The 59,177-nt window shown below is 45.2% G+C and overlaps 1 protein-coding gene across 1 annotated transcript; it reads right to left on the bottom strand.

Annotated features, from left to right (window-relative positions):
* Positions 1-764: 764 nt before the first annotated feature.
* ERBB2 (erb-b2 receptor tyrosine kinase 2) lies at positions 765-58,568 on the bottom strand. Its single transcript, XM_081836969.1, has 27 exons — positions 58,147-58,568; positions 37,253-37,404; positions 35,090-35,276; positions 34,576-34,710; positions 33,127-33,195; positions 31,961-32,076; positions 30,464-30,605; positions 28,735-28,851; positions 27,694-27,820; positions 26,716-26,789; positions 26,245-26,335; positions 25,065-25,258; positions 24,336-24,468; positions 23,776-23,866; positions 21,214-21,374; positions 19,490-19,537; positions 17,550-17,688; positions 16,510-16,632; positions 15,883-15,981; positions 13,331-13,516; positions 11,669-11,824; positions 10,352-10,427; positions 10,116-10,262; positions 9,142-9,239; positions 3,063-3,236; positions 1,652-1,889; positions 765-1,396 (listed from the first exon to the last, which is right to left on the bottom strand). The coding sequence occupies exons 1-27, from the start codon at positions 58,229-58,231 to the stop codon at positions 1,008-1,010; spliced, it is 3,747 nt and encodes a 1,248-aa protein (XP_081693095.1). The 5' UTR covers positions 58,232-58,568; the 3' UTR covers positions 765-1,007.
* Positions 58,569-59,177: the final 609 nt, after the last annotated feature.

Genomic DNA, 59,177 nt, shown 5'->3' with positions numbered 1-59,177 from the left:
AGTTCAAAACATGGTGTTATTTCTTAGGAGGAGGGAAACACTCCAAAATTATTCTCTCTCTTAATTAAGATGCTCAACTGTTCTCAGTTTGCCAAGCTGTCCAAACCAAGAAATGAAGTTGGTTTGAGTTCCTCACCTGCATCTTCTGGAATCTTCTTGAGAGGGCAAAGGGGTGGGAAGGAGGCTCTCGCCACTAGGCAACATTGTTTTCTTCTTCCTCCCCAGACCCCACCAAGATGTTGTGTTTAAGGAACATCACAATTCCACCCCCACCCCCACATTACTCTGTTGTAAGGACGCAGGTGCCCCCGGCCCCGATCCGAAGGTCAAGGAAGCACATTCCCTTTTTACCACTGTCATTAAATGGCCAATAACAGAAAACACACCACCGTTTTTATGCAACACCCATGCGTTGCCCTCATTTTTTACAACACACGATCTCATAGTTCTCCCCTCCCCACCCCATATCAGTACCCTTAAGTTTTTGTTTTTTGAAAATGTACCTTAAAAAAAAAAGTAGTGTTCCATCCCTTAGTTCTTTAGCCCAGTCAGTGGCCTGACCCTCTTTGTCTTGTATTCGAAGGGAGAGGAGGACGGGGCAGAAGAGCAGCCCTTTCCCCCTGTATTTCAGGCACGTCCAACTCCCAAGAGACTGCAATCTACTTCCAGTATAAAAAAACTGGCAGTGATCTACCCATTGTCATTGCCAAGAGCTGTTGAGCTTTTCGGGGAGAGGACTGCCCACAGTTGTTGAGCTTTTTTTGGGGGGGGGTACCTGCTGTATGTCAAATGACAGTTGGGCAACCCAAACTGCATGACAGGAGATTGTCACAAACAAAGTGCTTTCGCCCAACTGCCAGGACGAGAAGGAGCGGCCTACCTGGCCTCAAGAGGGCTGTGCTAAGGCCTCAGTGAATCCCGCTCATCCTGCATGCATTAATAGTTCGTTCGTTTGTGTCCTGAGCTGCCTAAATATCAAAAATAGGTTTCAGTGGTGACAGGGGTCCTCACGCAAAGTCCTTGGGGCGAGAAACTGACTCGGCTAGGCCTAGGTACTCCATGTTTTCCGCGGTCGGCGTAGTGGCAAAGCTGTTGGTGGCAGGAGTGGCAGAGCTGGCAAAGAATTCTGCTGGGTTGCTCTTGGGAGTCTCCTGGTTCCAGTAATATAGATTGTCAAAGGCCTGAGGCAAAGGGCCGGCCAGAGGGAGGTTGCAGGGCGTCAGGTACTCTGGGTTTTCCACCACGTTGCTGAAGCTGCTGCTGTTATGGAAGGTGTTCTTTGGTTCCTTGATGAGCCCATTCTTGCCCAAGTGACCCTTTGGCTTTTCTAGGGTGGATCCTGGCAGTCGAAGGCCTTTGCTGGATGGAAGGCTGTTTTCTGGCTGGTTCACATACTCTGCAGGGATAAGAAAAATGCAAAACAAATGGCCGAAACCAGGACACTGTGACTTCCACCAACTTTCCACCCAAACTAACAGCAAACATAGCTTTTCGAGTCCTCAAATAGGACGCCACACTTGCTACTGGCAATCCACAGCCACAGGGGCTAGAAGCTTGTTTTTGAAACAAAACAAAACCCACACCAAAACACTTTTCAAGATTCCCCAATTGAAATTTTTGCAAGTACATACATTACGAACAAGGCACATACCTGGAACCATACTGCAGGGCACAGGTGAATTGTAGTTCTTCACTTCTGGGCTCTCATTTTCATTAATCGAGGCACCAGTGGGATCTTCGCAGTAGCGCTGCAGAGTGCTTCCTGTATAGTCCCCTTCGAGCAGGTCAGGGATGACAGCTCCTGGCTCTTCCAAGAGAGGCGGGCCCAAATAGGGGTACTGAGCTGCTTGCTCAGGTTCATCCTCATCCATTGGAGTCTCTGTAGTACTCTGGAAAGGGTAAAAAACAGGTGTGCGCTTCAGCATTGCCTGTGAAGAACACGTGCCAAGTAGAAACCTGATCGCCGAGGGTAAGTGTAAGCTGAGAGTTCAGGCTTAGGGACCATTTTGCAGCCCTGGCCAGCAGGGAAGGAGATTTGAAATTCTGGGGAGGGGAATTATACTATGAAGCTCTATGACGGGGTGGCTAATCTTTCTTGGCTGAACTGCCACACTCAGGGTTCACAAGCCCTCTGATTTTGCCACACCTCCCCCCAATAAAGGTAGGTAGTCTTGCTGAGGGGTATAAGGTAAAAGGTAAATGACCCCTGGACGGTTAAGTCCAGTCAAAGGCGACTATGGGGTTGCGGTGCTCATCTCACTTTCAGGCGAAGGGAGCCGGTGTTTGTCCACAGACAGCTTTCAGGGTTGTGTGGCCAGCATGACTAAACCGCTTCTGGCACAATGGAACACCGTGACGGAAACCAGAGCGCACAAAAACATCGTTTACCTTCCCACCACAGCGGTACCTACCGTATTTTTTGCTCTATAAGACTCACTTTTTCCCTCCTAAAAAGTAAGGTGTGTGTTTGTGTTTGTGTGTGTGTGTGTGTGTGTGTGTGTGTGTGTGTGTGTGTGTCTTATGGAGCAAATGCAAGCTGCACAGCTATCCCAGAAGCCAGAACAGCAAGAGGGATTGCTGCTTTCACTGCGCAGCCATCCCTCTTGCTGTTCTGGCTTCTGAGATTCAGAATATTTTTTTCTTGTTTTCCTCCTCCAAAAATTAGGTGCGTCTTGTGGTCTGGTGCGTCTTAGAGAGTGAAAAATACAGTATTTATCTACTTGCACTGGTGTGCTTTTGAACTGCTAGGTTGGCAGGAGCTGGGACAGGGCAACGGGAGCTCACCTCGTCGCGGGGATTCGAACCGCCAACCTTCTGATTGGCAAGCCCAAAAGGCTCAGTGGTTTAGACCACAGCACCACCCGCTGTGTATACAGCCTGTAGGCTATGGGCTAGTCACCACCTCTCTCTTTTGCAAACTTATTGAAATATTCCATACAGGAGTTTCCAGCACATGCGCTTTACAGGAGAGAAGGGCATGCCCACTGGGAAGTCCAGCCTGAGCAGGATACAAACTGGCTTTGTCTATTATCACCGTAAACTGATAACAGCCACATGCTTACCCTGGTTGAGGGGATCCTAGAGCGATAGTCTGCAGATGCCTCGCCATTGAAAAAGCCCTGGTGGGGTACCAAGTACTCTTCGGCATCCACCAGATCTTGCATGTCTTCTTCCTCTAGCAAAGTGCGGTAGAAAGTGCTGTCTATGGGGCTGGCAAGACCCATTTTATCATCGTTCTGCCACGGAGGAACAACCAGAAATATTAACGTGCATGCATGTTCTAATAGACAGCAATAAGTATTTGTGGCTTTGAAATTCCACTGCTCCTGCAGTGGGCTTAAGAGTTCATCAAAGTAGTCCACATAGCATCTTCTTCATAATTCTTACAACCACCTTGTACAGTAGGTTAGTGGACACCTCAGTCAGTAAAGCATGGCACTCTTAATTGTCGGGGTTGTGGATTCAAGCCCCACAATGGGCAAAAGATCCCAGCATTGCAGGAGGTTAGACCAGATGATCCTCATAGTCCCTTTCAACTCTTCAGTTCCATCATTCTAACTCTAGAGGACTCAAACAAGTGAGTCACACCATTATGCTACAAGGGGGCAAAGAACGCCATACATAAACAGCCATTTGTTAAGCTGGCTTGAGAGTAAAATTCCCTCCCCCAGATCAATCTGATCCCAGGCATGGAAGAGACTCTAATCCACCCAGGCTCAGTTAAAACAGGAGTCAGACAGTATGTGTTCAGAAGCCTCCCAATGACTGTAGCAGCAGCAGAGGCAGCAGCTATCAGGCTCAGCAATCACAGACACCATCAGCATCACCCCTCGCTTCTGGCAATGCCTTGCTTCTTCTAGCAGTAGATTACACCAGCTGCCAGCAGAATCAACAAGGAAGGGTTGTTCCCTTCATGTTTGTGGGCTTCCTGGAGGTATCTAGTTGAACACTGTTTTTGAGGCAGGAGGGTGGACTAGATAGGTTTGGTCTGTTCCGGCAAGGGGCGTTTTATGTTCTTGTGTTTATTCCTTCCCTCCTGCCACTTACCTGCAGCTGAACAAGATGCATAACGAAGGAAAATCCCCTATTAGAAAAGCTAACCAACAAACTTAAAACTAGCACGGGGACAAGCAAAGGAGGACACCTTCATTCCAGTATGATTGCTTGCAGGGCAGCAGCTGGAGAAGGAGCAAAAAGGGTTTTCTTGTGTGTGTGTTTCTTGTGGCTGATTAGCGGCTCTCCCTGTGCAAAGGTCAGAGGGGCAGGGTTTCTGTTGAGGCAGGTGATTAGCTGTGGGAGGAGCTTATCAGAGCTTGCAGGGCGGCGGCGCACGCAGTTTGATCCATCTTTTAGATTTAGGGGAGCTAGTCTCAAACATTTGTTGGGGGAGACCTAGGTTTTTTTTGGGGGGGGAGTTATTTGTCCTGTCTTCATGCTTTTTATGATGGAAGACTGCTGTAGTCACCCCCCGACACGTTCTCAAGATGGAGGGTGAGGGAACAGCTGCAGTCGCCTGCGGTTCCTGCGCAATGTTTGCCATCTTGCCAAAGGTTGCAGGCAGCTTTACCTGCAGCAATTGCATGTTGATTGCCCTCTTAGAAGACAAAGTCCAGCAACTGGAGGAACGTGTAGCTACGCTCCAAAGAATTAGAGAGCTGGAGCTCTTCTTGGAAGCAACAGAGCACACCGTCTCCGCCAAGGAGGAGACAGGGGACTCCCCTGAGAAGGAGGCTAGTTCACCAACACAGGAGCCAGATATATGGAGAAACGTGACTCAAAGAAGTAGGAGGCCCAGGGTTCGCTCTGATTGTTTAGAAATACACAATCGCTTTTAGGTCCCCTCCCCTAGCATGGAAAACAAAGAGCAGACTCCATTTGAGGATCTCCCCCTCATTACAGTCGATCAGGTATATGAAGACGAGCAGCAAAGTCAGTCCTCAGGGAATGTGCAGGCGACCTTGGAACGGACAGCTCACGGAAGAACCCCGACCAGACCTAAGAGGAGGCGTGTAGTGGTGATAGGGGATTCCCTACTGAGGGGAACAGAAGCAGTGATCTGTGGGCCTGACAAGATGTCTCGGGAAGTGTGCTGTCTCCCCGGGGCTAAGATCCAAGATGTAACTGAACGACAGCAAGGAATCATAAAACCCACTGACAAATACCCCTTCCTCTTGGTTCATGTGGGAACCAATGACACTGCAAGCAATAGCCTCCAGAAGATCAAGAGACTACGAGGCTCTGGGCAGGAAATTGAAGCAATTAAATGCACAAATTGTCATCTCATCTGTCCTCCCAGTTGAACGACGTGGCCCAAGGAGAGAGGGAAAAATAGTGGAAGTGAACAGCTGGCTTCATAAATGGTGTAAACAGGAACGGTTTGGATTCTTAGATCACGGACTGCAGTTTCTTGAAGATGGACTTCTGGCAAGCGATGGGCTGCACCTCACAACAGTTGGGAGGAATGTTTTTGCCAAAAATCTCAGAAACCTCATCAGGAGGGCTTTAAACTGACTAATGTGGGGGAGGGAGACAGTGCTCCTGAAGGCAGGAGTCTATCAATTGATGAAGATGATCATCCAAATGTCATAGACCAAATGGAGCAAAAAGCACGCAGACCTAGTGGTGGGAGGAAAAAATCCTTAAATAAGAGACACGGGGGAATGATTAATGGACTTCAATGTCTGTACACTAATGCGCAAAGCATGGGAAATAAACAAGATGAGCTTGAGCTCTTGGTACAGCAAACTAAATATGACATAATAGGCATCACTGAAACCTGGTGGGATAAGTCCCACGACTGGAATGTAATAATGGAGGGATACAATCTATTTCAGAGAAACAGACCAGACAAGAAAGGATGGTCTGTTAAGGTTCTAAATCTTGGATCTCTTCACAGGTATACACATACACAGGGATGTGTATACCTGTGAAGAGATCCAAGATTTAGAACCTCAAAGCCAAAGTGAGAGCATTTGGGTCAAAATTAAGGGAGAGAAGAATAACAGTGACCTCATTGTGGGAGTTTACTATAGATCCCCAAGCCAAACAGAGGACATAGATGATGCCTTCCTGGAACAGATGGCCAAGCATGCAAAAGGAAGGGAGATAGTAGTAATGGGGGGCTTCAATTACCCGGATATTTGCTGGATGCCAAACTCAGCCAATAGCATAAGGTCAAACAGATTCCTCACTGGCCTTGCAGACAACTTTGTTGTCCAGAAAGTGGGAAAAGCAACAAGAGGAACAGCCATTTTAGATCTGGTCCTAACCAATGTTGATGACCTGGTTAGTGGGTAGAAGTGGAAGGATCATTAGGCGCGAGTGATCATGCTCTTCTGAAGTTTACTATACAGCGGAAAGGAGCAGCCAAGCATACTAGGACTCAATTTCTTGACTTTAAGAAAGCCGACTTCATAAAACTTAGGGAAGTGCTGGGTGAGATCCCATGGACAGTAATACTAAAAGGAAAGGGAGTTCATGATGGCTGGGAGTTTGTTAAGAGGGAGATAGTAAAAGCACAACTTCAGGCAATACCAATGAGACGGAAACATGGAAGGTGCCTAAAGAAGCTAGGGTGGCTATCTAAAGAACTTTTAACTGAGTTAAGATTAAAAAAGGATTTGTACAAAAAATGGAAAAGGGGGGAAACCACCAAAGAGGAATTCAAACAAATAGCCAGCACGTGTAGACACAAAGTCAGAAAAGCTAAAGCACAGAATGAACTCAGGCTTGCAAGAGAGGTTAAAAGAAACAAAAAAGGCTTTTATGGGTCTGTTCGTAGCAAAAGGAAGAACAAAGAAACAGTGGGGTCACTCAGAGGAGAAGATGGTGAAATGCAAACAGGGGACACAGAAAGGGCTGAACTCCTCAATGCCTTCTTTGCCTCAGTCTTTTCCGATAAAGAAAACAATGCCCGACCTGAAGAATTTGGAGCAAATGATTCAGCAGAGGAAACACAGCCCAGAATAACTAAGGAGATAGTACAAGAATACTTGGCTAGTTTAGATGTATTCAAGTCTCCAGGGCCAGATGAACTGCATCCAAGAGTATTAAAAGAACTGGCAGATGTGATCTCAGAACCACTGGCAGTCACCTTTGAGAATTCCTGGAGAACAGGCAAAGTCCCGGCAGACTGGAGGAGGGCAAATGTTGTCCCTATTTTCAAAAAGGGGAAAAGAGAGGACCCAAATAATTACCGCCCAGTCAGTCTGACATCAATACCAGGGAAGATTCTGGAGCAGATCATTAAGCAAACAGTCTGTGAGCACCTAGAAAGGAATGCTGTGATCACCAATAGTCAGCATGGATTTCTGAAAAATAAGTCATGTCAGACTAACCTGATCTCGTTTTTTGACAGAATTACAAGCCTGGTAGATGAAGGGAACGCAGTGGATGTAGCCTACCTTGATTTCAGCAAGGCATTTGACAAGGTGCCCCATGATATTCTTGTAAAGAAGCTGGTAAAATGCGGACTTGACTATGCTACCACTCAGTGGATTTGTAACTGGCTGACTGACCGAACCCAAAGGGTGCTCATCAATGGTTCCTCTTCATCCTGGAGAAGAGTGACTAGTGGGGTGCCACAGGGTTCTGTCTTGGGGCCGGTCTTATTCAACATCTTTATCAACGACTTGGATGATGGACTCAAGGGCATCCTGATCAAATTTGCAGATGACACCAAACTGGGAGGGGTGGCTAACACCCCAGAGGACATGATCACACTTCAAAACGACCTTGACAGATTAGAGAACTGGGCCAAAACAAACAAGATGAATTTTAACAGGGAGAAATGTAAAGTATTGCACTTGGGCAAAAAAAATGAGAGGCACAAATACAAGATGGGTGACACCTGGCTTGAGAGCAGTACATGTGAAAAGGATCTAGGAGTCTTGGTTGACTACAAACTTGAGATGAGCCAACAGTGTGACACGGCAGCTAAAAAAGCGAATGCAATTCTGGGCTGCATCAATAGGAGTATAGCATCTAGATCAAGGGAAGTAATAGCGCCACTGTATTCTGCTCTGGTCAGACCTCAGCTGGAGTACTGTGTCCAGTTCTGGGCACCACAGTTCAAGAAGGACACTGACAAACTGGAACGTGTCTAGAGGACGGCAACCAAAATGGTCAAAGGCCTGGAAACGATGCCTTATGAGGAACGGCTAAGGGAGCTGGGCATGTTTAGCCTGGAGAAGAGGAGGTTAAGGGGTGATATGATAGCCATGTTCAAATATATAAAACGATGTCACATAGAGGAGGGAGAAAGGTTGTTTTCTGCTGCTCCAGAGAAGCGGACACGGAGCAATGGCTCCAAACTACAAGAAAGAAGATTCCACCTAAACATTAGGAAGAACTTCCTGACAGTAAGAGCTGTTCGACAGTGGAATTTGCTGCCAAGGAGTATGGTGGAGTCTCCTTCTTTGGAGGTCTTTAAGCAGAGGCTTGACAACCATATGTCATCAGTGCTCTGATGGTGTTTCCTGCTTGGCAGGGGGTTGGACTCGATGGCCCTTGTGGTCTCTTCCAACTCTATGATTCTATGGTTCCCCTTTATCATATACACAAAACAACAAGGCAATGACCTATTCCACCCCCCTCCACAACAACATACAAATCAATATGGCTAACATGACCCAACAACTGATCCCTGCCCCACCACACACATACAAACAAGCCACACTGCAACCAACTGAACACAGCCAACCAAGTTCTGGACCCCCTAACCTAGGCATCCCCAAACTTGGCCCTCCAGATGTTTTGGAACTACAAGTCCCATCATTGCTGACCACTGTTCCTGTTAGCAAGGGACGATGGGAGTTGTAGTCCCAAAACATCTGGAGGGCCGAGTTTGGGGATGCCTGCCGTGTGTGTGTGTGCGCGCGCGCACACACACACACACACACACACAAAGGATCTATCCACATGATGCTAACACTAGGCAATAGAATGAAATAACAACCCCCCCTTTTCTCCCTCCCTCCCTCTTCCCCCAATTGAACTTTTATTTGCTTATTTGTCCATTTTGTAACACAAGAAAATCTTTCATAAAAGCTAATTTAACACAGTGGAGAAAAATCCCCTTTGAACACAGCCTAGGTCTTGGCAGGATGAAAGAGGCTTTCCCTACCACCACCCCTGGCTCACCTGGATGACCACGAAACGCTGCGGATCCCTGGCCATTCGCGTGAATTCAGTGACCAGTTCTCGGAACTTGGGCCTGCATTCTGAGTCGATCATCCAACCTGTGTGGCAAGCACAGTCAGCACTTGGAATGAATTAGTTCAGTTTAATCAAGTTCACTGAATTACTTAAAAATTACCTAAGCTATCCCTGAAGGTAACTCCCATAATTGACAGGTAAACTGAATATGAATTAATTTCATTTGGGGCTAGAACTCTGAATGATTTCTAGTTCATCTTCATTATCTTATATGTGTGCTTTTCTTTACTCTTTGAACGCCTTGGGCCTTTAAAATTAAACACCACAATTGTTGGGGGGAAATAAATTAAACCATTCACATTTGACTGTGTGTTTTGGTATTTTCTTAAGTGTATTTTATACTTCGGCACAGAAGCTTGTAATATTATGAATGCTGAAAAACAAACGTGCCGAGGATCCATTGGGTGAAGTTGAATTGAACTGGCTACTGAAGATGAACCGAACTAGTTCATTTTGTCAAGGGACAAATGGGAACTGGAATCAGCTCCTTTGTAAAATGAACTTTCAAGCTCTGAATGCAAACGTTTAGCCAAAAGGTTCAAACTCCAGAAAAAACAAGTTCAAAGATGCAGACCTTCTTAGGAGGCACCATCAAGATCCTCCAAGAAAAAGGTATAGCTCAACTTGCTGGCATTCAACTTCCCTTTAAGGCAACAGTTCTCAACCTGTGGGTCCCCAGATGTTGTTGGACTACAACTCCCATCATCCCTGGGAGTAACTAGGGGTGATGGGAGTTGTAGTTCAACAACATCTGGGGACCCAAAGGTTGAGAAAGGCTGCTTTAAGGGCTATGGGGTGCCAGCGACAACAAAGGCTACAGTAACCAAGGGCCTTGCCCCCTTGCCCCTATATTTCACTGCAACCCTTTTTCCTTTCATGCAAGACCTCTAGCTTCTTACATTTCACCATGATCATGTAGACATCAATGGTGCAGATGGGAGGCTGTGGTAACCTCTCTCCTTTCTCCAGCAGGTCAGGGATCTCTCGGGCGGGGATTCCATCATACGGCTTGGCTCCAAAAGTCATCAGCTCCCACACAGTCACACCTGGAGAGACAGGCAAGGGGGTCCCGTCAAGCGCCAGCCGATGTCTCACCAAGGAACGAACAGGAGGGTCCCCACAAGCCCCCACTTACCATAGCTCCACACGTCGCTTTGGTGTGTGAAACGCCTGCGCAAGATGGACTCCAGGGCCATCCATTTGATAGGTACCTGGACAAGGCAAATGGGACAAAGTTTACCACTGTGGCATCAAACCATCCCTCTTGTGGGCTAGTTCCAAGCAGCAGCAGCCGTGTGTGTTTGTGTGGGGCAGGAGAACAGGCTTATGGGCCTAGTTCTTAGGGAGCTAGTCAATCTGCGCCTGGGCCGTACCACCACAAGAGGGCAAGCCCAGGGACACAGGATAGAATCCTCCTTCATAGAGAACACTCTCCCTGAATATAGAAAGAAAGCATGCCAAGCTAAGAGGTAGGCCACAGACCTTTTCTCCAACAGGCTTATTTTCTAGAGAGATAGAGAGAATTGTTTTGCCTGCAGCATCATTCAATTACGCGGGCCCTCACATGCACTTCAAAGTGTTGCAGCTCAGACACAGGCTCACTACCTCTGCTGTTGTTTATAAGAACCAGGTCTGATACAGTACAGTGGTACAGCATCTGCTTTACATGCAAAACCTTAATCCCTGCCACCTCCAAGCAGGACTGGGCAAGACCACCCTGAAAACCACAAGAGTCATTGCCTGTCAATGTAGACTGGGGTTAGTCAACATGGTCCCCCGTCCAGATGTTGTTCAGGTCCCAGTGCTTTTTTTCTTTAAAAAAATGTTTAGAGGTACTCTCATTTTCCTACTCATATTGAAATACTGCTTCTCAATGAGGCCAAACTTAGATTCACAAAATGTTTAGTGGTATGCGTACCCCCCCCCCCGAAAAAAAGCACTGTCAGGTCTCATCAACCCCAAGCAGCAAGAGATGATGAGTCTTTGTCCAACATCATCTGGAGGGTGACACATTGGTTACCTCTGGTGTAGACAACACCAAGCTACATGGGCCAACTGTCTTGAGTTGGTATAAGGAACTTTCCTGTTTACTGCCTAGTGGTTAGAGTGCTGGGAGACCAGGGTGCAAATCCTCACTCATCCATCCAGCTCACTGGGTGTCCTCAGGCCAGTCGTTCACTCTCAGCCTGACCTACCTCACAGGGTTGTTGTGAGGATAAAAATGGACAGGAGGAAAGAACCACATACGCCACCTTGAGCTCCTTGGAGGAAAGGCGGGATAGAAATGTAATAAATAAAGAAATTTGCCCGGAGGAGACAAAACCAACAGTGTCAGTGCACTTCTCCTACTACTCAAATGATCTGTAATTGCACCCATCTCTGAACAATTCTGATCAACCTTTAGGGTGCTACTCAGTCTGGACTTGCTCCATAACTGTGTTCTCTGACCAACCTTCCCTCCGTCGGCATGATATTCTGTCTCATCGATGTCCAGCAGCCGAGCCAAACCAAAATCTGTGATCTTCACGTGGTTTGGGCTCTTCACCAGGACGTTCCGGGCAGCTAAGTCCCGGTGGACCAGACGGACATCCTCCAGGTAGTTCATACCCTGAGAGAGAATGAAGAAATGCTAGTAACTATCCCCTTAAAGTTGAGCCAAGGGGAAATGTTTCTAGAGCTCTTAAAAACACATAGGTGCAATAATAGATGCCACGCACCCTCAGTCTCAACTGCAGAAGTGGAGAAAATAATTAACGTTAATTTCTAATTTCTGTAGCATCGATACAAACTTACTAAACTTGGAGAAGGGAAAGGAGGGTTCTTGCAGTGCTCTCCTAACCTCCATGCCTGACTCAACTGGTTTATTCCTTTTCAGCAGCTTACAAAACAAAAAATATGCTTGAAAATACAAAGCTAAAAGGTAAAGGTAAAGGTACCCCTGCCCGTACGGGCCAGTCTTGACAGACTCTAGGGTTGTGTGCCCATCTCACTCTAGAGGCCGGGAGCCAGCGCTGTCCGCAGACACTTCCGGGTCACGTGGCCAGCGTGACGAAGCTGCTCTGGCGAGCCAGCACCAGCACAGCACACAGAAACGCCGTTTACCTTCCCGCTATAAAGCGGTACCTATTTATCTACTTGCACCCGGGGGTGCTTTTGAACTGCTAGGTTGGCAGGCGCTGGGACTGAGAGACGGGAGCGCACCCCGCCGCGGGGATTCGAACCGCCGACCTTTCGATCGGCAAATCCTAGGCGCTGAGGCTTTTACCCACAGCGCCACCCGCGTACAAAGCTACTTTATACTAAACCAGACAACCGTTCCCTGTAGCTCAGTGCTATCCGAGAACAGTTTTCTAATATCTCAGACAAAAGTTATACTCAGTCCTGCTGTCATTCCTCTAACTGGAGATATCAGGGATTCAAGATTGCAAGCAGAGAACACATTCAACCATTAAGTTATGTTGGATTATACACTTCACATCTCTACAAATGTCAGTGCTTTGGGAGTGGCAGTGGGTGGTGGTGGTGGATGGATTTGCAGGCAATAAGCCTAAATATAAGTGGTTTGTTAAAAGCTGGGATCAGGAGGCTGAACTCATAAGAACTAGGAACTTGCTGCAAATTTAAAACACAAGAGAGAGACTGGATGCACACATTCTACGTTTCCTCCCAAGAGCACTCGATTCAGCGAGGCACTTGTATTTGTGAAGGAGGAAGAATTTCAGCGAGTTACGTCGCCAAGTCTTCCATTTTAATACCGCAGTAGTGGGACAAGTGTCACGTGCTGAAGTCCTCCCTTTGGGGTGGTTCATATAAGCACAGGGAAGCCTGTTCTGTAATGAGCCCGTCAACATCACCAGCCATGATCCCTCCTAATGTAGCTCTCTTCAGTTAGTACCTCTGTCCTGACCCTATATTCTTCTTTGATTTTCAGTCTGTGATCCTACCACCCCCACCTTTAAAGAGGAGAAAGATGGGGGAGGATATAGCAAAGAAAATGTGGGCGAAGAGAGGAGGTGGGTCCTGAAAGGGGCAGACTACAACTGGCTATGCAAAGTCGCATGCCAGGCGGACAATCACCGTGAAGCCCCGCCCCCTGCACTGAAGCTCCGCCTACCTTTGCTATCTGCACACACCAGTTGAGGAGGTCCTGGGATCCAATGCGGTCCTTGTTCTCCCTCACGTAGTCCAGCAGGCAGCCGTAGGGCATGAGCTGAGTAACCAGCTGCACCGTGGAGGTGAGGCAGATTCCCAGCAGCCGCGATACGTAAGGGCTGCCCACCCCGGCCATGACATAAGCCTCCTGGGGAGGAAAAGGGGGTGTTAGAGGTCTCCTTTCAGAAGAGAAATAGTGATGGAGATCAGGGAGAAGAACTCACACAGGCCAGAATTCAAGGGGAGATTTCTATCCCTCTGGGGGGTGAGGGAGCAGTGTGAGTTTGCTAACCCAGGTTAGAGGGAAGACATCCAGGAGGGGTTGTTAATCCACTCCCACTAGACCCCAGGAATTGCTGAATTCAGCCATGGCAAACAAAACATGGGTGACAACAACAGGGAAGCCCGATGCCGTGTAAGTTGCTTGTAACTTTAGCCGACAAAAAGTGTTTATAGACTGTTTTGAGTCTGCGGCATTCTCAGGATGATGAGAATTGGGGGAGGGCATGTTGCACCCGGTAAGAAGCAGAAAAGATCTGTCAGGAAGCACAGCAAATGGAGAAACCGCAACATACCGTATTTTTCGCCCTATAGGGCACACCAGCCCATAGGGCGCACCTAGTTTTTTTTTTTGGGGGGGGGGAATAAAGGAAAAAAATTCCCCCCCCCCCCAGGCATGGGGCTGGGGCGGGGGAAGCACGAGCTTCCCCCGACCCCAGCTCCCAGAACAGACTGCTACCCACAAGCCTTGGGAGCCCGGCGGGAACTCCCGCAGCGCTCCGAAGGCTTGCGGATAGCTTCCTGAAGCCTGGAGACCGAGAGGGGTCAGTGCGCACCGACCCCTCTCGCTCTCCAGGCTTCAGCGAAAGCCTGCATTCGCTCCATAGGACGCACACACATTTCCCCTTCATTTTTGGAGGGGAAAAAGTGCCTCCAAAGAGCAAAAAATACGGTACTTGGCTTGGATTTGAGAAGATGCTGAGATGAGATGTGCTTTTGTGTCCTGCGTGACAATTAAATCAACTGGAGGGATTTCGGTGACATTTTAACCTGGGGAAATCCTGAGCATATAGGAAGGGTGGAGTTATTTTATTAGAGGTCTATTTCTCAGCTCCAAACGGACATAAAGGTCTGGCTGCACTGCTTTAAAGGAGAGGCCCACAATTTTTGCTTACTGCCCCACTCCTCCTACACCATTTTTGACAGTATCTCTCTATTGCAGGGTTGGCAAACGTGGTGACCTCCAGGTCCCATCATCCCTGACACCCTTTGGCTGATGGGAGTTGCAGTCCAACAACATCTGGAGGGCCACAAGTTCCCCATCCCTGTTCTGGACAATAATCCCCATGGATTCCACACTGGCATCTGGCACACTGAGACAATATTGGGATAGCGTGTGATCTTCATACAACAGGAGTGAAGAATCTGTGGCCCTCCAGATGTTCTTGAACTACAACTTTGGAAGGCGCTGCATATTCTCCTCCTGTTTCTCCTGGTTTTGCTTTGCTCTGCTGGGAGATGCTGGGATCTTTTGAACCTGTTGACCCAATGCAGTAAACTGGTAGCTATCAATTTATCTCCAACTTGATGCTCATGTGCTATGCAGTTAGAACAGCAACTGCAGCTATGGCATTTAGGCTGCTTTTCAATTAGGTGGGCTGGAGGAGGTACCAAGAGGATGTTAGAGCAAGTGAGAAAGCACCGTCCATTTCCAGAAACTGTGAGAAGATTCTCAAAGATTCTCGGAAGCATTGAGGTGCAAGATTGCCTAGTCTACAGCAGCTATAAATAGCAGTGGAGCACTTATCTGTGGACATGTGCAATTCCTACAGAGGAGAGACTGCTGAGCTGAGTGCGGGCAGCATGTACAACTGAAGTGTGCCTTACTATCTGCATTGTAGTAAAGTTGCAAATAAGTCTTCTACCATCAAGACTGGTGTTGCCGTTCAAGTAAACAATGCTTGACTGAGCTTTACAGCTTCCTTGTGTGTTTTATTGCCATTGGCCGTGCGCAACTTGATCCTTTCAACAAGAAGCTGTGTGATCGTCACTCTGCCTTGCAAAGGAGCTAGCATACATGCAAGGAAATGTTGCTGGGCCACCCTCAAGATTTATGGTTGGAGGTGGTAAAATCTTCAGAGGAGGCAAGGTTTGGGCTGGTCACCATTATTAATGTGTGTATCTCTGTGTGTGTACACACAGGCACGCACACACACATACACTGTTTCATTCTTATTCAAATTGCTGTTATCGTTTTATTCCCGTTGCACCACCTCAACTGTTTTCGTTCTTTTAGTCATAGTGCCTTGCCTCACTGAGCTGCTTGGATGGATTTCCCCCCACTTTCTTGTGCAGTCATTTAGGTTTACAGTAGAAGTGGTGCATCAGGAAACAGTGTAATTCTTCTCAGTTAAAATCCTGAGCCTCCGGGTGCTTGTCCCTGGTTCAGCTTTAGCCACTGGGCTGCAAATCCAAACCCGGATTAAGAGGGGTCACTGCGCCTTCCTCACTCACATCCAAAATTTCCTTGTTGGCTTTGGGCGAGGTGTTTTCCCGCAAGACTTTGATGGCCACGGGGATCTTCACACTCTCGCCATCTGGAATCCAAATTCCCTGCATGGATGGTTAAGAGAAAGAGAGCAAGATGAATAAATGCATGGGGTTTTGTTTTTTAAGATGATGATGATTGCAGGAATATGGGAAGGAGACTGCCTACCAGACACTTCAGAAACACTGCGCTAAAACTCCCAAGTGAAAGATGTGGCCTGTGGCAACACAGAGCGCCGTGCCTCTCTTCACGCGGGACTTCATGGTGTGCCAGAGGCACTCGCACACAGCAGCAGCCCAGACAGAACTCTTAAGTTAAATTGCAGTGGCCCTGCTAGCTTACAAAGGAATCCCATTTCCCCCCCACTACCAACTTAATGGCTGCTGGGAAGATGCGATCACCACCTGGAACGGGAACATTTCATTGATAGGAGACACTTGGATCCTGAGTGAACGAGGAACAGGATTCAAGGCTTGGTAGTTCAAAGCGAGTCTCTGAAAAGGTTTCCAATGGTCCTCAAGCTGTTGGGTTCCCAGCCAAGGGCTTTCCCGAGCCATCTGCCCACGCAACAAATCTAATCCAGTGCTCCTCACCTTGTACACCGTTCCAAAAGCGCCTGACCCCAACACCTTGACTTTTTTCAGTTCCGTCTCCTTGAGAATACGCATCTGTGCCTGGTTAGGAAGGGCTCCGCTGGGTGTCAATGGCTCCACCAACTAAGAGCATCAAAGAAAGTGAGGAGGGGTGCAGGGAGAGGGGGGGATTTAAGTAGAGGTTTATGGCCAGCTACTAGGGGTAATGTAGTAGTGGATTTCCCAAATCAGTAGGGGGTGAACTAGAGGAGCTTGAGGTCCCTTCCAACTCTATGATTCCACTGCCCCCTAGTCAGTCTCATGTACAAGCATGTAATAAAATTATTTGGGGGGACACTGAGAAGAATGAGAACAAAACAGCGCTGGGGACTTCCTGTGAAGATTATTCTCGCTGCAAGAAGCCAAGTTACAGGGAACCAGGTAGAGGGCCTTCTCGGTAGTGGCACCTGCCCTGTGGAACGCCCTCCCACCAGATATCAAAGAGAAAAACAACTACCAGACTTTTAGAAGACATCTGAAGGCAGCCCTGTTTAGGGAAGCTTTTAATGTTTAATAGATTATTGTATTTTAATATTCTGTTGGAAGCCGCCCAGAGTGGCTGGAGAAACCCAGCCAGATGGTGGGGTATAAATAATAAATTATTATTATTATTATTATTATTATTATTATTATTATTATTCAGCAGGGAGTTCCCTTTCGGACTATTTATACATTTAGGTCTTTTTATACATGCAGAGCAGGGAAGCAGTTGTCTTATCTGGCTTTCTGTCAGCTGTCTGCAGAAATTCAGAAGCAGAGCATGAAGATGAAGGCCTTCTCCTGAAATGTCTGGCAACATTTCAAATTCAGAGATATACTGCCCCTGTACATGGAGGTTCCTTTGAGCATGGAACATACAGGGAGGCAATTCCCCACAAGGGGAAATAAAGCAGCGCTTCTAAAAAGGCTGCTAAAATTCAAAAGCACCATGCCAAATCTCCCATGAGCTCTCCTCACAACCCCACCTCAGGGGGAAAGAGGTTACGGCCGCCAAACCCTACCTCTGTCTCTTGCAGGAGACGCCGCAGAGTGTGCTTCCGCTCTTGCTGCTTCCGACGCTTGATGCAAATGATGATGATGGACAAGAGAACGAGGACGAGCGCAGCACCCACCACCCCAGCTGTAATGGACGTAGCCTGGCTGGAAGAGGACAGAGAGAAAAGGGGGGAAGCCTGAAGCAGGGTAGCCAACTTCGCCTGTAACTTTCAGGGGATGCGAACGGGCGGGCAGGCAGAGAAGCTGCGCCAGGCAGGGCTTAACCAAGCAGAGAAAGTGAGGAGGATGAGTTGCCAAGAGAGGAACTTTTAAGGGAGCTTCAAGTGCCAATTAGAGACCTGCCCAATTCCTCAGGCCTTTGAGTGAACCGTGGGATACTCAAGGAAAGTCAGCAGTCTCTCCTGATGTTATGGCGAATTTTCATCCCTCATGGTTTTTATTTATATTTCAATAACAATTGATTCTCCGTATGCCACAGCCACAATAACTCGATTCTGGTGGGAACATGCCGGAGCGGATATTTTTTCACAGGCACACAAAGGTGTGAGAATCAGCTCTACCAGAGAAACTGAAATATAAACTGAGAGCCTCTAGAGGTCAAAAAAGTAAGGACAAATTTCTTCCTGTTTGGTGTGATCTTATTGTTTATGTTAACAATGCATAAAATAACCAATCTCCTCCTTCACTAGCCCCGCTTGGCTTATAAACGGCTGTGGATGATAGAGGAATACAGGTAGAGCTCCAGTTTGCTGGAAGTGCAGCTCAGCCCCCTGGAAAACAACGGTACTGGTGTTTTTACTTTTTACCACGGTACTGGTGTTTTTACTTTTTACAGACTAGTTATAATTCTTATTATACCCAAAGTCTAGAATGTATTGGTGATGTCTGTAGCCCCCCTCTTTGCCTTGGCTTAGACATTTCATGCCTGTTTTCTGTGATGAATTCCGTTTTGTGCTTGGTTTGGCATTTTAATAAATAACTAAAACAAATAAAGCAAAAACACCCACCGACTGATATACTGCTTAATAATCATAGTTTCAAAGCGCAGTGGTTCCTGCTGCTTTTTCTGTTGCACAAGGTTCTAATGTACTGTGATTGTAACCTACTTTGAGATTCTTTTAATAACGAGGAGCTAGAATTTGTTTTTTAATAATGCGTTCAAAGGATTTATCTCCTAGATCTTTTGGAGCTGATGCATGTTAGTGATAAAGAGCACAAACACTGTGGTTCATGTCTCAGATTAGCCACGAATTCACCAGACGGACTGAAAATTATTTCACTTTTACGAAATTATCACTGCATTTTGTTTCCCTCTGACCTCCCTCTTCTCCCCCACGCAACCATGTATATTTGTCTTGCCAATTTGAGACTTCATGCATCTGATGAAGTGGATTCTGACCCTCAAAAGCAAATGACATAATAAATGTGTCAGTCTTTACGGTGCCACAAGTTTATTGGTTTTTACTGAATAATCTCTCTCCAGCGAATCTTTCCAAATTTGTGGCCATTTACTTTTTCTGTAGCACATTCAGCTCATCAGAGTACACTGCAGGATTATTTGTCCCGTCACAGGGACAGGAAAACATCCTTTCAAAAACCACCTTTTTTGTAATTGAAAGCTGAGGTTTCTCAGAATATTGAATTCCCTGATCACACATATTCATGGCTCTTAGCATGGCCTTTGTACTTAGATTGTGCCCAGAAATCTTCCATGTTCAGTAACTTCAGTAACACACAGGTATCTGAAGAAGTGTTCGTGCACACGAAAGCTTATACCAAGAACAAACTTAGTTGGTCTCTAAGGTGCTACTGGACAATTTTTTATTATTTTTTCATATATTTCAGTAACACAAGACACTTTATACTTTGTATAGGCTTGCACACCATCTTGACTTCCAAGGGAAGATACGTGGGATATAAATGAAAATGAGCCGATATCTAATACCTAGGTTTCTGATCCACGGGGCAGCCACGTTCATCCCGTATTGTACACCTGGAAAAGGAAACACCAAGTTGTATCACACAACCATTTAAGAAATACCACTTCACTTGTTAAGGAGAAACAACGGGTGCCGGAACAGAATACAGCTCGCTACTTGCGAACATTTAGGCAATTTTAATTTCTTTTTCACTTTTGCGTTTTTTTAACTGATTGAAAAGACCGATAAATACAAAGTGTGGAGAACTAAAAGCAATCTGATTAAAAACTGTAACAGGCATAATAATGTTCAGTAGAGCAGAATGAAGGAGACGGGCAGGTGAATAAAAGTTTGTTGTATGCGACAACAGCCGCACGGATGCTGCTAGCCCATAGATGGAAATAACCCTGACCAGAGAAGAATGGCAAACCAAGTTGATGGACTATGCTAAAATGCCAAAATTAACTGGGAAGCTTAGAAATCAAGAGGGCAAGAACTTTAAAAAAGAATGGAAAAAGTTTGCAATCTATTTACAAGAACACTGTAAGCAGGTTAAAACATTAGCAGGATTTCAACCACACTTGTAAACTAACGGAAAGTATGGTTATTTTGGAAGGATAAAACTTGGAACAGTATTGATATGCAGTTGTAAATATTATCATTAGGACCCATGGAAGGGATTGGTGGTGGTGGGAAGTCACAAGATTCAGAGTAATCTAGATCTTTGGATTTTGAAATGTTTTTTGTTGTATGTTTATGTTTTTTAAAAAATCAAATATATATATATATATATATATATATATATATATATATATATATATATAAAGAAGACAACTGAATAAAAGTTTGCAAGGCTTCATGAGCTTTCGGACACATGCAGTTATCACAAGCCGCGGAAGACATTTCTAGCGCCAACATTTAAAGGTGGCTTCTTTTTTTTTATTTTAACCTTTTAATTTTCCTTTGCTGACCTTGTTTCATCAAAGCCCGTTTAGAGGCAGGTGGCAATGAGGACACATTAGGTGGCAGATTTTTGGTGTCGCTCCAGGGCGGCCAAGTAAAAGGCTGACAGAAGTCAAAACGATTACGTGCTAAATTATACATAAGGTGTGCTCTGCAGAGAGCAAACTGCTAACAGTCTTAGCATTTCTTCCTCCCCGCTTCCCATCACCCACTAGGCAAAGGTGCTGGTGCCTCTTTTCCAGCAGGACCTTCTCCGCACAATCCAGAATGCAGCAGCTAGACTGGTGACTGGGAGTGGCCGCCGAGACCACATAACACCGGTCCTGAAAGACCCACATTGGCTCCCAGAACATTTCCAAGCACAATTCAAAGTGTTGGTGCTGATCTTTAAAGCCTTAAACGGCCTCAGCCCAGTATACCTGAAGGAGCGTCTCTATCGACATTGTTCTGCCCAGACACTGAGGTCCAGCTCCAAGGGCCTTTTGGTGGTTCCCTCACTGCGAGAAGTGAAGCTACAGGGAACCAGGCAGAGGGCCTTCTCGGTAATGGCGCCCGCCCTGTGGAACGCCCTCCCATCAGATGTCAAGGAAATAAACAACTATCCGACTTTTAGAAGGCATCTGAAGGCAGTCCTGTTCAGGGAAGCTTTTAATATTTGATGAATGATTGTATTTTAATATTTTGTTGGAAGCCACCCGGAGTGGCTGGGGAAACCCAGCCAGAAGGGCACGGTATAAATAATAAATTGTTATTGTTATTATTATTATTAACCATGTTGGAAACTCACGAGTGGGTGCAGTTGGTCGGGCAGATCTGACACATGCCTTCCCCATCAGGATACTTCCAGATGGGTACGAAAGAACCATCCACCTTCACGCCGCTGGGACACTGCTCCACGCAGTAGGGGCCATCTTTGTAATGGGCACAAGCCACACACTGGTCTGCGTCCTAAGGAAGGAAGGACAGAAAGAAAGAAAAAAATACTTTCTATAAGAAGAACAGGGGGAGGGGAATTCCTCCCTATCAGCTGTCCTGTATGGATCTGCATTCAATATCGCCCTTACAACGCAAGGCGACTCGTTGCCGACATGACCCGAGACTGACATTAAAGCAAGAAACTTTGATAGGAATCTATGGATTTGGAGTCGCTGGGTCTGGGGCCGTTGCAAAGTCGCCTCAGGTGAACTGTGCTGTTCTTGCACATTTTATTACCTAACGAAGGGAAAAGTTGGGTAACTTGGATTTTGTAACATCGCAGGTGCATTGATTTCAATGGGCAAATTTAAGCACATGCTTAAGGCATGAGTCTCAAAGCTTTTAAGGAAGCTTCAGAGCTCTTCACTTTGGCTGGATCTCGCTCTGAAAAATCTAAAAGAAATGACTAGTTGTGACATTATCTTCAGTGTCTGAGGCGACAACCTCTGAATAAAGCTTGCCCAGCTTTTATCTATGATGCTCGAAGTCTTTGCCAGCATGCCAGCTGATATTTGCTCTCTTGCATAATGACTATGTGGGCAGTCCTTAAGAGGAGGGATGGGCGATACTTCCATTTATTGTCTGAAACCGCTTTGGCGTTTGCATCGCAACACCGGTTTCAGAATTTTTGAGCTGCCGATACATCATGGCTTCCCAGCCACCGCGATGTATCAGTGGTTCAAATTGATATACGCTGTGTTTATAAATTTATCTGTTTTAGTTATTTGCTATTCAGTTTTCTGGATCTTTGTTTCTTCCTATCATTTCTATTACAAGGTTCAACTCAAATTTTTACGTAATAGCATTTCGCTAACGCATTTATGGGTCACACAGCTATTAGGTTTTGTGTGTATAAAGACTGGTGATTGAGTTTATTTAAGTTTTATTACCCTCGACTTTTCTCATTTTACGTTACAAAATAGAAACATCCATCAAAACATCAAGAAGGCAGAAAAACCCAGAAAAACCTGTGGTAAGAGGACCATTAATTTTTTTCTGTAAAGCCATGACATAATTTAGCTGGAAGGAATGCAAACAAGCACACCTTTCCTGTTAATAATTTATCTCTGGCATTTCATAGCCACCTGGTTTAAAAACAAGCCTGTTTGAAAACGAGCCTGAGGAATTCTCCCTTAATATTTGGATACAGGTGACGTGAGAAGACAGAACAGGTGAAACCTCCCCACTGACTTGCTCCACAGATTCAACTGCATGGATTCATAGCTGGTTTTAAAGGAAGGAGCCTGTAGCAAAGACATGGGAAGGCCATGGTCCTCCAGACTCCGACCCCCAGCAGCCTCAGCCACTGTGGCCCATGGCTGGGAATAATGGGGTTTATAGTCCAACAACTTTGGAAAAGACACCTTGCTATACTGAGCACTGGTTTTTCCATATTTTATTCCAGCATACACTGGAATTCCTCAGAAGCTTATTTTTTGTTAAGTTCTTTAGTGGGGGGAAACCCCAGAACCTTCCAGAGTGGCTTATTAGATCAGTAATTAGACAGTACCCACCCGCAAGTTCATAATCTAAAAGGCACGACACACAAGGAAAAACGAATGGGGAGGGAGGAGGGCAGAAGCCAATTCAGAACCAGTTATTTATCATTACAGTCACTGGCGCAGCCATGGGGAGCACTGGATCAATTGGCTTGGCACTATTTGAACACACACTGCCATTTGCATGCTTCCACCTCCCAGATTCCTCTCACCTCTGCTTGAGCAGCAAACCGGGAATACAAACCAATTTATCCTACGGTTTGTGCAAATCATATATGTATGTAAATTGGAGGTGAGAGAAGAAACCAGAGCAGAAAAGAAAGGGGGGCACAGGGTTTGTTTATGTAGCACCAAAGGATGGTCTGAACTGACTTCTTGGGTGTGTTCAAGGTTATATTCAGGGACAGCTCCAGCTCTGAGGGGACCCTTAGCAAAGAGGTGTCTAGCGGGGCCCCTCCAATGTCAGAGGCCCTGGCAGGTTTGTTGGATAGTGGGAGGACGCAGCCAGAACTACTCAGATCAGCATAGGGAGACTGGGTCCACAAGCCACCATTTTAATTTCCGACAATACCACAGCACTGCTCTGGGGCATTGTGGGAAATGCAAATGGTGGCTTCCAGCCCTGATCAGTGCCAGGGGAGGAAAAATTAATGGAGGGCCAAGGCAGGCCTGCCAGGACAGCAGATGCCAGTTCTGGTCATTCTTTCTGTGCACATAGGGTGACAAGAAACATCAGCAGAGGGGTGTGTGTGTGTGTGTGTGTGTGTGTGTTAGAGCAAATGAAAAGATACTTTATGGATAGACAACTTGATGTGGAAAGGCGAGGAAGTCAGAATAAAGCGAGGGCCTCAGCAGCCTTCAGTCCCTGCCCTTACCGATCCATTGCAGGACTCTGTCCCGTTTTGGGGCAAGCACTCGGAATGGCATGGAAGGCACCGTGTCCCGTTGACGTATTCCCGGAACTCTCTGTAGGAGAAGGAATTGCAAAGTCAGGTCAATCCAAAATTTAGGCAGCTTCCAGTTTTTCTCCTCCCGGTTTTCCTTAAGTTCTTGGAATGTCGTGGATTGGCAATCCATCATCTGCCGGTGCCCTTCTCATCACAGTAACTTCTACTAGGGCTGCATTTTAATTGTTCTATAAAATTTGGTGGTGACAGATGGATGTTTCAAAAAAGAAGAAAAACAAGGAGGTGGTATGTATGCTATTTTCACACCTTTTCCATGTACCCTGAAAGCACAGAATTTAGTCAACAACACAGAACCCAACACTAAGAAAATGTAGCTTTATATATATATAAACATAGCAAGTGTCTCTAGACCTTAATGTGGCTAAACAATGTATTTTCTACATAGCACTCCCAGAGCCATTAAGTTGCTCCTAATCTGAATTCTAGACAGTCAGGGCTCCTGGTCTGCTTTCCCCATGATCACATACCCATCCAGAAGGCTGCAGTTTTTAACACATTCATTCCCACGCAGAAACCCAATGCAGGACATGCACTGAGTCCCCCCAGGTCCCCAGCAGTGCCCCTTGGAGCAGAGGGGGGAGCAACTCTGGTCTTCGCGTACTGTGGAGAAGAAGACATAGGAATGTATGCATTTGTTACCTGTTCTTTTGCTACCATCAAAAGGAATGGAGGAAGCCATCAATCACAAGTCATTTTGTTCGACTCTTGCCGGCCTCACTGTGAGCTGCCCAAGCTAACATTGCGCTGAGTAACCCTGAATTCTTATGCATTTGCTCACAAAGAGCTCACATATGGAGTCCCTAAATTCTCCTATCTGCACAGGATTTTTCATAAGCCTGGCAAAGCCTGGCACTTCCCTCCCCCCCCACCCCCCCAAACGCCAGACTGTTAAAAAGTGGTTCCCAGATTGGAAGATTGTGGGAAGGGGGAATAATAATAATAATAATAATAATAATAATAATAATAATAATAATAATAATAATAATAATTTATTTATAACCTGCCCCCAGCCACTCTGGGCGGCTTCCAACAAAATATTAAAAGTACAATAAAACATCAAACATTAAAAACTTCCTTAAACAGCCTTCAGATGTCAGATAGCTGTTTATTTTCTTGATATCTGAAGGGAGGGCATTCCACAGGGCGGGCCCTCTGCCTGGTTCCCTGAACTATAGGAGTAAGTGCCACACACTTACTACACTCAGGGTTGTTGTCATTCTGGAACAAGGTCTGCCGAGGGTTCTTGAAGATGGCTTCCCAAGGAACGTTCTGGATGAAGCAAAGGTTAGGGTTGTGGTGAATAAGAACCATTCCGCTGCTGATCTCTTGCAGTGAACGCAGGCCGAAGGAGGAGATGTTGAGGTTTTGCAACGTTAGAGAATAGACTCCGCTGCCAAAAGAAAAGAAAAAACAGGCTCTCCAATCAGGAAGAAGAGAAGAAGCCCCAAAGAGCCATCTTATTTGTCTATCCCTGCCGTGCTGAAGTAGATATTGACTAGCCCAGCGAGGGACTCATTGAACATCCTGTCTTGTTTTGTTGCATTTCAAGTAATATAATTTCAGGAACTTCAGTTAATATGAAGGGTGTAGGTTTTAAAATAAGTAAGATATTCAGGCATCTTTTTGCTGTACCTGAGGATATTACTTCCAACTTCTTTCTTTTCGTGCAAGGAAGGAAAGATGGCTGGCGCAGGACAGAAACCGTGGCAGGATGAAGTGCTTTAGTGAGGGATTACAAAGCAGAGGGTTCTCTCCGCTCTACCTACCACATGGCTGGTGTGTGAGGGGAATGGATAGGGAGAAGAAGTTGCATTGTGTAGGCCCAAAGTTTTTGTGGTTTATTTGGATACCCTCCAACTTTTCATCAAAAGGTGAGAGACAAGGCCCTCCACTTCTGCAGGATCAGCCTCCATCTCTGGAGGGGTTTCCCTTCAGCAGGAAATGCCGGTTCAGAGATCCCCTTAGGAGAGACAATGGGAAACCCAGGTTTCCTCTGAGCTTGCTTGACCAAGTGACAGAAGTTCCACACTGCCTTGTGCATGTTAACAGTGAATATTTGGAATATAGTGGCAAGCTGACAACCAGCAGGAAGCCTTTGACAACGTCAAGACGACAGACACACACAATTACCAACATTCACTGGACTCAATAACTGGTAAAAAGAGGGACAGGATATATCCTGTTAGATCCGGAGAGCCACAAAATCCATTGGGGTTTGACAGCATTTATGCAAGTAAATAGAGACAGCTCGCTTACAGCCATCTAGTGAGTTAGTAGCAGAGGCAAGCTCAGATTCTGGAATCCTTGATTTATAGTTCAGTCTTTTAGCCGTTGCAATCTAAGCTATTTCTGCCCCAATCCTGGGAGGGTGCTTACTTGTAAAGGGCTCGTCCCCGGATCACTTGAAGGTTCTGGAAAGGGTTTAAGTCCATGAGAGACTCCGGCCAGGATTCAATATAGAGGAAGCCTATGCAAAACACAAAGTTAGGACCATTCAGCGGAGGATGAGGGCACCTGATTTATTTATCACTTGTATATCCAACTTTTCCTCCAAGGAGCTCAAGGTGGCATTCATGGTTTTCTTCCTCCCCATTTTATCCTTGCAACAACCTTGCGAGGTAGGTCAGACTGAGAGACTGTGACTGGGCGCAATGTCACCCAGTGAGATTCGTGGCTGAGTAGGGATTTGAACCCTGGTCTCCCAGGTCCTAGTCCGACACTCTAACCACTGAACCACACTGGCTCCCTTAATTATGCTATTCTGTAACAACAAACAAGCCCTTTGCCTGGGACTTGGAGGCAGGGTGGAGGGGGCCAAGGCTACCTAGAAATAAAATTCTTACGTACCTGTTAGATCCTTCAGGTTCTCAAAGACTTTAAGCTGCTTGGGATCAAGGGGCGGAGTATCAGAGGCAGGATCCCTGGACAGAAAGGAAGGAAACTGCATTGGTGAGAAATGAAATAAACAGACACACTTCGCTTCCTCTTGCTATTATTACTGCACTCTTTGTAACTTGAGTGATGGCTACTTTAATTTTGGTTCTACACAGTTGATGAAAATGTGGCCAAAATATTTTACGCACCACATGCTATTCTGAGTGGAATCACCTCAGCATTTCTCACAAGGAAACTCTGCTGTGGACAAAAGCCAGCCCTGGTGCTTCCTTTTTTAAAAAAAATACATTTATTTGATTTTAGAAATATAAAATTATAACAATACTACCATACAGATCCACATTTACAGATTCCTCCAAAGCTCTGGACTTCCCACTGTCTCCTCCATGGGTCCTACTATCAAACCTTTTCTACAGCATCTTTTCCAATATTCTATATTTAATACAACTCCATTGTCTCCCTAGTACTTGCTACCTTACAAGTGTTATTGCAATCCTGCTAATGCTTTCATCTGTTTACAGCAGTCTCCAAGATAAATTATAATTTTTTTCCATTCTCTGTTAAGGTTTTGGTCTTCTTGGTTCTCAAGCTTTCCAGTCAGTTCTGCCATTTCAGCATACTCCAACAGTTAAATTTGCCATTTTTCTCCAGTAGGGACTTTATCTTCTTTCCATCTCCAGCCCTGGTGCTTCCGAGACTACTTGTTCCCAATACCAGAAGGCTTTCACACCTCATGGTTTGATTTCCATGGCCACCATTTTTCTTATATACCCCAGAGCCTAAATCGTTCCAACTTCCTCCACTTCTTTCCCTTTTTTATAAACACTCCCACAGCCCTTCCAAAGCTAAAACCTCACATGGCACAATTACAAGGATGTCTTGAGCAAACTGATGCTACATCCTTTACACCTAAAGCTCACTGTTACTCACCCTGCAAAAGTCTCCGGCAGAAAGGCCAAGCTGCCGAAGATCTTGGTGCAGCCGGCAAAGTGGTGGATGTTGGAGGCATTGACGGCACGAACCCCTTTCAGGAAATCCATCCCCAAACCGTAGCAGACTGAGAGACGGGGGGGTGGGGGGGAGAATGTGCATATGAGTCTACAAACATCATCACAACCATGATGCAGAGCAGACAATGGGAACAACACAGAACTTTTGGGTTAAAGGGCCGAAAGAAAGGCTAACTCAGGCATAGGCAAACTCCGGCCCTCCAGATGTTTGGGACTACAATTCCCATCATCCCTAGCTAACAGGACCAATGGTCAGGGATGATGGGAACTGTAGTCCCAAACATCTGGAGGGCCAGAGTTTGCCTATGCCTGGGCTAACCCAAGTCCTTCTTGGGTGTTGAATGCACCAGTTGCAACCCCTAGTGGCCGAGGAAGAGCCATGAGCCCAAAAATCAGGGTGACTCGCCTGCTGAATATCTACAAATGCGATTCCTGAAACTGCTGCAAAGTTGGAGAGCAAAGCCAAGGCGGTCAAGGATAGGGTCAGAATTCTCAGGAGGTAGAATAAGTTAAAACCGAAACTTTGAAGAGAGCACAAATCGGTTTCAACGTTTACAACTGTTTGCATAAACAAGCCTTTCGCCTTCCTGGTTTTGGACTGGCTAGGGATGATGAGAGTGGCAGTCCAAGATATCTGGAGGACACCGAAGTGGGGAAAGCTGCCATAAGCCTTCTCTACAACATTGGCCATTTCTACGGGCAACAGGAACGAGAGACAGGAAACAAAGTAGTATAGCATCCCGTACCTGCATCCCCATATATATCCCTCCCCCTCGTGCCAATTATCTCCATGCGACGAAGGAGGGCATACCCTACAAGTGTTGCTGGTACCCCAGGTTCCCAGAAGGACTTGTATGGTGGGCGTACACAATGTGATGCCAAGACTGATGCATCATGGGAAAAGTCAGAGTCTTCCTGGAAACAGTGTTTCTCCCTCCACTGGCCAACTCCCAGCTCTTACCTTTGGGACACGGCTTGTTGCACTTCTCACACTTCTGCACAGTGCCCACGCTCACCTCCTGACTGGTCTGAGGGCACACCAAAGTACAGGACCCAACCTCTGCAGCCAAGTAGTTATCTGTAATTCAAAACAACAGGAAGTAAATGACAGCCTGGAATCAGCATTTCTTTCTTTTTTAATTATAAAAAAAAAACACTGCATAAGGATGGTGCTGCAACAAGGCAGATTATAGCAATACGTACACCATCCTCCATTCACTTATACGCCGTTTTCCCATGGGAAAGCATGCTCAAAGCAGCCTGCAACAACAGCAAAAGAGCCCCCGCTGCCAATGTGTTTCTCATGTACCGCAACAGCCTGACCATTATGTTAGGTTGTGGGTCAATACATAACACATTAAATCCTCACCAGTATTCCATGGCCATCAGGTTACACCTTATCACATGGGTAGGCAAACTAAGGCCTGGGGGCCGGATCCAACCAAATTGCCTTCTAAATCCGGCCCACAGACAGTCCAGGAATCAGTGTGTTTTTACATGAGTAGAATGTGTGCTTTTATTTAAAATGCATTTCTGGGTTATTTGTGGGACATAGGAATTCATTCTTTTTTCTTCTTCAAAATATAGTCCAGCCCCCGACAAGGTCTGAGGGACAGTGGACCAGCCCCCTGCTGAAAAATTTTGCTGACCCCTGTTATATCACATTCTCATTCTGGTCCATCTCCCTCCACCCAAGTTCTTTAAAAGAATTTCGGGAAGCCATTTTGCTTCATGGAATTGGGAGAAAATTAACAGCTCCATTGCAAGGATGCTTCAGAAGGGAGTTGCTGCCAAGAGCATTTTTGTGCAAGTGTCTTTTGATGCACTGAATAGAATGAAGTTTATGAGTCATGGCGGAAGGGAGAGCATGTGTACAAATTCATCAGGGCTTTTTTTGTTTTGTTGCTATTTTGTTAACATTTTGATATTGTTTTATAGATATGAATGCTATCATGGTTTGTGAATCCTATAATATAATTTTTTTTGTGTAACTGTGATGTTCAGCTTATTTTTTAGTTGTTTTGTTAATAGTGTTACATAGATGGTAACTGTTTTATTTGCAATTTGCGATTGTTTTAAGTATTCTATACAATTTATGCTGCATTTGCGATGTTCCATTATGTTATTTTTATCTTTTGTTTGTAAGCCGCTTTGGGATTTATTTGAATAAAAAGAGGCATAGAAACAGAATTTTTTTAAAAACACACATTTTGGGGGCATTTTTCTTTATAGAGAAAGGGGAAAAACAAAGGCCAAGTTCTCATTGAGGTGGTAAACCAATATCAGGATTATACCACTGCTGAATGCAGACAGCTGTTCAAATGACTGAAAGCACCACCATTTTATGTATGTGTCTGTGTGTCTACTGCTATTTTCTGTGCTGTTTTCAACCGTTTTAAGAGGTGCTTGTATGTTGCCTTTTTCATGTTGTGTGTGTGGGAAAATTAAAAAAACTAGCAACTGGCATACATGAAAGGAATATTCTGTGTGCTGGAGTCCTCAGTCATGTGCCTTTGGCTCCCAGGGAGAAGGGATGGAGGCAAAAGACAGGCTCATCTCCATAGCTAAGGACTAAACAGAAGATAGTAACCACCCCAGGGCATTTTCAGTTCCAAAAATCCTGCACACATACCGCAACCCCAATAACATATACATGCACAAAACAAAAGGGATAATAATAAGAGCCTTACAAGGGCATTCAGCAACACAAGTTGCTCCAAAGGTGTACCGTCCATTTGGATTGGGCAGGTGCTCGTAGGTGTCTGGATTGTAGTTGAAGAGAAGTGGGCAATGCAATTCGCAAATCCCACTGTGGTTGAAGTGCAGGCAGGCCTGGAGAAACGGAAAGTGGCAAGTCCTATTTTTCTATCTGTTCACTTTGAGAACTTTCACATAGGAAGGACCCTGCTGAACACTCAGGTGCCACCCTAGAAAGTGAGTCGCTTGGATCAAAAGCAACCAAGTTTCCGTGGCCCCACAAAGGCTAATGAAAATTTTTGTGGCAATGAACTTCCAAAGCCGTTCTTTTCATGGTCCAAGCCTGTAGAACCAGCCTTGCACCCACATCCAAATGGGGACAAATTCTGGGGCAGCACTACAGGGTTTCATTTCTTTTTAGGGGGGAGGGGAGCGCTGCAGCTTTATGGTGTCTTTGTAATATTTGTTTTATTTACAATGCGCAATATACACAGTATAAATGGAAGTACAGTCATAACTTGGTAGTCAAACGCCTTAGTTGTTGAACAAATTGGCTCCTGAACATTGCAAGCCCAGAAGTGAGTGTTCTGGTTTGCAATTGTTTTTTGGAAGCCAAACGTCTGGCACGGCTTCCACGGCTTCTGATTGGCTGCAGGAATCTCCTGCAGCCAATCGGAAGCCGTGCCTTGGTTTTTGAACCGTTTCGGAAGTCGAATGGACTCCTGGAATGGATTAAATTTGAGGACCAAGGTACGACTGTAAAACGGGCACTCTTGCTACAGGCAGTGATACACAGTGAGCAGCCTCACCCAAAGCCTGTATCCCCAATACCAGCCAGAAATTATTTCCTCAGCTAGCAGAAAACTGTCTCTGCCTCTCTCTACCTCTCTTTGTTGATTTAAACTCCAGAATCAATCTCTTTCTTACTTACTTACTTACTTACTTACACACACACACACACACACACACACGATAAGTAGTTGATTCAGACTCCTCTCCTGCAGGTGAGCTGCCCATTCAAAAACAATCATTTAACCATTTACTTCCTTCATCAGCTGGCTAACACCCCACCTTTGTCAGGTAAGATGATAATAATAATAATAATAATAATAATAATAATAATAATAATGATGATGATGTACCCCACCCATCTGACTGGGTTGCCCCAGTCACTCTAAGCAGCTTCCAGCAGGAACAAGAACATAATACAAAATTAAACATTAAAAACTTCCTTATGCAGGGCTGACTTCTGATGTCTTCTAAAGCCAGTCAACTCCAGATCCCAACAAGCTCTGCTCACGATTACCAGATTCAACAGGAATCTGCTCCTTGCCTTTTGGGTTCCACCCCTGTTTTGCTCTGGCTCCGGCTCCAATACAGGTTGGGTGTGTGAGAGAGGTAAATGTTTGTGTTTTTTTCTGGCAATCAGAATACTTGACAGCGCGTTTGATAAATGAGAAACGAGAACCCCAGGGCGCGCACACACTCACCAGGCAGTCGGAGTGTTTGGGTCCCGTGCAGCCGGCTGCACACTGCTCGTGGCAACAATCCGTTGGGTGTCTCCCCTTACACCTTGCACAGCTGCTGGCGCAGACTGTGCTTGTCACTGGCGGGGGGGGGGGGCAAAGAGAAAAACAGAAAAGTCAGAGGCACAGAAGCTCCTTCATCAAACACAAGAGGGATCTCGTACCCTCTGAACTGACAGCTTGCAAAAAGGGAGGTGCCAGCAGCAGCTGCTTGGGCTGCCACATAAATGCCAGGTGACAGCAGGGTGAGAGGAAAATAAGGCACGCCACAGCTACACTAGGGGACAACCCAGGTTGTTGCAACAGGCTAGGAAACTTAAGAGGGAGAAAGAGGTGCCTTTGAGAGAACAGGAGAAGCGGGGATGCCAGGGAGTTTTGTGGGACAGGGGAGAGCTAAGCGGAAGTCAAATCTCTGAGCAAATAACAGAGGACCTCTAAAGGCTTTGCCTTAGAGACATGCTCAGATGTACTCTTCCCACCTCCTTCCCCAAACTGGAAAAGTGCTAACTAGGCTTTGGAAGAAGCCATGAGGGAATCCAGGACTCTGTCAGAACCCTCACACCTCCTTCCAAAAGCCCAGCGTCTCCCTTTCCCAGCTTTGGAATGGTGGCGCGAGGGCTGGGAGGCATCAAATGTTGCCAAGGGCCGCCAAAAAGGCCTCGAGGGCCCCATGGCCCACCCTGATCTATGTCAAGGATGGAGAAACCCATAGACAGGGGCCATATGCGACCCACCAGGCCCCTCTGTCCTGCCCTTGGGACTCTCCCCAGGCCACAGCCCTGCTTTGCTTAACTGTTCCCGTCTGCCTGAAATGCATATCTGAACTCTGACGTGCCTCTTGATCATCTGGAAGGGTGGAAAGAGGGGTGTGCACAAGTGTGCAGAAATGAGCCTACAGTACAATTCACACTTGTTGCTCCTCCCACTTTTAGCGTCGGCCTTGCACACCACTGACATGTAGCCCCTGAATGATTGCATGGAAGGGAATGCGGAGCTCAGGCTGGGGGAGACAAAATGGTGACCCACCCGCCGTTCTACACACAAATTATGCACTCCAAAGCTGTTAAGAGATACTGTGTAAAACCTGCAAGTTTTGGTATAGCCCAGATCCCAAGAAGCCTGATACTCACATGTTTGACAGCTCCCTTTTCCTTCTCCCCAGCAGTGGCCATTGAGGCATATTCTTTGGCAGTCGGGGCCTGAGGAGTGGGGAAAACAGACACTTTCTTAAAAGCAGGGTGGTCCTCACCAAATATTCCTGTATTATATTTGTTACAGTTGCTTTTCTCACAGAGCAAATCAAAGCACCTTAGGTCCAAACCAATTAAGAACCTCCAATAGGAATCTAAAACACATATAAAAGGTAGGACTTTCTGATCCTACCCAAGTAAAACGGGCCACAATGCCACCATTCAGATTACAAGCCAAGAAAACAGGTAAAGAGATAAACCTTTGCCTAAAAATAGATCAAGGTAACACCAGGTGAAAGCATTTCACAAGCAGGGGGCCACCACTGAAAAGGCCCACTCTCACATTGCCATCCTCAGAGTCTCCCATGGAAGCAGAACACAAAGAGGGGCCTGAAGTGATGATTGCAGGATCCGGGTTGGTTCATGTGGGGTGAGACAGTCCTTGAGGCCCTGGGGCCCCGAGCCGCATAATTGCCTTATAGGACAAAACTGAGCTTGCAAACTAATGGGTGGTCAGTGTTGTCATGCCAGAACTGGCGTTATATGTCCAACTGCCTCAGTTGACAATCTGGCTGCTGAATTCTGCACCAGCAAACTCCGAATCACCTTCAAAGGCAGCCCCATATATGATGTGTTGCAGTGGTCTGATTTGGAGGTTAGAATAGGCGGAGACATGACAATCAAAGGAGTAGAAGCAGACTTCAAAGGCCTCTGGCATGTGCCAACGAAGGAAGAATGAGCAGCAAGGAATATATGTTTGCCATGGTTTTGTGGGAGAGCAAAATGCAGTAGCGGATGCAAAAAATCAGTTTCCTTTTTGGTTTTTTAAACGGTCCTTTCTAGCTCAGCCAACCCCACAAACTGTAGAAGCAGAAGCAAAAGGAGCAAACAGTAATCCAGGGAAGAGAAAGAACTGAGGATCTCAGCCTTTGTTATGTTTAAAGTTTCCAGCCCCATTGAAAGAAAAAATGACTTTATAAAGAGCATGGACACTGCCTGCTAAAACCTTAGAAGCTGGAAGGTAAGAATTTGACTCTCAAGGGTTCAGTTCTGTTGACTGAAATCTAACCCTACAAATATATTTCATACCCTTTCCATGGCTTGCAAGTATCAAAAAAGCTGGGTATGAGAAGCATATTTGCATAACCTATACAGCTTGCAGACCTCAGCTTATCTTGTGGACAGAATTTTTAAGATTTGTCTTCAGCAGAAAGTACACATGGTTTTAAAAAAAATTCACCTAGAATGTAACAGGATAAGAAACAAGCAGAGATACGAAGCGTAATAATGTGTTCCTGGCAACTTAAATTCTAAAAATCTGGGATTTTATTTCGGTGCAGAATTCTATAACCCCAACACAGCCCAGGAGCCAAGCCCAGGTTTGCTTACAGATCCGGCGCCGGCGGCGGCTGATCTCTGTGTAGTTCTGCTGATTGTGTTTGTGGAAAATGGCCCCCCAGTGGATGGTCTCCTGGAAGCACAGCTGGGGGTTTTCGTCTACAATCACACCACCCTTCAAGATCTCTGAAAAGAAATCAGGGGGAGAGAAAGGGACAGTAAAGAGCAATGTATAAAGACTTCTTTTAATTTGCTTTGTTTTCTTTGTTTTATTATTTCTAAGGCTTAGACTGTGGCCTACTTCCAAGTCCAGGGGGGCTTTGGCAAATGCTGAAATAAGCAAAACGTGGAACATTTCTATGGCACCCTGGGAGTGTTTGGAGGACGTTCACTTGCATTTTTTCATTGTAATGCTTACAATAGCCCTGAATCTCGTATTACTGAGCAGGAAAGAGGGGAGAGGAGGAGATTCAAATGGGGACACGCCTGAATTTGCAGCTCGGGTAGGTAGACAGATTGGGTTCTTTCAGGCCCCTGTTGCCTTTTCATGCCCCTCCTTCCGTACCTGTCAGATCCAACATTCCCAGCTCCTGCAGCCCCACATCCCCGCTGGGGTCAGTGTTGTTGAGGACAGCCAGGGCATACTTTTCCTCATACAGCTGGGTCCCACGGATGATCAGGAGGCTTTCCAGCTGCAAGTGGCGCACGTGGTTCTTGGCAATCAGCACATATCCCTGGACCTCTCTGATGTCCTGGAGACAGACAGGCAGACAGACAGAAAAGGTGAGAAGCCGAGAAAAGAGGAGCAAGGAATCCTCCTTGCGCGGCACGGTAAGTTGTCCAAAGGCCACCCAGGGCGACCCCCGAAGAGAGGCGGAACCGCCCATCCTTACAGAGAGTCGGTGTGGTGACTCAAACCTGAGTTCCCAGTTCTGGCTGGACTACAACTCCCATCATCCCTAGCTAGCAGGACCTGGAGCCAGGGATGATGGGAGCTGTAGACCAACAACAGCTGGGGAGCCAAGTTTGACAAACGCTACGTTAGAGTGTCAGATGAGGACCTGGCAGACCAGGGTTCAAATCCCCACTCAGCCCTGAAGCTCACTGGGTGACCTTGGCTTTGTCGTCATTTGCTATCTGCCATACTAGAAGCTGCAAGGACACCCAGACAAAAGGCTTCAGATTACAATCTCAGTAGATGGGCAGATTGCTGTGGGAGAAGGCAGGCCAACGAAACACTTTTATTATTATTATTATGACCTGGGGTCCTGAGCCATGTAGGGCTTTAAAAGTTACAACCAGAGTGCCAAAGACACCGAGGGTACAAGAGATTTATCTATATATTACCTGCACAACAAATGCTCTTAATACTCGCTGCTTTTTCATTTTGGCGACAGAAATTTAAATATATCCAAACAAAACCCCCATGGCACCTGCTCTGCTCTTTTCATCGCCCACTGAATCCCCAGCACAGAAGAAGCAGAAAGCATACTTGCAGAACAAACAGCTCAAGAAGGTACAAGCAAGAAGGCCAAGCCGCATTCTCCAGCATTTCCTCACATTTCTGAAATGGTCTTTTTAGTTTCCACTTAGGGTATTATCGTTCGTTTGAAAACAAGCGAAAACCTGAAATGGCAGGGTTCTAAAGCCCTTATTCAAGCTCACCCCTATGAGACAACCACTGTGGTTGCTGTCCAGTCCAAGCTATTCCTGTCAACTCTGCTTATCTGCAGGTGCAATCACAGCACCTGAAGCTAGTGTGGCTTCTTTCAAGGAAAAGGGTGGCAGCCACAGGTGGAAACCCAGCCTTGCTTGCTTTTGGAAGCACCTTCCCGTATGTGACACTTTCACTGTGATAGACATGCAGATTTCTATGGCACAACCTGACGCCTCCGCTCCTGGTGGAACGTACTCTTCAATCTCCACCAACTTTCCTTCTCTAAACGCTACTTGAGAATATGAAGGGGCAGTGTGGATCAAATTGATTTAAATCACGATTTAAATCATGGTTTAAAACACTAGTCAGGAAGATTTGATTTAAATCACTAGTCAGTAAGACTTGATTTAAATTATTATTTTTTTACAGAAAGACTCCTTCTTGCTGGTGTAATCTTAATATTTACAACCAGATGAAGGTTTCATTTTTGGAATAATAAATTTTCAGAGTAGTTTCTTACAGTTATATCAAAAATTACTGATTTGGTTATACTATTAGAAATACATAGACAGATAATTATGAAATTGTTGTGAGGTTTAATAAGTTAACTGTTTATATTTGGACAACTTTTCTGCTGTACTTTACTGGAAGGAAAAAAAATAACCATTTCCTTAGTAACAATTTAAACAATTTGTTTAACTAAAGCAATAACATTATAGCATATGTATCCATGTTTGTTAACTGATGTGATTAAACAATTAAAAAAACTTAAGAGTTTTAGCACACATGAAAAACTTAAAACAAATCCTTATTTCCTGATGAATAGCCTTTGGACTATAATGTAACCTAAATAGAAAACTATCGTTAGAAAGATTTTTCCTCCAAAAGCATTTTATTTTAAAAATCCAATTAAAAAAATCTGATTTTGGGGGTTATTTTTTTAAACCCATTGATTTTTATCCACCCTGTGGAGTGTGTGCCCACCTTCCCCGTTTCCTCCTCTTCTCATTTTCATCCCATAAAGAGAAGCTGTCTTGAGAACATGCATTTAACTTCTCCCATCACACCCACCTTGAGAAAGGACGTGTCCACATCTGCCGGCAGATAAGTGATCTCCAGGTTGCCTTGCACAACTTGACAGTTCTCATAGAGGTGGCGGAGGGTGGCGTGGTGGTTTTCTGGGCTAGAGGGATGCTGCAGCTTCATGTCGGTCCCTGTGCAGACTGCGAAGGAGGAGGAGAAGTGCAAATAAGGTTGGAATCAAGAAAAGGGGGGTAACCAAACACACACACACACACACACACACACACACACACCTGGGAGCATGTCTGCAATCCTAAACTCCTTGTTATGAACTCCTTTTGAAAGGCTTGGGTAAAACTAGAATAGCTTCCAAATGTAAGGTAAAAGTTCCACATATATAAACCAGTGAATCAATACGCATTATTGTGACTGTGAGTAGTCTGAAGGCACCCTTCCCAAAAGATATTGAATTAGCAATGGGGGGAAAAAATCAGCACACTAGGAATCTCAGCTCTCTCTTTTGGGTTTTTAAAATTTAAGTTCCTATCCCTCAGGTCTGCTGGGAATCTCAGAAACTCATGGGAGAGCCAAGCTGAGTTGGAATTCAGTGCTCCATTTACTGTATTTTTCCATGTATAAGACTGTATTTCCGCCATATTTTTTCAAGTTTAAAATTGGGAGTCGTCTTATACACGGATAGTGCATATGGGGGATTTTTGGGGGATTTGGAGCCCCCCCAAAATAGGGGCCGTGCTATACATGGGGGCGTGTTATATACGGAAAAATATGGTAACTTTTTCTCCTTCATGACTAGCAGAAAGAGAATAGTTTAGACAAGCAAATACCGGATTTTTCCGTGTATAAGACTAGGTTTCCCCCCAAAAAAAATAATGTCAAAAATTTGGGGGTGTCTTATACACAGATACATCTCCCCCCATTTTCTTAATTTGGAGTCCCCCGAAATAGGGGGCATCTTATACATCTTACATTTTTTAAAAAAATATTTTTTATTAATTTTACAACATAAACAAAAAAACACACAAACATAACACGACTTCCCCAAACCTCCCCTTCACTGCATTCTTGTTTTAAAATTTTTTAGCAATCCTTCATCCCTTTTTATATTTAATTCTCTCTAAAAAAATTTAAATTTCAATTTTTACAGCTGTAATTCTTTATATCCAATCCCTTGACATCTTAACATTCCGAAATTTTACAACAATTTTTAAGATAAATTTTGAATTTTTTCCAGTCTTCTTCCACTGTCTCTCTCTTCTGGTCACGGATTCTGCCGGTCATCTCTGCCAGTCCCATAAATTCAGTCACCTTGGTCTGCCATTCTTCCAGAGTAGGTAGTTCTTTAGTCTTCCAATACTTTGCCAAAAGAATTCTTGCTGCTGTTGTTGCGTACATAAAAAATGTTCTATCTTTCTTTGGAACCATTTGGCCTACCATGCCCAAGAGAAAAGCCTCCGGTTTCTTTACAAATGTCCACTTAAGGATTTTCTTAATTTCATTATAGATCATTTCCCAGTAGGCCTTAATCTTCGGGCAGGTCCACCAAAGATGATAAAAAGTTCCTTCACATTCATTACACTTCCAACAATTGTTATTGGGCAAGTGATATATCTTTGCAAGCTTGACTGGGGTCATGTACCACCTATAGATCATTTTCATTATATTCTCTTTTAAGGCACTACATGCCGTGAATTTAATACCTGTGGTCCATAACTGCTCCCAGTCAGCAAACATAATATCATGACCAATATCTTGTGCCCACTTAATCATGGCTGATTTAACCGTTTCATCCTGTGTGTTCCATTTTAGCAGCAAATTATACATTCTAGACAAATTCTTAGTATTGGGTTCTAGCAATTCTGTTTCTAACTTTGACCTCTCCTTCTGGAATCCTAGTTTCCTGTCCTGCTTAAAGGTCTCATTAATCTGGTAATAATGTAACCAGTCTCGGACTTTAGGTTTCAATTTCTCAAAACTCTGTAGTTTCAACTTTTCACCATCATATTCTATAATTTCACAATATTTTGGCCAGTCTGAATCCATGTTCAATCTTTTTACCGCCTTGGCTTCCATTGGTGACAACCACCTGGGGGTTTTACTCTCTAACAAATCTTTATATCGGTTCCATACATTATACAGTGCTTTCCTAACAATATGGTTTTTAAAGTTTCTATGTACCTTTACCTTGTCATACCATAAATATGCATGCCAACCAAAGTTGTTATCATAACCTTCCAGATCCAGAATATCTGTATTCTCAAGAAGTAGCCATGGTTTCAGCCAGCAAAAAGCTGCTGCTTCATAGTAAAGTTTTAAGTCCGGCAGGGCAAAGCCCCCTCTATCCTTTGCATCAGTCAAAATCTTAAATTTTATTCTGGGTTTTTTGCCCTGCCAGACAAATTTAGATATATCTTTCTGCCACTTCTTGAAACAGTCCATCTTATCTAGAATTTGCAATGTCTGGAACAAAAATAACAATCTTGGCAATACATTCATCTTGATAACAGCAATTCGGCCTAACAAGGAAAGTCTCAGCCTAGACCATATATCGAAATCTTTCTTCACTTCCAACCAACATTTCTCATAATTATCTTTAAATAAGTTCACATTCTTAGATGTTAAATTCACCCCCAGATATTTTACTCTTTTTGCAATTTCCAAACCGGTTTCTCTTTGAAAACTATCTTTTTCCCCCATCGTTAGATTTTTTTCCAGCACCTTTGTCTTATGCTTATTTAATTTAAAACCTGCTACTTGACCAAATATTTCAATTAATTCCAAAACTCTTTTTGTACTGGCTTCTGGCTGTTGTAATGTCAAAACTAGATCATCTGCAAATGCTCTTAACTTATAATGTTTAGTTCCGACCTGTATTCCTTTAACCAGCTGGTCCCTTCTAATCATATTCAGGAAAACCTCCAGTACCGATATAAACAATAGGGGGGATATTGGGCATCCCTGTCGTGTCCCTTTCTCTATTGGAATCTCGTCCATGACCATACCATTTACAATTAGTTTAGCCTTTTGCTCAGAATATATTGCACCTATACCGTTTTCAAAATTTTTGCCTACCCCCATCCCTTGGAGATTCCTCTTCATAAAACTCCAGCAAATGTTGTCAAAGGCTTTCTCTGCATCCACAAAAATCAGCACAGCTTTTCTATTTATGTCAGTTTCTAAGAGTTCCAAAATGTCTATAATGTTCCTCACATTTTCTGACAATTGTCTACCTGGTAGAAAGCCTGTTTGGTCCCTGTGAATCTCCTCTAACAAAACTTTTTTAAATCTTTTTGCTAAAATGTCTGCAAAAATTTTATAATCCACATTCAAAAGTGATATAGGGCGGTAGTTCTTGACTTGATGTTTCTCAGTTTCTGTCTTCGGTATAAGTGAGATGAATGCTTCCTTCCACGATTCGGGAGCCTTTTTCCCCTCCAAGATTTGGTTGCAAACTTCTTTCAATGGTTGTACTAACCATTCCTTCAATGCTTTATAGTATCTCGCAGTTAGTCCATCTGGTCCTGGTGATTTCCCTAGTTGCATATCCTGAATGGCACTCTCTATTTCTTGATCTGTAATTCTCTCATTCAAACTCCTTCTGTTTTTTTCGGAAATTTTTGGCAGGCCGTATTTTTCAATAAATTCTGCTATCTCTTGTTCATTCTTTGGCCCTTGTTTATACAATTTCTTGAAAAAACTTTGAAAGCAGTTACTTATCTCATTTGGTTTATTAATAAACTTCCCATCTACTTCGAGTGATGTCACCGTATTCAGCTTTTGTCTCTTTTTCAATTGCCATGACAGTAGCTTCCCACATTTATCTGCTGACTCGACATCTTATACATCTTACAGACAGAAAAATATGGTATATGCAAATTGGATTAAAATTATGCAGAATTCATTTTGGGGTACAGGTTTTTAATTCAAGTATACAGAACCGTGCTATTTATAGACAAGCTGCTTCCCCCTCTAGAACAAAAAACTGAAAATAAAATTATCTTTGTAAATTGAGTAGCCTTTCTGTTACAGGCCTCAGGTCTTTGGCAAGTGATAAACTTTACGCCTGATTGTGGGAGAAAAGGCAGGTTTTAGGAAGCTAAGTTCTGTCTTTCCCTGTAAATGTGAGGCTTTTCCAGCTCTAGAGCCAAGATATAATTTTCTGGAAAGATTTCTTGGCTTTAAACAAGACATACGTCAGGCAGAAATCCAACAGGTGGCGTTCCCTGTGTGGAAAGAAAGGCATCTTTTAAACCCCTGTGCAACAGAGAGCTCAAATAGGCAGTGCTGGATGGTGATTTCATACACTGGTTTGAACTAAAGAGGCCATTTTATTTTATTTTATTTTGGCTTCAGGAATCTCAGCATGCAACTCATTCCCGGAGGCTGGAATCTATCCAAGCCATTCTGAGCCAAGCAGGAACTTCTCTCATCCTTTCAGAAAGCCCGATACTTCCTGTGCTTCTCCCCCACTCATCACAATTCAACCAACCAGCATGCATTATTCCCCACGTACAGCCTTTTCGCCTCAATAAAAATCCTCCTCCAGATTCCTAACACCAAAGACAACACAGCACTATCTGTTACTATAGGAAATGCTGGGCTCCCGTTTCAACTTGGTAGCTCATTTCAATAACTTCCTATTGATTAAGTCCACAGCCCACCAGTCTCTCTCTCTCTCTCTCTCCCTCTCTCTCTCTCTCTCTCTCTCTCTCTGTGTGTGTGTGAGAGAGAGAGAGGGGGGGGGAGTGTAAGAATTGCTGCTCCTCAGCCAATGAGTTCTACAATTTGACAAAACTTGGCATTTAGGAGGAGGTATGGAGGGACCGACTGTTTCGAAGATCATCTCACTCAAGATTCAACGGTTTGCAACGACCTTGGTTTGTGAACAAATGCATTTGGGACTAAACTGAAAAAATTAAGTTTTCCAAGCCAGATAGAAATAGACAAAACAAAGTGTATAGCTTCCTCACAAACCTTGGAATAAGATAAACCAAGAGGCCGGTAGGTTTTATGTAAATAACAGGCAATTAAAAGCAAGAGGGAGGGAAGTCACACAACTGTTATAACAAAAATCTGCTCCCTTTCCCTTATGGGGTACCCCAAGAGCCCATGTAGAGTCATTATTTAGGACTAGGTTCTCTATGTGTAGGAGAAAATAACAAGAGGCCAACCAGAGAATATTGAGAAGCAAAGCAGCTAGGAAGCCTGATCTTTATTAAACTGTTGCAACAGGGGGCTCACAACCCCACGCAGGAGGGAGGAGGAACCCCGAATATTGGTGTGCAAGTCCTTATATAGACTTTTTAAGTTGCCCACCTTGAGCCAAAGACCACACCCCTGTAACATCATACATACATCAAAGAAGGAGGTGGTCAACAACAGAGGAGGCGGTCTACAGCAGAAATCCTGTTTGCCAGAGTACCTGATAATGGTCACTGGTTGCATTACCTGGGCAGTCTGGGCATTCGTGAAAATACTCAGTTCCTGAATCCAGGTCACAGACTCACCCTATTCATACACAGATACACCCTTAAGACAGGATTTGTGAGCAAAGAGGCAATGGTGAGGTTTTCCCATTTCCTTCCTCCTTGCAGAGGAACATTTGAGGTCAATTTGGGAGAGTCATAATGGTTTCAGGACTATTTTCCTGTACTGTTTCAGACATGTGGTTTCTATCTGAAGGCAGCCCTGTTTAGGGAAGCTTTTAATATTTCATAAATTAGTGTATTTTAATGTTTTGTTGGAAGCTGCGCAGAGTGGCTGGGGAAACCCAGCCAGATGGGCGGGGTATAATTAATTATAATTTTATTTATTTATTTATTTATGTGTTTGCCTGCTACATTTATTTTATATCTTAGACCTTATAATTCTCATAACACAACGAATGCTGAGCATGTGCTTCCTTGATAGCAAAAAACACCCATACACGTTAGCCAAAGAAATTATTTTTGAAACAACAACCAGACTAGTGTTAAGAAGCAACATACTAAAAGCTGCAACATCCAGCTCACTATAAACAGTTGCACCATCATCCACATTTGTCAGGCTGGCTTTATTCCAGCGCAAGGGGCGACAGAGTCCCCCCACTGGGGACTGCTGGCCACACTCCTATGTGCTATTCAAAGGCCCTATGTGGTCCCCGATGCCTCCTCCCAGCCTCTGAGAAGGGGAGATGCTGTGTGGTAACCCAGGGGGTGGGGAAACTTTTCCACCACAAAAGCCACATTCCCTCATGGGTCATATTATGGGGGCCTTGGCTGGAGAGAAAGAGAAAGACAGACAGACAGAAAGAGACACAGACACATACAGAGAGAGACCCGCCCTTGCTATAAGCAACACCCTACAAGATGCAGTGAAGTTGGGGGAAACTAGTACAGCATCAAGACACCAGTGATATCATATACCGTATTTTTCGCTCTATAGGACGCACCCGACCATAGGATGCACCTTGTTTCAGAGGGGGAGAACAAGAAAAAAAATTCTCTCCCTCTCTGCGCAGCGCCCCTTCAGCAAAGCGGCAGGAGAAATGGAGCCCCTTCCATTTCTCCTCCCGCTTCGCTGAAGGGGTGCTACGCAGAGAGGGAAAGCTGCGCAGCGCCTCTCCAGTGAAGCAAAGCCAGGAGAGCAAGAGGGATCGTGTGCACTGACCCCTCTTGCTCTCCTGGCTTCAGCGAAACCAACACAAAGCCTCCGGAGCACGGCGGGAGCGCTCCCACTGCACTTTGGAGGCTTCGCGTTGCTATCTCTGAAGCCATGGAGCCTGCATTCGCTCCATAAGACGCACACACATTTCCTCTTAATTTTTGGAGGGGGAAAAGTGCATCTTATAGAGCGAAAAATACGGTATTTTGTACAACCAGGCATTACTATGTGCGATGAGGTGGTGGGAAACTGTGGCTTGCTTGCAGCAGCAGCAGAAACATGCATTTAAATGAGATTTTCTTTCTTTCATAGATTAATACAGAAACAGGATAGAATCGATTTATGGGTTAGCACATGCACAGATGATACAGAACGGAAACTGAATGATTTGCCCACTCCTGGTCAGAGGTAGGTAGCCTTACCATGGGGCAAGATTCCGCCCCACAGATGGTAACTACCCTAAAGCAGGAGTGGGGAACTGGACCCAGCTGGCAGACCACGTCCCTAGCTCCCCCACCCGCTGTGGACCAACTCTGACAGGTGTGTGGGATCATCTACCTGAGGTCATACTGACACCCGCAGATTGACACCTGTCAAAATTCAAAGGCGGTCTGCAGAGGAAGCTGTATTAATCTAAACTGCTTCCTCCAAATGGAGAGAGAGAAGCCCCCACTCCAACGGAGAACTCCCATGTGCAGTAGATCCCAGTGAGGTTCCCCACTATTCCCCTAAACTAGGGTAAGCAGAGAGGGAGACTCAGCTGCATCATTTAACAGCAATGGGACGTTCACCTGCACAAATCCTATTGAAATATGCAGCTCCAGTTCATTTTCACTAGGCTTGCACAGGAGAAATGTGCTGGCAGATTGTACCTCATCGTATCCAGTGTGCATTTGGATTGCCCATCTCAATCTGAGTCCCGGTTAATCTAGTCTTTTCAGAATCTTCTCTCATAAGTACCTTCTTGTACAGTCGTACCTTGGTTCTAGAAAGGAATTCGTTCCAGAAGTCCGTTCGACTTCCAAAAGTTTGAAAACCAAGGCGTGGCTTCCAACTGGCTGCAGGAGCTTCCTGCACTCAATCGGAAGCTGCAGAAGCCGCGTCGGACATACGACTTCCAAAAAACGTTCGCAAACCGGAACGCTCACTTCTGGGTTTGCGGCATTCAGGAGCCAAAACGTTCGAGTCACAAGGCGTTTGGGAACCAAGGTATGACTGTACAGTGGTACCTCGGATTACATACGCTTCAGGTTACACATGCTTCAGGTTACGGACTCCACTAACCCAAAAATAGTACCTCGGTTTAAGAACTTTGCTTCAGGATGAGAACAGAAATTATGCTCTGGTGGTGCGGCAGAAGCAGGAGGCCCCATTAGCTAGAGTGGTGCTTCAGGTTAAGAACAGTTTCAGGTTAAGAACGGACCTCTGGAACGAATTAAGTACTTAACCCGAGGTACCACTGTACTTGGATGTGAGGCTGTGCTTCGTGGCCAATTTTACATGGGAAGAACTGAGAGGATACAAAGCAGGGCTTTCTTGCTGGCGGCACCCACTCTGTAGAACTCCTTGCCCCCCCCCCCCGCAGCAAATAAAAAGCTTCATTGCAATTGCACTGTATTAAATCATTAGAGGAACATGTTAATTTTAAAGAAGTGCAATTTTTTTCTTTTTCTTTTCTTTTTCTCTTACTAGCATGCCGCTTTGAGCAGCCTTAGGCAACGGAACTCAGAAACATTATAAAAGTAGAGTGGTACCTCGGGTTAAGTACTTGATTCGTTCCGGAGGTCTGTTCTTAACCTGAAACTGTTCTTAACCTGAAGCACCACTTTAGCTAATGGGGCCTCCTGCTGCTGCTGCTGCTGCTGCTGCTGCCGCCGGAGAACGATTTCTGTTCTCATCCTGAAGCAAAGTTCTTAACCTGAGGTAATATTTCTGGGTTAGCGGAGTCTGTAAGCTGAAGCGTATGTAACCTGAAGCGTACGTAACCCGAGGTACCACTGTATAGTTAATATGGCCTTCCTCTAATAGGGACCCAATAGAAACAAGCTTTAAAGGCTTTCTGTGGGGAAAGGACCATTCTTCAGACTTGTTATGCACTGGAGATTTTGCACTTTGTTCCTTGAAAGAGGAGGGCGGGGGAAGGGAGATTGGCACTAAGAAATAACAGGCCAGTTATAACATTCAGAGCAGGAGAGAAACAAGCTTGTTTTTCTGGTTGGGATGGGCGTCTTCTCCTCATGTTTACTCCATTCCCACGCGGGCCGTTTACGCAACCCTCTTTCCTGCACGGACAAGCACCAGAAAGAGAAGCAGAACCAGCCTTCGCCTCTAGAGGATCGGCAACATGACGCCAAGGAGCCCAGTGGCAGCCAAGTGACCGAGCCCACAGACACACAACCCAGCAGCTCCCAATCAGATAAAAGTCTGGACAGTGGGGAAGAAACTGACACATTCCTGTTGGCAGAAGAAAGTGTGATTCAAGTCAGGTCCAAGGTTCAGCGGGAATGAAGCATTAAGCGAGGTGGGACTAATAAGCAGGTTAAAAACAATGAACAGGTGGACTCAGGTTTACCATGTGGCTGAGAACTATCTGAAAATAATCTCAAAACAAGTTCCACAGACTTTCAAATTGTTTTTTTGATTTCTTCTGCTCCAGCTGAGTCTATTTTGGGTACCTCTCCCTGATAAATCATTTTTCTCTCATTTGCCTTTGGGGGATGCCTTGCAAAAAATGTTGTTTAGTATGCATACACAACTATTCTTTTTTGGCATTTCAGTCCCACCCACCCCAGCCAGGACTTTTAAGAAGCGAAATCTCTGACTGGATTCTTGTCGGCATGAATGTCAATGAACGCTGAAGTATCATGCTTGATACAGCTTTCCATTTCATATTCTGCAGCTGGCAAGATTCCCTTTGAGTTATTGGGAACGTATTACCACAAGTGTGTCTTCTTAGCGCATCTTTAACCAAATGAACAAACACCCTTTTCTGCTTTTAAAGTGGTGTAGGGCAGGCTACTTGCACAGCAAATGAGTACCGTCTGCAGCAGAGTGCATAGTCCTCAGAAATCAGTCAGGCAAAGGCATCAATTCAGGCAGGAATCCTTTCTGTAAGGATCCCTTTGTGCATTTGTGAAATGTACTGTAACCCAGTGTAGCCCAGGTACTTATGGGGGGGGAGGAGGAGGAGGAGGAGAGCAGGATATTTCCCCCCCAAAATGGTGGATGTTTTGAGAGTTTCTATCCAGCAATACTTCCAAACAGTATAGCAGGTGTGCACAACATCTGGCCTACCAAGCTGAACAAACAGCCCAGCAGGCAGAAGAATATATAACCTGATAGTGCTGCCTGATTGCGGCTGTAAATGCACAGGTCAAGTGGCAGGCAACCCACAATACAAGGCTGGTAAGCAAGGTTTGGGTTGGTAGATTCACCAACTGTCTAGACCTGCAGTATGGCAACACGGAAACAATGTGGGTTTTTTTAATCAAGAGGTATTTTTTTAAAAAAAAATTGTAAGGACTGGTAATTTTTATTTAAAGAACCGGGGAGAGAGAAGGCGAGAGCACACACTTGCAAGGGACATGTATTTTCTCTCTAAATCTTAATTTTAATGAACTGGCCCTAGGATGGAGAAGCAGTTGCCCAAGCCCTAGGTGTATTATGGACAATGGATTAAAACAACTACTTTGGCACGACAACCAATGGCAGAATTTGGATCTTCAAGTTGCAGAAATATTTTTGACACAGTAAAATAATAGGTACAGCAGCCTTAGACGGTAAACCAGCAGCAACACGGGAAAGGCAGCAGCAATAACAACAACACAGGCCTATCTTACAAATGACTGACAACGAGAAAAAAACAACCTCTTATTAAACGTAATAGAGTTTTATGGCTGAGGCAGGATATGAACTGAAGGTTCCTCCTACTAACTGTGTGCATTTATATCCACTATACACCATTAATAGATTAGAACTTTGACAGCATCTAAATCAAATCAGAAGTTTACCACGAGTACAACCATTAGTTTGTTCTAGATTGTATTATCAGATGACAAAGGGTCACAGAACCCTTTTACTGCTAAATGTCACACAGTTTGGGGGATTTCTCCAGGTGTAGAGCCCCCTCCCTGCACAACATGCTACACCTGCCAATTTTTAGGTCAACAGAGCTATAAACAGAGCAACAAAGAACATCAAAACATAATCTGCTTTGCAACTATTGACAGATGTAGGAGCCCTGCTCCAATTGCAGCTAGCCTCCTTGAGAGCAAAGGAGAAATATGGACATTTATGGCAGATGAAAGAAAGAAAGAAAATTAAATATAGATTTTCAGGTTGGGACTGAGGTGCCAGTTCTGAAAATATTGCAGGTGACTTCACTAGACAATCTCCATTTTAGAATGAAGAAAGCATTTATGGGTGGAGGCCTAGATTGGCCTTTTGGGGGATTCTTTGAGGAATAACTTCTGCAGCAGAAGCTGCGGCTCAACCCTTCTCCCTCCTGGATCAATGGTGTCATTAGACTACCCCCGGGCGGGTTTGGCAGGGTTTGAGAACAAAACTGCTTTTTCAAGCCGGGCATGTTTTAGAAAGGAAAAGTGGCTCATTGAAGCAATGCTGGTGGAGCCGACATGCTCCACCTTCTACACATTTTGGGCATGCCCATGCAGCTTAAAGGAGCTAGAATCAAGATAAACTCCCCCACTTCACCCAGGCCAGTTGCCACTGGGAGATCAAGACTTACAGCAGGGGTAGGCAACCTAAGGTCCGTGGGCCAAATCCGGCCCAGTCGCCTTCTAAATCCAGCCCGCAGACGGTCCGGGAATCAGGGTGTTTTTACATGAGTAGAATGTGTCCTTTTATTTAAAATGCATCTCTGGCTTATTTGCGGGGCCTGCCTGGTGTTTTTACATGAGAAGAATATGTGCTTTTATTTAAAATGCATCTCTGGGTTATTTGTGGGGCATAGGAATTTGTTCATCCCCCCCCCCCCAAAATATAGTCCAGCCCACCACATGGTCTGAGGGATGGTGGACCGGCCCATGGCTGAAAAAGGTTGCTTATCCCTGACCTACAGTATAGCAGAGGCTGTGAAAAGGAAGGAGCTGCTAAGCATTTGATAGGTACAGAGCTCAGTCTCTTTACACAGGGGTAAACAACTTTGTGCCTTCTAGATATTCTCACATGGGAGAGAGCTGATACAGCAACAAAGAGGGGAAATGTACTCTGTGCGTGTTCAGAGACCCACTTCAAATTTACGTCAGACATTTTAGAGCTGAGTCAGCTCTGACATGCAATTCAATCACAGGGTTTTGGATAAATGCACTCTGCCACTGTTAAGTCACACCAGGAAGCTAGACAAGAACTTTTATTATCTCATTTTCAACAACAGCAACACAGCACAGGAAACTTGACTTCATCCAGATACAGCTATATTCAGGGTCACCTAGTGGCTACACCATAAAAATGACACTATCCGCACAAAAACCAAAATTTGGCAGGGCAAGTAACAGGCGTGCTCTTCTTTCTCAACTCCCGGTTTTTAAAATGTGTGGTTGGTGAAATTCAGCATTCTTTTTCATTTCTTCATTAAAAAGGCACATTTACAGCTCCCCATGTTTTGAAGGGTGCATCTCAAAATTAGTTAGGGCATCTAAGCCTACAGATGGTAGGACTGAAGGACAAAGGTCTTAGTTTTGGAAGAAAACTAAGCCGCATGCAAGGGGTTCAATACTTGCCCACATAAGGACAGAAACACCAGTCTGGTAAGCAAGGCTACGATAAAGTGTGTCAAGTTTCAGCAAACACTACAGATAAGTTTCCAGGCACAAGTGGGAGGTTTTTGAGGAACCCCAACACTGGGAAAGACAGTTGTGAAGAAAAGTGCTGTCCCCACATCCTACAGACAGCAAAATGGGGAAGAGACTAGCGTTTGCTGGGGGATCCTTACAGCAGTCTCAGAAACCCTGCTCCTTTGGCATTCTTCACCCCAAAGGAAGCCCTATATATTCTATGGTTGTGCATTGCCCATGGCAGACACCTAATGGGGAATTCTACCATGGCCGAGGCACAGCAGCCATGTCACTTGCCAAGGAGCAGTCTCGCTTCCTCGGCATCTAGGGCTCAGTGGGGACTCTCCTACGGGACAATCGACTGAAAAGGGGCCGTAATAAAGTCAACTCCCAGCTGCCCGAGTTCTCAGCGTGTCCGCCAGTGGTCTCCCAGCAACCAAGCAGTAAGAGGCTTCAGGCCTGAGCCACCCAGACAAACAGAGGGCCTGGGCTCTTTTCTAGTGCTTGGTATAAAAAGAGTGGGAGGACACATTAAAATTAACTTTATTACAGCTGGTGAGATTCAGTTCCGGACTGAGCCCCCACAGCTTTCGTAGATGCTCTCCTCTTTGCACCACTTTCTTTAAAAAAACTTTAAAAGTGGATTAGGCAAATTAACCAAATACAGCTGAGGCAAGTGGACCCGCTTGTTTTCAATTAATTCAGCAAGGAAAGTTAGTATGCTATTGTACAGGGCACCAGGTGCCTGCAAGAAATGAGCTATAAATCATATCTACTCTTCTGTGGCTCCACCCCAATTCTTCCAACAGAAGAAACCATAGCTAACTAGAAGCTCTGCATTCAGACACAGCATATTTCTGAATACCAGATGTTGCAGATAAACAACAAGGGAACATTGTTGTCCTCGTGCGCTGCTTGTAGGCATCCCAAAGGTATTAAAACAAGAGTGCTGGACCTGAAGGTCAAGTGATTTGCGCCCTGGAGGAAGGGCGGGATATAAATTGAATAAAGAACAAATGAATAAATGAATAAAATCACAACCTGAGTACAAAACAGAGGTGTGGTCCAAGCACAAAGCCCACAAACCATTTCTCCTTCTAAAAAATCACCAGTCCTTTGATTCAACTGCCTTCAGTGCTATGGTATGTCCTACTCTGAATTTCCCCTTTCCACCCACTCCACCTTCAGGCTTCACATGTTTGCAGACACAAAAAGAAAAAAGAAATTCAGGTAAGACTCATAGAATAGCGCTATAAACATTTCCTTCTTCACACAACACAGAGTTAACCTAAGGAATTCTGCACAACACAATGTGAGGATGGTCACTAGGTCTGGGAGTTTTTCTGGAAGGATCAGAAAATGTCAAGGCATTTGGTTAACAGATCTATGAACAGCTAAAATAGCTAAATGGAACATCAATGTTAAGAAGTAGCATCTTTCTAAAAAGCTAGGTGATTCTACAGGCAAACAACAGGAGAAGGCCGTCACCTTCACATTCTGCCCATCTAGCTGCTGTTGGATATAGCATGGTAGACTAGATCATGCTAGTTCTTTCGGTTTATGAAATCGTGCTATGAATTAGTTCTCAAGGGAAAGACAGAAGATCCACACCCTTCGTGAACCCCATCAACAGAGCCAGAATGGATGGAGATAAGGCACTAGATCTGACCACCTCTCTGAGGAAGCAGAATTCTTGCAAACCAAAACATGAAATTTAAAAGATGTTGACGGACAGATGCTGTCTAATAAGCACCCATTCGCCCTCCAACTCTCTGTCTCCTGCTTGAACAGCTCCCGGCTTTGAGGGAGCCCTTGGCAAACTGTGCTTTGCTAGGGCTCCTCCTAAGCTGGTGGGCTTCCTAGATGCATTCTTACTTAGCAGAAGCAGAAGGGAGAGGAAGCCAAAAGTAACAGCCACCCGTGTGGCATGGCACTACTAGCAGTGCCTCTCAATTTCCCTTCCAGACTTGGTACTTTGATCTCTAATCTTGCTGAGGAGGATAAGAGCGCTGGGGAAAACAAAGGAGCTATAGCAGCTGCACACACAGTGCTCTGTGATAGCAGGGGTTCAATGGGAAAGAGTTTCTATTCTGCACAGTGACCAGTCAAGTGGCTAAACAGAAACCTAGGTAGGATTTGCAGGGGGTGGACTAGATGACCCTCGGAGCCCCTTCCAACTCTACAATTCAATGATTTGCTAAATCAACCTGCAACTCACAACAACCCCCACCCTTAGTGTTTTGGTATCTACCCCAGGGGCAGGGAACCTGTTGGCCTCCAGATGTTGCTGGCCTCCAACTCCCATCATCCCTAACCATTAGCCATGGTGGCCGAGGCTGATGGGAGATGGAGTCCGATGTCATCTGGAAGGCCACAGGTCCCCCATCCCAGGTTGTCTATAACCCATGGAACATTCCATTCCACACTGGATCTATCATAGATAAACAGCTACACAGCAAACTGGTGAATGCTTTAAGCAACAAACAAACTATCCCAAGTGCAATCACTTAAGATAGCAGTATATTTAAGGGGAACCTAGAAAATAGCATGTCGTCAAAACAAGTGAACCGCAGGACCCCCTGTAATGACACAGAAAAAGTTGTGGTGCAATTCTAGACTGGCATGGCAATGCATAGCGCTTGAGTACTGCAGCAGCGTTACGAGAGATTTGGGGTGCTGTAGCAGCCTGGCGCTGTGGTGTAAACCATTGAGCCTTGGGCTTGCCGATCGGAAGGTCGGCGGTTCAAAACCCCGCGACAGGGCGAGTTCCCGTTGTTCAGTCCCAGCTCCTGCCAACCTAGCAGTTTGAAAGCACGTCAAAGTGCAAGTAGATAAATAGGTACCACTCCAGTGGGAAGGTAAACGGCGTTTCCGTGCGCTGCTCTGGTTTCGCCAGAAGCGGCTTAGTCATGACCCAGAAAAACTGTCTGCGGACAAACATCGCCTCCCTCGGCCAGTAAAGCAAGATGAACGCCGCAACCCCAGAGTCGATCGCGACTGGACTTAACTGTCAGGGGACCTTTACCTTTACCTCTTTTTAACAGTCTGGGGGCAGGGAAACCAGCTGCCTGTGGTAAGTGAGTAGTGCTTATCTATCTCTCCTTCCCTCTTTTGGTCATCTTACAGCAGAAAGAATCCCTGGGATTTAAGAGCATGGCAATGTCCGTTACAATTACCCAGCACATTCTGCTATTAAGGAACAGGGGTGGGTTGCTGGGGGAGAGAGATTGGTGGAGATTGGGAGGTTGAAGGTTCCTGCTTGCTCTGTAAAACCATTAGAGAGTTTAATATTTAACAGCAGCTGCAATAGAAGAGAGGTTTGGTGGGGGGAAGGTTCTGGCGGGAGCCTGAAGGTCACTATGGAAACAAGCTAACTTAGGTCAAGGGAGTGTGTGTACCCCCCCCATCGCATGCTAATATCCCAACTCAAGGAAGAAAGAAGGAAGATTAAAGAATGAAAATCAAGTTGGGACCTCGCCAAATTATTGTCTCATTATTGTATTGGTTTTGGGGTCTGTTCATGATTTACAAGGGCTTTTTTAAAAAGACACACAGATGACCTCAATATAATCCTTACAACCAGTGCTTTTTTTCTGGGGTTTTCAAGGGTATGTACTACTGGAACCTTTTCCCGCCAAATGTTAAAACTGTGGCACTTACTGTAATAACTTCATGGTGAGTACTGGCACCTTCTCTCTCTCTCTCTCTCTCTAAAGCACTGCTTACAACAACCCTGCCAAGTGTACCAGCATCACTGTAGTATATTACATATTAGACTGCAGAGACTGCCCAAGCATAATCTTGGCATTCACATGCTCTCGACCAAAATCCCGAAAAAAGTCTTGTTTGAATCTGCAGAACACACCATGCTTTTACAGCCCAACAGCTATCTACATTTAAGTCTACCTCTGGAGTGTGCAAGCCTTCAAGTCATACAGCATTCTTCAGCCAAACAATACAAAGGCTGCGACACCTACATGCACTCAAAACCGCCTCCTTCATTGGCAACTTTTTGACTGACTGGTTCATCCTAATTCTACACATTTCCCAAATCTCCAAATATGTGTGACTGTGTTAACTGATTTAAAATATAATGTGCAGGGGAAAAGACCATCTAAGTTGTGAACACATTTCTTAAATCCCTAGCCACAAACAATTCTCATGCACCTGGAGGTAGGAAGAAAAGCAAACGGGAGTCTTTGAGCCCCAGCACCTCTTACTTTGAAACTCAACCACTGGATTTTCTTAGCAGGATTATTAAACAAAACAAAAAATGACGAAATACAAGGGATTAAAAAATTATTTACAAACAACACAGACTTTGCCTGCTGTACTTCACAGTAAAAAGAGCCAAAGAACAGCACACAGCAAAGCAAGGAGCCAGTAATGACAAGAATGGATGATCAAATAATCCCCCTTTGTGTCATTTTCAGCATGTTGTTAGCATATCTTCCCTTGCCACATCAGAAGTTTTGCAACATTCCAGTAAACCCCATCAAATTTTCCTTCCCTGCCTAAAATAACATCATCAACTCAAGTCAGATCTTTGGTCCAACTTAAGTCCCAACTCTAAACATTTAAATTGTGTGTGTCAATTTACTAAAGCCAATTTGCCAGGGCTGCTGGCAGAATTCACATTCTCCATTCAAGATGCAGAACCAGGCCGAAATGCAAAGCCCAACCAACATCGATGAGAACAGTTCCCCTTACTTCATTCCTACATGCACATCTCTTCAGATCTCCAGAGACAGAAAGCTAGCTCAATCAACGTGGTGAGAAGCCCCCCACTTCAGTATTATTCGAGATCTCTGCACTAAACAGTGACTGTGGGATGCAGGGAGGCAGCATCAAGTCCGCATACACTTATCAAACCATCCAGGATACAGTTTCAGCCTCTTTGTTTTGCACCAGCCCTGCTCCTCTGCATTTAACATCAACTTGGCATAATTTAATTGGTGAAGTCCCCACGAACACAACATGAGAGGTAGGGGGAAAGCTTCATCAGCTGAATTCCTGCAGCTCGTGCTCTTGGTTCCAATTCCGGCATTTGATTCTTCCCTTGGCAGGGTTCCTTGCAGCAAAACTATGTGAACATTTTTGTGTTTGTTTTGCAATCAAACAATTAAGAACATCGATCATAGAAACCACAACGCAAAAATTAACCCACAGTTTTACAACAGCTCAAACTCCTCAGATGAAAGCTCTTATGGGAACGTAATATCTTATACCAAGTCAGTCCATCTATCTCCGTATTGTCTCCCACCTGGAGAGGTCAGGGATCAAACCTGGAACCTTAAATGCAAAACAGATGATTCCCGCCCCCTCCCCAGCCACAGTGCTTCTCCTCTCCTAAATAAAGATGACTTTGCATATCTTTACCTACTCTCCAAGGATGGTCCTGTGTGGTGGGGCTTCCTTTGAAAAAGGACTGGAAACTCCAGCTAGCTCAAAACAGGGCAGCCAGATTCCCAAAGGGGAGGGTGATCGATACCACTCCATTGTATGCCAGTGTTTTTCTCATCTGCACTGGTCCAATTCAAAGTGCTAGTATTAATTTTTTAAGCCCTATTTGGGACCAGTATTATTGGCATCTGTCCATCTCAGAAGACAATGGAATACGCCTCCAGAGAGGCTCCCTGAACACCTACACTTTCAGCACCAGGTATATATCTCTTTATTCACACATACTATTTAACAACTATGGTTTTACTGCATTTTAGTCCTTAGATCAGTTTTGTGTCCACACACATACCCCTTTCCTGGTTATGTTTCACATTTTTATTGATCTTTTACTGCCTCTTGATGGTTTAATGTTGATTTTTTGTGCTGGTTCAGTTTCTTGCATTGACTGTTTTTTAATGTCTGATTGTAGCCTCATTTTATTGATTTTAAAACTGGTGAACCACCCAGAGTGGTGTACAACAATTTAAAATCACCACCCACGCAATATATGTATGTTATCAACGGAACTCAACAAGACACGTTTTTTCATCGTAACACACCCTTTACCCACCCCATTTCCCTTGTAGCAGCAAAACAATGCAAAGGATACCATATATATTTTTTCAATCATCCACAAGCAGGCAGCCCAGGCTTAAAGCAATTGGGCTGAACTGCACTTGAGGATTCAGCATGAAAATGGTATAGTCCAGGGGTCAGCAAACTTTTTCAGCAGGGGGCCAGTCCACTGTCCCTCAGACCTTGGGGGGCGGACTATATTTTTTGGGGGGAAATGAACGAATTCCTATGCCCCACAAATAACCCAGAGATGAATTTTAAATAAAAGCACACATTCTACTCATGTAAAAGCACTAGGCAGGCCCCACAAATAACCCAGAGATGCATTTTAAATAAAAGCACACATTCTACTCATACAAAAACACCAGGCAGGCCCCACAAATAACCCAGAGATGCATTTTAAATAAAAGGACACATTCTACTCATGTAAAAACACGCTGATTCCCAGACCGTCCATGGGCCGGATTTAGAAGGCGGTTGGGCCGGATCTGGCCCCCGGGCCTTAGTTTGCCTACCCATGGTATAGTCCGTCCAAGGGGTAGGGATGACGCACTCACAAGACAGAAAATACCGCGAAATGAATGGGCAATTGAAATAACCGGACAATTCATAGCTCACAGACAAGCAGAAAGTAGACTGTAGGCCACTATCCCATTTAGAGTAGACCGCCCTGGGGGATCAGCGGCTCTCCATATTGCTTCAGGACTCCCCTGTCAATCAACCCCAGGCAGCACAGTCCATGTGGATGGCAGAAGTTGTAGTCTTACAACAATATGATACCTCAAGGACTGCCTCCTTCCATATGAACCTACCCGGACCTTGAGATCATCTTCTGAGGCCCTTCTTTGTGTGCCTCCTCCATGAGAAGTCCGGAGGGTGGCAACGCGAGGTCGGGCCTTTTCTGCGGTGGCTCCCCATTTGTGGAATACTCTCCCCAGGGAAGTTCTCCTTTTATACACCTTTAGGCTCCAGTCAAAAACGTTCCTTTTCAACCAGGCCTTTGGGAATGGGAGGGATTATCGGTTTCTTGCTGCTCTTATTTTTACAATGTTTTTCATTACAGGTAGGTAGCTGTGTTGGTCTGCCGTAGTCGAAACAAAATAAAAAAATTCCTTCCAGTAGCACCTTAGAGACCAACTAAGTTTGTTATTGGTATGAGCGTTTGTGTGCATGTATCTGAAGAAGTGTGCATGCACATGAAAGCTCATACCAATAACAAACTTAGTTGGTCTCTAAGGTGCTACTGGAAGGATTTTTTAAATTTTGTTATGTTTTTCATGTTTTTAAATTATGTTTTTATGCGGTCAACCGCCCTGAGATCTGCGGATGATCTGCAAATTTACAAAGTTCTTGAACAGACAGCTGTGCTCATCCAGATGTTGCTGTACTTCAACTCCTCTCCTCCTTCCCCACTGGCCATCCTTGAGGGTGGGCAACATCTGGGGGGTGGGGGCAAAGGTTCCTCACTCCAGCCATAAGGGACTTCTTATGTTTTTAAGGAAAGACATTTGGGATCTCCGGAGCAATGCCCTTCGGCAAGTTTTGACACACGGCGGGGGTAGCCTGCTGGGGATTTAAGTCACGTTAACTCGTCAAGACTGAATGGGAACAAGTCCCGCTCCGTCCAGCACCATCTCCCGCCTCCTCCTTCGCAGGCAAAACCCTCCCTTTCTCTCTCACACACACACACATCCACTGCAATGTGTAACCCAAACAAGGCGACATCGTTTAACTCTGCCCTAACCGACTCGAGAGTAGAGCTGTCTCTCCGCCGCCCAGCGGGCAAGCAATTGCTAAGGCGGCTCAGAAGCGCCCTGCGCCAGCCGCGCAAAAACACGCGTCGCAAGGGCGGCTCTGCAAACATGCGCCCTTTTCCCGTTGCAGCCCGGGCTTGGGGGGCGAAAAAGGGGGCAGAGAGGGCGGCCGCCGACATCTTCAAGGGCAGCTAATCCGCGCCCCAATGAGTTCTTAATAGGCCCGTTTCCTTGAAGGCGCCCGTGGCCCGAAATCTCGGCGCAACCGACGATATAGAGGAGCAGAAACTTCTCTCTGGCCCCATTTCCCAGACCCAACTCCCACAACGTTTTGAACAATGCAAAGAACTGAGCTTTTGTCGATCACACCCACCCCACACACAAAAACACACCAAACCCCGCCCGCCCCCCGGCGACCGACTCCGATCTGCGTTGACCCGGAGACCAGGAATTAATTAATTAATCAAAAACACGCGGCTAATTAATGAAATAATCCCGCCCCGAACGAAACCCGAAAATCAACAAGTTTGCGCACATAAGTTTCTCTCCTCTCTCTTATTTCTTCCAACTTGGAACCCCCTTTCTTGGTTGCAAAACTGGCTGAGAAATTCCTTCCTGGCCGCCTTCCCTCTTCCTTTTCTTTGCTTCTCTCCCCCCCCCGCCGCCCCAATAAACAGAAATAGAAACAAAACAAAACATACGGATTCAAACTTACCTTCCGTGCTCCAAACAACTCCTGGCCAGACCGAAACCAAGAAGAACCCCATGCAAAACCAGCAGGGGCTGGGAATGGGCTCCATTGTTTTTTCATTGCAAATCCCAGCTCATAATTTCGTCCGGGGAAGAGAAGGAAGGAAGGTGGGTGGAGATTTTTGATTTTTTGATTTTTGTTTTCTCCAACCGCCTTGGCAATCGGGCCCGGTTTGTTTTCTCGAGCTTCGCTTCCCCCTTTGCACTTTTCTTTGCAACCCAACTTTTCAACCCTTTTCACTTCCTTTACCAAAAAAAAAAGTCACTACCAGAAGCCACCACCTCTTCTCACTCTCTCTGTCCCACCAGCACCAGGCGTCGGGAACGCGCGCCGAGCGCGCTCCGGAGCAGGATTCCTGCTCCCTCGGGAGTGGCAAACGAGTTCTTCGTCGGAGCACGCCAAAGCCGTTCTCTGCCTCGTGGGAAATCAAAGCTGGAGAGAGGAGAAAACTTTGCGAAACGTTTTGCTTTGCCTCCTTGCTGCTGAAGGTGGAATTCCTTTCCTTCTCCTTGGGCGATTTATTTGGACACTTTCCAGTTCAGAGCATCGACCTTGAATGGACAAAGAGAAGGGAAATATATATATTTCTTGGAATTAAATTAAATGCAGGCTATGCTTGCCAAATAATTTAAGGTGGAGGGGGCGGTGGGGAGAGGAAAGTATATAAATCTGGAGTGGGGGGGTGGAGGGGGGAGGAAGAAACAGCTGTGTGATAAGTAGAACTGTCCAATATTTCAAAGGACCTTAATTAACCGATTAGGAGGCAAATAATTAATATTGGTTGTTTCAATACTGTACTGTAAAATACATGATTTCGGACCGTCACCGAAAATCAATATGCGTAGTTGCCCTTCTGAAGGCCCTTACGATTTAATAAAGCACATGTGATTTCTTGAGAAATCACAATCCGCTCAAGCCAGCTAGCAGCAGAAACCATAATTTAGAATCATAGAATTGTAAACTTGGAGGGGACCGCTAGAGTAATCTAGTCCAAC

The sequence above is a fragment of the Podarcis erhardii genome (assembly GCF_964252035.2).
Source record: "Podarcis erhardii genome assembly, chromosome: 13".
NCBI lineage: Eukaryota > Metazoa > Chordata > Lepidosauria > Squamata > Lacertidae > Podarcis > Podarcis erhardii.
The sequence above is the reverse complement of the archived record's forward strand: the minus strand, read 5'-3'. Positions and strand labels throughout refer to the sequence as shown.

Coding starts and splice junctions, on each gene's coding strand:
- ERBB2 (XM_081836969.1), bottom strand. CDS start 58,231: ATGGAGCCCATTCCCAGCCCCTGCTGGTTTTGCATGGGGTTCTTCTTG. Junction 21,375..23,775: donor CAGAGTCCTGCAATGGATCG/GTAAGGGCAGGG, acceptor TTCCTTCCTTAG/GACGCAGACCAGTGTGTGGC. Junction 9,240..10,115: donor CTACATGATCATGGTGAAAT/GTAAGAAGCTAG, acceptor CTTGCCACACAG/GTTGGATGATCGACTCAGAA.